Source organism: Drosophila montana, unplaced genomic scaffold, assembly GCF_035044405.1.
Source record: "Drosophila montana isolate Dmon_TW-CO22-7 unplaced genomic scaffold, ASM3504440v1 contig_3325_1, whole genome shotgun sequence".
NCBI classification, from domain to species: Eukaryota; Metazoa; Arthropoda; class Insecta; order Diptera; family Drosophilidae; genus Drosophila; species Drosophila montana.
This window is the reverse complement of record NW_026998209.1, coordinates 298,969-355,614: the sequence shown is the minus strand read 5'-3', so window position 1 is coordinate 355,614 and position 56,646 is coordinate 298,969. Positions and strand designations below refer to the sequence as shown.

General features: G+C 45.4%; 10 protein-coding genes and 1 long non-coding RNA gene across 13 annotated transcripts; 4 read left to right on the top strand and 7 right to left on the bottom strand.

Moving 5' to 3' along the window:
- Positions 1–7,859: 7,859 nt before the first annotated feature.
- On the bottom strand, positions 7,860–8,978 carry LOC135434455 (uncharacterized). Its single transcript, XR_010437242.1, has 3 exons — positions 8,295–8,978; positions 8,098–8,192; positions 7,860–8,029 (listed from the first exon to the last, which is right to left on the bottom strand). It is a non-coding gene; the product is annotated as an uncharacterized LOC135434455 (long non-coding RNA).
- A 346-nt stretch (positions 8,979–9,324) lies between these two features.
- Positions 9,325–12,178, top strand: dah (discontinuous actin hexagon). Of its 2 annotated transcripts, XM_064691038.1 has the most exons (7): positions 9,326–9,688; positions 9,745–9,976; positions 10,040–10,878; positions 11,266–11,341; positions 11,408–11,525; positions 11,589–11,721; positions 11,792–12,178. In XM_064691038.1, exons 1-7 carry the CDS (start codon positions 9,454–9,456, stop codon positions 12,175–12,177), a joined length of 2,019 nt encoding a protein of 672 aa, XP_064547108.1. In that variant the 5' UTR covers positions 9,326–9,453; the 3' UTR covers position 12,178. The 2 variants fall into 2 exon arrangements, with proteins under 2 accessions (XP_064547107.1, XP_064547108.1); XM_064691037.1 differs by having other exon boundaries at positions 9,325–9,688; positions 11,408–11,721.
- Positions 12,179–12,614: 436 nt separating this feature from the next.
- On the bottom strand, positions 12,615–14,919 carry LOC135434442 (uncharacterized). The gene is made up of 2 exons (XM_064691039.1): positions 13,481–14,919; positions 12,615–13,417 (listed from the first exon to the last, which is right to left on the bottom strand). Exons 1-2 carry the CDS (start codon positions 14,901–14,903, stop codon positions 12,948–12,950), a joined length of 1,893 nt encoding a protein of 630 aa, XP_064547109.1. The 5' UTR covers positions 14,904–14,919; the 3' UTR covers positions 12,615–12,947.
- A 166-nt stretch (positions 14,920–15,085) lies between these two features.
- On the bottom strand, positions 15,086–17,593 carry Nek2. Its single transcript, XM_064691066.1, has one exon. It carries the CDS (start codon positions 17,464–17,466, stop codon positions 15,316–15,318), a length of 2,151 nt encoding a protein of 716 aa, XP_064547136.1. The 5' UTR covers positions 17,467–17,593; the 3' UTR covers positions 15,086–15,315.
- A 1,801-nt stretch (positions 17,594–19,394) lies between these two features.
- Positions 19,395–19,650, bottom strand: ND-MNLL (NADH dehydrogenase (ubiquinone) MNLL subunit). Its single transcript, XM_064691090.1, has one exon. The coding sequence runs from the start codon at positions 19,648–19,650 to the stop codon at positions 19,480–19,482; it is 171 nt and encodes a 56-aa protein (XP_064547160.1). The 3' UTR covers positions 19,395–19,479.
- A 17-nt stretch (positions 19,651–19,667) lies between these two features.
- LOC135434490 (uncharacterized) lies at positions 19,668–20,246 on the bottom strand. 2 transcript variants are annotated; one of them, XM_064691091.1, is made up of 2 exons: positions 20,107–20,246; positions 19,668–19,861 (listed from the first exon to the last, which is right to left on the bottom strand). In XM_064691091.1, exon 2 carries the CDS (start codon positions 19,830–19,832, stop codon positions 19,668–19,670), a length of 165 nt encoding a protein of 54 aa, XP_064547161.1. In that variant the 5' UTR covers positions 19,833–19,861; positions 20,107–20,246. The 2 variants fall into 2 exon arrangements, with proteins under 2 accessions (XP_064547161.1, XP_064547162.1); XM_064691092.1 differs by having other exon boundaries at positions 20,013–20,128.
- A 212-nt stretch (positions 20,247–20,458) lies between these two features.
- On the top strand, positions 20,459–27,560 carry shtd (shattered). Its single transcript, XM_064691082.1, has 8 exons — positions 20,459–21,661; positions 21,779–21,902; positions 21,978–22,139; positions 22,196–23,360; positions 23,427–25,477; positions 25,537–25,971; positions 26,023–26,605; positions 26,668–27,560. The coding sequence occupies exons 1-8, from the start codon at positions 20,602–20,604 to the stop codon at positions 27,121–27,123; spliced, it is 6,036 nt and encodes a 2,011-aa protein (XP_064547152.1). The 5' UTR covers positions 20,459–20,601; the 3' UTR covers positions 27,124–27,560.
- Positions 27,561–27,879: 319 nt separating this feature from the next.
- On the bottom strand, positions 27,880–29,540 carry LOC135434487 (P3 protein). The gene is made up of 2 exons (XM_064691088.1): positions 28,366–29,540; positions 27,880–28,303 (listed from the first exon to the last, which is right to left on the bottom strand). The coding sequence occupies exons 1-2, from the start codon at positions 29,383–29,385 to the stop codon at positions 27,995–27,997; spliced, it is 1,329 nt and encodes a 442-aa protein (XP_064547158.1). The 5' UTR covers positions 29,386–29,540; the 3' UTR covers positions 27,880–27,994.
- Positions 29,541–30,708: 1,168 nt separating this feature from the next.
- Positions 30,709–33,080, bottom strand: Ahcy (adenosylhomocysteinase). Its single transcript, XM_064691089.1, has 4 exons — positions 32,919–33,080; positions 32,541–32,731; positions 31,647–31,988; positions 30,709–31,587 (listed from the first exon to the last, which is right to left on the bottom strand). The coding sequence occupies exons 1-4, from the start codon at positions 32,941–32,943 to the stop codon at positions 30,847–30,849; spliced, it is 1,299 nt and encodes a 432-aa protein (XP_064547159.1). The 5' UTR covers positions 32,944–33,080; the 3' UTR covers positions 30,709–30,846.
- Positions 33,081–33,645: 565 nt separating this feature from the next.
- Positions 33,646–43,002, top strand: Nup153 (Nucleoporin 153kD). Its single transcript, XM_064691093.1, has 9 exons — positions 33,646–33,887; positions 34,349–34,612; positions 34,677–35,237; positions 35,589–35,827; positions 35,915–40,352; positions 40,415–40,609; positions 41,295–41,429; positions 42,136–42,200; positions 42,785–43,002. Exons 2-9 carry the CDS (start codon positions 34,433–34,435, stop codon positions 42,867–42,869), a joined length of 5,898 nt encoding a protein of 1,965 aa, XP_064547163.1. The 5' UTR covers positions 33,646–33,887; positions 34,349–34,432; the 3' UTR covers positions 42,870–43,002.
- Positions 42,872–43,591, top strand: LOC135434461 (transcriptional regulator ovo-like). The gene has a single exon (XM_064691058.1). The coding sequence runs from the start codon at positions 42,872–42,874 to the stop codon at positions 43,589–43,591; it is 720 nt and encodes a 239-aa protein (XP_064547128.1).
- Positions 43,592–56,646: the final 13,055 nt, after the last annotated feature.

Sequence of the window (56,646 nt, the reverse complement as noted above, 5' to 3'; positions counted from 1 at the left end):
CAGGTTCCATGGCAAAGCCCGTCCAGATGTTACCCTAGACGCAGCTCCAAATTCCATCCTCAGTTCAACAACAAGCAAAATTCATTTCTCAATAACTGAGACATTAAATGACCGATTGTTGTGCCATTTTAAACATCTCAAGATGACATTCATGGGCGCCTATGTACCAGAAATCAGATCTATATATGAGAGAGTGCGCCTATAATTGTTCAATTTTGGCCTTGTGGCCTTGGAAGGAGGCGAAAAAAGTGAAATATTCTTTGGTTTTTCCTTTTAGATTTCCTTTGCCAACAATTTTGTCGAAATGGATATCTTTTAGACCTTAAGTAAATCCTAAGCAGGCATTATTACAATCTTCGAACTCTGAGATCGAAGGAAATGTTAATGCCCATCAAAAGTATATACAGTTTATGGACTCTCAGCAACCGCCTTCCGCAATTTACACCATCTTCAAAGATGTTCTCAATGGGTAAAGGGTATCGGGGTACAGGGTATACGAACAACCCACAACCGCAAAGAGTACGACTCCTGACGCTGACACAGATAAGGATGACGCCACTTGCCAAGCAGTCAGTGGTTCGCTGCGCCCCGAAAAGTATGCGATGGCTATAAAATAAATATGCAGCGATTTGTATTCAAATTATGTTCACTTCCATTGCATGCCATATATATATACATATATACATATATATATACATATATACACGGCAATATGTACAAATTGAGCGATTTTCAGATGAATGGAATGGACATAGTTTGCCCTCCGTCCCAGCAGATATTCTGACACCCAAAGTGCTTACGATTCAGTCTCCCAGTTATTTGCGATAACAAATGGCCCAAAAATATGATAACCCATTTGCCTGAAAGGTCTTCAATCCATTTGGCACAGCTGATGACTAATTTATTGCCGGGTCACAACTTGTTCAACTTATTTCTTGGGCTCATATTAATGGAATCTAATATTTGTCAGTCCATACAGAAGAGCTCTTGGAAAAGTTAAGCAAATACCTTGTACTAATAATTTAGAAATTATCTTTAATATCTTCGATACTTATTAATGGAAAAGCCATATGTATTTCTGATCAAACCCAAGCCGTAAGAGCTGGGCAGCTGAAATTTTTACTGTAATTACCCTATGTGATGGAGGTTCACTTTAAAACGACGTTTTGTTAAATTCCACCCGCAAGTGTGGAAAAATCGTGAAAAACGGTTAAATGAAACTTGTTTGTTTACCATCCGATGGGCTTCAAAATCATTTGCAGAGATCTCTGCTTAAATTCATTTGTTCAAATTCACAATTTTCCAAAAATCCATTCCTCCTTGATGGATGTCAAAGATTTGGTAAAGTTTCAGGTTCAAATCCGTATGTTATATAGTTAACTTCATATAACTTCAAATTAAAAAAAAAAAGAGAGAGTAATAAAGTTCCAGTTGATATTGATCGACTAAAAGACACCCAGTACACAGTTTTTATTAATCCCCAGAGAACACAAGAGTTAATTAACCTGCCAAGCAAGTTTAAAGCGACTTGAACTTTTATAAATAATCAACATGATCCAAACAGAAAATCTTATAACTATCGTAAATCAATCTTCCAGGCGACACCCATTCGTATCTTCCCAGAGAAACACTTTCCTTAAGCAAAAAGCTTAAGTAATATTTATGTATGCTTGAATAAAGAGCATTCATTCTGTTATCTTAACTTACAGGGTATACAAATCAGGCCTACAGATCCATAATATCCATGAACGTTGGTTCGCTTCGCGGTGCGAATCCAATTTCCTGGCTCGGACCGAGCCCAAGGTTCGTAAAGCTAGGCATTAGTTCAAGCGTTTGTCATTTAAATTCTCCGAATTGTAATAAAACAATTCCCATTTTTTTTTTTAAATATTATGTTTTTCAGTACTGCCCAGTGCTGCCCAGTGCTGCCCGAGGGCATGCAAAACGAGAGCCATTTGTTGTTGAGTTTATACAATTTAAATAGGGTCGAATTGCAGCCGAAAGGCTTGGATCAACTCAAATGGTAACAGAAAATTCATTAAAATGCAATATGTAAACGCAAATTGATATAGAAATATGTGCAAAGAGGTTACCAGTTGAATGGAGGGGGTGGGGGGGGGGGTGAAAGGATGTGGCTGAGAGAGTGGGAGCGTGAAAGGAAGAGTTGGGCCTTGCAACAATACGCAATACGCCACGAGCTGTCCAACGATGCCGAACGGGATATGGACACGGATACGGCTGAGCGGTGCAAAGGAGGAGACCGACACTGCGACTGCGACTGCGACTGCGACTGGGACTTGGACTGGGACTGGGACTGGGACTTGGACTGGGTCTGAGATGGGAGCCAAACCAATTGCATGGCCATCGTGTGCAAGAAAATCTAATAGAAAGTTTAGCTAGCACCGCAAAACCGGTAAAATTCCATTGACTGGCAGCTTCGATGGTTGGTTGGTCGGTCGGTCGGTCGGTCGGTTGGTTGCTTCGGTTGGTTGCTTAGCTGGTTTGTTGAGGGCTGCCTTCGAGTCCTTGCCCTGGCCTCGCCTGGCCTCACCTGGCCTCGCCTGGCCTCGCCTGGCCTCGTCTCGTTGCCGTAGCTGGCAAACATTTGCAATGGCTGCCAGGCAAAATAGCTAAACATTTTTGCAGGTAACTTTTTAATTAAAGCCGATACCAATGTAGAGACAGCCGAGCCGCCCGATCACCTCAATCACCTGCCGGAGCCGTCAACAGTTTTTGCGCATTTGAACGCCGGACTCAAGAGTGCGGCATTATTCGCTCGCCTTTGTCATTTATTATATTGCATTCCCCATGCATGCATGCATTTCAAATATTTGATAAGTTTATTGAAATATGCAAAATATCTGCATTTATTTCATGCCAATGCATTTATTTTGCATTTTTGCATTTGTTTTTGTCTCTTCTTGTATGCATAACAATTTTGCCAGCCAGTCAGCATTTATTCTCGTTTGGCAAAGCTGAATTGCCAAAAAAAATTCTTATCTCAATTTGAATTCCATTTAATAAAGTTTATTTCTAAATGCAATTCAAGTGCGACAACATAGCGCAATTAACTTGTAATTGGACAAAGAGCATTCAATCTCGAACTTGGCTCAGACAATTGCCTACAGTGATCGCTCGCAAATGTGAACGAGCTGCCAGAAGTTTCTCCTAGCTAAACATCTGATTGGGGATCAGCGCATAGCTGAGGCTTTCTTCAGGGCTGAAAGTGAACCCTTAGAAGAGTAATTGATAAATTTGACCTTCAAGGAGGTCCGTCTGAGCGACGGACCAACAAACGGCAGGTCGCCGGTTCAAATAATTGTTCACAAATAAAAGGGCAATTACTGAGCAGGAAGTTTGGGGATCTAAACACTTTGAAGGCAACATATTTTTATACCCTGAACCCATTAAAAATGGGTAAAAAGGGTATAATGTATTTGTGCAAATGCATGTAAGAGGCAGATATAGTATATATGTATATTCTTGATCAGCATCAATAGCCAAGTCGATTTAGCCATGTCCGTCTGTCTGTCTGTCCGTTCGTCCGTCCGTCCGTCTGTCCGTATGTATGAACGCAAGGATCTCAGAACTTATAAGAGCTAAAGACTTACAATTTTAGCTGTAGGTCCTCCTAGTGCCCGCGCACCGATATTTTTTTCCGATATTCGATAACTTGCCCCGTTTCCAAGTAATCGATAAAAAGCGATATCGAAATCCTGTTTTTTGAGCAATTTTGGTAAATAATAAGTGCTAGAGTCACCAAACTTGACATGTAGCTTTTAGAATAGTATATATATATCAAGTAGAAGAGGGTTCAGGGTATCCCCTAATCGGTAGCTCCCGACTAGAACCTCTTACTTGTTTAGAATATATATGTACTTATATGTACTTAGAAAATATCTACTTAAAGCTTGTCCACTTGATCAACTTTGGCTTCTACCTGTCATATTGAAGCCAAAATTGCTCGCTGATTCTTGGCAAAACGAAGAAAATCTATGTTTTCTTAATAAATTAAAGCTAAAGTTTTTAAAACGCAACGCTTCAAGCTTAAAGGACAAAGTAACTCACTGTAAAAACGAACAGCATTCCTTGCATGTCCTTTTGTGACAAGAAATCAATTCAAATTGTAAAGCTCTCTAAATTTAAAATTTTATTAGAAGCCAGTTGACAACATTGAATTATGACTAGCCAGAAGTCCGTCTGCAAAACAATAAAACTAAGCAAACAACTCGACTCTATTAATAGTTGAAAACCCAGGGAAAGAAACCGAGTAAATGCTTTTATCAAAAGTGCCCGACTAGGCGATACCCCGTATACATTTGCAAACTTCGATTCGAGTCCAAATGAGCCTACATGCAAAATTTCTAGTCTCTAGCTTTTAGTTTTAGAGATTGTCAGCCGCGCAAGGCATTGAAAGGATCAATAATATATATAAGACTGCAATGTCCACTTTCTTATCTTGTCTTCAATGGACGCAGGGTATAAAAAGGTTCAGAGAAACAAAAAAAAATGCAAAGCAAAGAGTGAAATACTCTCAAAATTGAGTTGATTTTAAAACCCCCTTTCAAGAGGAATATATCGTTTTTAACCTGATTGAAGCACATACGATAAAAAAGCTCTTACGGACCACTTCGAATGCTCTTTTGTTTACAGCAAAACAACAGAAAAACATATCAAGTAACTGTTATATTATGTGCATATGATCAGCATACACCGATGCACTTGCACAAGTGCAGGGTATAATAAAAAGCAGCTCTTCGTGCGCGTCCATCACCCGCAAAAACTTACCCATGCACAACAACAACAACACCAACAACGACAACGACAGCAACAACGACAGCAGGGAAACTCGTCCACTGTACACGTGCCAACGCGCGTGTGAATGTGTTCCCATTCGGAATGGCTCCATGTCCGCTTGCTTCCTTCGTTCTTTTACTGCTGCTGCTGCTGCTGCTGCTCTGCTGCTGCTCTGCTGCTGCTCTTATTGTTTGTTGCTGTTTTCATTTTTATTGCCCGGCAGCCACAGTCGAAGTGAAACTGAGTAGACGAAGTTGGACGCTGCGTGTTTGCACTGTCCGCAACTAATTGGATTGGCGTCGACCATTCAAGAACGAACGGAGTTTTAATGTTTGCTCACTCACATGTTTGCACTCCTATATATACATATATGAACATATGTCATGATTAATTGAAATGCGTAAAAAATTAAAAGTCACTGTAATATTGAAAATGGCAGCCATTTGCGCTGCCCGCCATTTTGACAGCACTTACCAGCTGACGATCGCCCCATCGATATTAGCTTTAGCAGCAGCGATGAGCCGCGATGTCTCGAGCGATCGCCTATCGATATTATCGCAAAGTGTAAATAAATGTGATATCGATATGATACTTCCACAATGGTACAATTGATGGCGCTTTTAATATGCAAAACCAATGTATGTTCTACATTGCATTTTTTTTTCTGCTTCAATAAATTCAAATACAACAACGCTGCTGACATTTTGTGGTTTTATTGGCACATAAATAAATAAACGAATGTCAAATTGCCGAGGTGTGCATTTTGTTGATAAATAGTAGATGTATGTATGTACATATATGCACAAGCGAAGGCAGTCGAATGAGCAGCGGACATTTATATGAAATAAATTAAAACATATCCAACGGTCACACTGCCCGCTTTCGATTAAAATGAAATACGCGTTTAATCCTGTATTTATGCACGTGATCACAAATTACTTTAGCTAACGTGCTTGATTAACTTAGTTGGATCGCATGGTATGTTTATTCCTCCACAGAATTAGTCAGCGTGCCAAACTGTTTAAACTGGGTTTAGATTGTGTTTTAAAAGGATTTCAGTTATATAAGATAATAAAAACTAAACCAAACAGCTTTTAATTAAGTTAAAGCCCAATGGGATTTTATGAAACTTAAATAAAAATAATTAATTATTGCACATTCATGAATTCGCATCATTAGCTAGCATCTCTGCCGCTCCAATGCATTTTTTATTATGTGCCAATTGTGCAGGCGCTGAGAGTCATAATTAGACCATTCACGTGACCGACCGTAACAGTCCTGGCTGTGTTCCCATTACCGTTAACGAGCAGCATACGGACTGACAGGCAAGCTGGCAGCCATCTTGGCCTGGTCCATGTCCACTTGTTGTGCGCAGAGTCTTCAAGTTGTGTTCCACTACCGTTTTATTATTTTGTTTATTTTCTGTTTTTTTTTCTTTCTTCTCCCTCCCTTCTTTAAACAATCCTAGAGGGCAAAAAAAAAAAAGAAAGTTAAAGAGAAATTGAATGCTCGGGGCAAAGGGAGTCAGACGCTGCTTGCTGCAGACATGAAGCTGGTGACTTTGCCAAACGTATTGGCTACTGCGTTGGGTAACGGCATCTCGTGGCAAGTTTGTTGCGAAATGTGCAACAAACAACAACAAAAGCAGGAGCAGCAAAAGCGAACAACAAAAATTGCAAAGCTTTCAAAGTTGCGCAGAGCAAACTCGTTTTGTGGGTGGGCAATGGGGAACGCTCCGCTAAGCGAAAAGGCAGCCATTGGCTTCATCAAAACATTTCACAACGTCGCTTCGTTTTAATGGCGTCCAAGTCGTCAACATGGTCGCGCCAGCAACGGCAACGGCAACGACAGCCCAAGCGACCGACCTTTTGTTGCTTAATTGGCGCGCTGGCCGGTAGGGCCGTAACACTGGCAGAAACGGTTTCTCTAATATAGAGATGGGCACGTGTCGGCACGACACGACATCACGACTATCGATAAATGCATGTTATGTCGACATATCATTGAAGAACAGCTAACAGATATCTTGGATTAAAGTTGACGCTTATGTTAAGGGGCAATTGTTTTTATCATGTTTAACAGCTATCTGAGATTCCATTTGCAGGCTTTGCCATAGTTTTAAATCATAGAAGAACCCTTTTAGTTAGGCTCTGAAGTATTAAGTCGCATTGCTAGTATATTAAGATAAAATCTAAGACAATCTTGAAACCATTTTGGCGGTTGTTATCTACAAACTTTTCGATCCCTTTCTATACACATAAATCTATGCATCTTTGCAGCAGTGCCATAGATATGCATATATTCCTTCTTCTTTCTTCGTAGCTTCCAGTATTAAAACTTATTCAAATTAATTAAGATTATGCAGGCCGCTTTAACGGGAGCTTAACACCAATTGACCCATACCCCATTTGCAGATGCCAAAATATATGAACATAACTTTGATATTTTTTAATTATTTTCGCTTGACTTTTTATTGTAAATGCCTTAAGATTTCTGAGTTCTACTATTTTAGCTTATTGGAGAGCACGCACGATATTCAATTTCTTAACACGATCGGGTCGTCTTTAATGGCGCGTGTTCGTGTCACCGTGTTGAAAACACGACACGCGCTCAGCTCTAAGCGCAATGTGATGAGTTCAGCTTCCCGCGGCCTGCATATGTAATTCGAGAGGCAGCAAAAACATTTTGCGACGTGTGCGCGATTCGTTCACGTCCACACGCCATTTGCATTCCGGCATAGCCATTGTCCTGCGCCAACCGACGGCCTCGTGGCATCCTGGGCGTGGACTGGTGCCGTGGGGGCGTAGGGGCGTGTGCTGCTGCTGCTGCTGCTGCTGCTGCTGTACGTGTGTGCCATATAACTTTGGCAACGGGCAGCAAATACGTAATCACAACAACAGCAGAAGGCGTCAGGAATGACAGCAACAATACAATGTGGCAAATGTGCAACGTGAGGCGTTGGCACTTTGCTGCTCCAGCGCCGACTCCGGCCAGGGACCAAGGGACTCAGACTCAGACTGAGCCTGCGACTGCGACTGCGACTGCGACTCAAACGGAGCAGCAGCGGCGGTCATTGCAGTTATGTCACATGGCTGACTTAATTCATTCATTTAGACGACTCTCGCAATTGTAGGTGTCGCACCCTCTGTCATTTCGTTCTTGCCACCGACGCAGTGCAGCAGTGGCAACAACACCAGCAAATATGAACGCTGTCGCTACCCTGTAATTCGTGCTTTACATGAAAGAAAACAAAAAAGATGAGTTTCGCATTTAATAATAAAGAAAATTCGGAAACTTTACCTTCAAAACTGTGAATATCATCGATTTTTCTGATTTGCGATGACGGAAAGAGGCGTGGCAAGCCTTATTTGCAGGTTATAACTGAACGCTCTAACCTACGAATTTGAAGTTTCGAGAATTTATAATTGTTTGGCAATAACAGGAACAGGAATTAAATGCAAATTAGTGTATAGTATATGTATATATAACAGCATTACCTCTGTGATCAAGATATCCCCGTAACACCCGCGGGTACAGGGTACAACAATTGCTGCAACGGCTACACAAGCAGCAGTCAGTCAGTCTGTGGAGAGCCATTATGGCACCGACATTGTCAATGACTGGCACTGGCGAATTATTATTGCCTGGTGCAGGCAGTTGGACGCCAACGACGCCCAATGTGCTTGTCATTGTTCCCAGTCCCAGTCCCAGTCCCGCCATTGTGCATTGTGCATGCAAATGCAATGTGTGTGTGTGCGTGTGTGTATGTTGTACATGCATACATATGTATGTGTATGTGTTGGCATGACATGTATGCTCCATCTTGTTATGACATTTGAACCATTTCGCGCAGGTGGGAATTGGGTTGGGCAGCAACATGACTGCAACCATTTGTCAGTTAGTCAATCAGCAGCTTGGGTGGTCGGGTGACACATACTTAGTTTAAAGCAATTTTCCCATACATGACAATGACGACGAAATACGCGCACACACACATTCATATATATATATATAAATAAAAGCTACTAACGCTTTATGTAAGTGCCCAAAAATGATTGGTATGCCGATTAAGTATGTGGCGCACAGTGTAGAGGTTTAGTACCAAAGCCTTGGGCGGGAAAAATTGTTTTGTAGTACAGTGTTGTTAGATCGTCCGCAGATTATAGCCAGCTGATATTTTAAGTCTATGGCCAACTGTTGATAATACACCAATCGATATAAGTATCGATAACGGCGCTTTAATTTTGTGAGATCAGCATACTCAGCTTAAGATGCACAAGTTCTTATATTATAGTATTTTATATTCATGTATGTACATGTTATCCAAATAATATATGTATAAATAGTCTATTAACACATATGTGCTATTTTTCTAGTAGATTGATTATTTTTGACCATTTAAATGCTACACTGCAGCTATATTAAAATGAAATTCAAAGAGCAACGGTCGCATTGTTGCGTCGCCTGGCAGCACTGTAGTGTTGTTAGGCGCATGCGCAACGGCGTTGCCACACATTCATTTCAAATTTGACTTTTGCGCTAACGAACGTCGTGGAGAACGCAAGAACACAAAAAAGGGACGCTACAACGCTTAAAACAAAAATACTTAATAGAACAAATAAATATAAATCGTGCTAAGCATAACAGGTACGCAATATGCTTGGCGCTACAATTAACACACAAATGACAACGATGCGCAAAAGCGCCGCTGCCGTCGCGGCCTTGGCAAACAACAAAGGACAACAAGCAGAGAGGCAGCAACAAGTGCCGCAACAGGTTGCCTCCAATTTAACAGAAATTATAACAAAATTGCAATTGGATTATGGCAACTACAAGTACACTGTCTATCGTTGTGCTAGCAAGTTTGTGGCACTGCAAAAAATCTTTCACAGTAAGCAAAATGAATATCTGTAAATTTGCCCTTTATTATAGCAGCCTTGTTTACAGCTAGCAAGATACCCTATAAATTGGTGCTGGCCATACTGGAACGCCATGGGATGCCCGTGAGCAGCGGTAATTGTAATCTGAATCTGATGGTGCCGCCCTTTCAGCTCACCTCGCTGCTGCACGACATTTATTTCGCCTGCGAGAAGCTGGGACACTTTAACAAAACACAAAGCTATCAGCTGGAAGCGGCAACAGCGCTGTTGGCCAATTTCTTTTGGAATGTCTACGATCCGTAGGTGTTTCCTCTCAATTTATATATTAATATTTTCATATAAATAACCTTACATGATTGCAGTCAACGGCATCACTCCATCTCGCTGCTGGAGATCAGGGTGACATTTCTGCTGCTCTGCAAGCTATACAGCAGCGAGCATATGGTTGGCGACTTCTACAGCCTGCTAGCCGATGTCAAATCCCAGTGTGTGTCACGTTACGCCTTCGAACAGCTGCTGCACACGCTCAGCAAGCTGCTGAGCTACCTGGGCGAGTCGAAGGCCTATGGGCCGCACAATTTACAGCCCATGATGGAGCAGTCCTTCGCACGTTGTCATCACGGACTCGCTGGCCTCAACGAGCAGCAGTTTCACAATCTGTGGACGCACACGCAGACGCGATTCCTTATCTATGGCAATCTGTTGGCGCTGATCAAGCGCATCGAGGATACGGAGCATCTGATACACAGCAATCAGTGTGCCGGCTGTCGCATAGAGCACATCATTGGCATCCGGTTCAAGTGTCAGGTGTGTCGCGATCTGTCGCTGTGTTTGCCATGCTTTGCCGCTGCCGCGCATGTCAGCGGCAAGCATGAGGCATCGCATCGCATGTGCGAAGTGTTCGTTGAGGATCAGCCGCAACCGCAGCGCTGGACAAACTATTTGTCGCGCCTCTGCGGCTGGTTTGCCTTTGCGCAGAAGACACAACGTGCCGAGGCGGAGGAGGAAGAACGTCGCGGCTTTTGCAATGCTCAGGAAAGCGGCGCCGGCGTCTGTCAGCCCAACAATGCCACCGAACTGACGCCCATACCAGCCGAGACGCGCAGCATACGCAGCAACTCAACGCTGCGCCTAAAGGCGCCTCCAAATGAGAAACCACAGCAGCAGCCGCAACAGCAGTCGCCACCGCAACAGGAGCTATGTATGTCATTAGAAATGTACCCCATGTACCCAATGAGTAAAAAGAGTATATTGCTGTTGCACAAAGGTATCTGACAGGCATAGAGAAGCATCTCCATCTACAGCATATGGAAATAGGATATACGAATACCTACGATTTGTCAGTAAAATATACAGATTCTAATTCGTATGTTCTACTTCGCCTATTTCAATGCGAAACAGTGTATATGAGCAGTCGGAATAGACTATATATACTCCACTTCCATTTATCATGGTGCTTCTTTTCAATATTATGGATCCAGAATCCACGTCCGTCTATTTGTATCTGTTATTGGGCAATTGTTGTGACAATTTCTGATATACTAACAATTCATCGTTTATTTAAATATTTCAACCATTTTTCTTTCAGGCTCCTTAACGGGCCTGGCCAGCAATGCATCGGAACGCCTGCAATCCATCATCGACCGTCTGTTGCTGCAAAATGCGTAAGTACCGCCGGTTATTCACTTTTATGTAAATCGCAATGCTCACACTGTTTTCCTTTGCAACAGCAAGCTGGAAACGCAGCTGCAACTGCTGTCCAGCACGTCGAGCGCTCAAATATCCGAGTTTCTAAGCGCCCATCAGAGTTTTTTGCTGCACATCATTGAGGATATGCGTCAACTATCGGTATGCCCGGCACACTGGCAGCCATATACATATTGTATTAAAAAAATTTGTATATATTCGCAGCGTGCCTCGTCTGCCGCGCCGCTGATCAGCTCCACGTTCTTAAATTCCAGCACGCCGCAACGCCTGCCGCTGCCCGTGGCACCAGCTGTATATGATATGTACGCGCCTGTGGGCGCCAATTTAACACATTCCAGTGCGTTAATGAAATTCAAGAAATTCACTTGTAAATGTTCTCTAAGTTGCTTTCTCACTCGCTCTTGCAGTCAATGGCGCCGAGCTGAATCGCAGCTATTTGGAGGCCAACAAATCGGATTACTCGCTAAGCGACATTAGCCTGTGGTTCGATCAGCGTCGTTCCAGTTTGCTGCCTACAGCCGGTGCACAGCCGGCGGCTCTTTCGCTGCCCATGCCGCTGGGTGCGCTCCTGGAGCAATCGGTGAATGTGGACATGCGGGACACGGAAATGGTGAACTTTAAGCTGCTGCTAAACAAGGTCAAGGAAATTGTCGAGGACTCGTACAGTGACAATGCGGAGCTGTCGGCGGCCACACAGAATCTGGAGAATGTGCTCGACAACATCATCAAGAGCGAGGAGCAGCAGCGACGCAGCAGCTGCAGTGCCACAAGCTCTCAGCGTGCAATGCCCTGAAGACACTTTTTCTTCTAAACCATGAGGACAAACTTTAACAAATCTTCGTTGGACGTGCTTTAAATTAAGCTAATTACTGTATATAAAATATTGTTTAAGATAATACAAATGTTTCTTAACAATTTGACATATTGTTCAAGTCGTTTAAGATGCGATTCTTCTAATTCAGCCTAATCCTATATGGCATATACGAAGCATTATATGTATGCCTGGTAAGGATAAGCAGAAACATTTATATCAACATATCCGTCCACGCTAAGTCCATTTTTTTTCCTAACATTAAGTTGTAATTCGAAGAAAGCATGAAACATATACTTATTGTGCGTGGATGAAATTATTCGAAAATGTTATGAAGACTAAAGCTAAAAGTTGCATTAAATACACTTAGAACTTGAAATAACTTCCTGTTTAAATAAAATAGTTTCTGAAAATTAATCTCTTTAAATGTGAACGTTTTTCGGATAGCTTTATTTTTGTGCGATTTCTCTTTGCGTCGCATTCGTTAACGTTTTACGGGCAACGTGCCTTTAAAACTAGCTCAAAATCATTTAGACATGACTTCAATTGAGTTCAGGGATAAAAAATGGTTCACAGCTCAAATGATTTCACATAGACATAATACCTGATTATACAGATATGCCCGGAATAACCATATTAATATTAATTTGGAGTACAAAATTAATGGTTTTCATTATTAATAAGCTAATAAAATATTTAATGAGTCCAACTTGATTCAGCACCGTCTATAAAAGGTACTAAGCGGCATGCATCTAGCTTGCTTCCAACTGCGTTTGGCTCTTGATGTCAGTTACCAGAAAATCGGTGGCCATTTCCAGCTGATGGACACGCCTCAGGCTGTTCGCCCAGAGCTGTGACTGCGGCGATTGCAACTGAAACAACTCCGACTTGGCCTGCAGTTCGTCGCGCAGTGCCGATTCCAACAGCAGCGCTGCATTTGCGGGCACACTGCACAGATCCTCGTGCAGCTCCAGCAGCGAAACGTTGCAGTGCAGCTGCAGCAGATCCCTCAAGAGTCGGCGCAGCAATAGACACAACTGTGTCTGGCTGCCGGCATAGATGTGCCAATACTGCTCAGGATCGTTGCGCAGCAGCATTAACTGCGATCGACTATTATAAAATATTCGGTGGACTGTCGAAGAGGAGTCATTGCGGCCATGCCCGCTGTTGTTGCCAAAAGCAAAGTCCTCTGCTAAGCAAGTGTCCTCCAGCAGCTGCATAGCTGTTAAAGAAGAGGATCTCTTTAGGTATGGAGCTGTTCAAGAGACGTTACCGAGCCACTTACACTCCCTACGGGGCGCCTGCTCTTCCGGCACTGTTGTTGCAGCAAAGCCCAGTTTGTTGACCAGCAGTTGCTCGAATTGCATTTGCTGCTCCACGCCCTGAAACTGCAGTCGCAATGCGCAGTGCGACGTCTGCGTCATGATCACGGCGAGAAAATCCTGATGCAGCGTATGCGCTGCAAAGCTGGGCACATGAAGCTCCTGTTGCTCCAGCAGCGCGGCAATATTGATGCTGGCCAGTTGCAGCTGCAGCTGCCGCTTGGAGTCGCCATGCAACTCGTACAGTGCAAGCAGCTGTATGGAATCTAGCGACAGCAAATCCTCTAGCTGAAGCCGAACCAGCAGCACGGCGCTGCGTTCAGGCGACAGCTGCTGGACGCAGGCGGCGGGCTGCCAGCTGAGACTTTTGCTCTGTTGCTCCTGGCTGGCCCAGAACTGTGCCAGCTCATCGTAATCTTCCGGTGGCTGGCCATCCGCCTGCAAGGGCAGCTCATACAGGCGATGGACATAGTTGAGTCCGCAGCCTTGGGGCAGGTACAGTAGCGGGCGCACAGCATGCAGCGTGGTGGCACGATTGCTGCCCGCCGTATTTGTTAGCAGCATGCCCAACACCAGCGCATCACCACAAATGCGCGTCCAGATATCGCCGCAACGCCGCAGCAGCTGCTTCTCCTCCAGCAACGGCGAACGCTCGCCGGGCGCGCCGAATGTGTGCAGCTCGCGTGCGCGCTCAAAGTCCATTTGCGTTTGCGTGCGCTGTGTGTGCAGCTCGGCGCGTGCGCAGTGAACGCGCTGCATCAAACGTTTAAATCCGGCGGCGCTGTTGTTGTTGTTGCTGCTGCTGCTGCTGCTGCTAGTTGCAGCTGCCTCAGGTGCATTGTCAGTTTGAAAATTTGTGCGCAGCCGCTTGCCATTGCAGAACTGCAGCTCGACATAGGCCTGATATTTGATGGGTCCCTTGACCAGCCTGTATTCCTGCACATTATCGTGCTGAGCAATCAGCTCGAAGCTGGCGCCATGCTCATTGGGTCGCTGCAGCACAAGCAGCTTTTGCCAGCAGCGCAGCAGCACATAGATATGCTCACCCAGCCAAACGAACTTGCCAATGCTTAGCGGCAGCTCCTCGACGGCGTGCAGCATGCTGTAGCTGGTCTCATCGCCGCTGGTGTCGGCGACATCGTCGCGTATGAGAAAACTGCTGATGGGTCCGCTGTACGCCTTCAACTCCGTGGCCAGCTGCTGTAAGCATGTGCCCCTGAGATCGATGTGATGCAACAGCTCCTTTTTTCGAAACTCGTAGAACTTTAGATTACGACCAAGCACCAGGCTGGATTTCGTTTTCTTAACATGCAGCTGACTGCAGTAAGCAACTGTGTCGCGCTGCCTCAGAAATTCGGGCACGTCTTCCTCGACGAGCGTCAACATAATAAATGTAAACAAAAAAAAAAAAACACAAAAGTAAACAAAAAACCGCTAAAGGCAGCGTGCTAGAGATGAGCAATAATATTGTGACTGCTACCTGTGAAGCGATTCACAGAGTTGCATTATCATTTAGATAGCTGACTATCGAACTGCACTGCCGGAATTCAATTATAACGGCTATGTGATAGTTGTTTAACACTATTTTTATTAAATTGTAAATTGCACGAAGCGCAAGTATTTTGACAAAAAAAATGGCTTACAACTAATAATACATGATATACACATTGAATAGGAACAAAGAAGTCGTTAAAAAAAAAGAAGTAAAAAAATAGTTTTCGTAACTTTATCCACATCACAAGGCGGGCCACTTTGAGCGCCCCCTCAATCACTCTTCGGGAATCTCTTAATGGGAATTTCAAATTAACATTTGTTCGCGGGAGGCCATCAACAGCGGCTTCTGCTGTACGCCAGTGGACAGGACGAGCGAACGTCGCATCCGATTGCGCTGCATGCTGCTATTGCGCTCCCGCACTGATTGGCGCAGCTGCTGACGACGTGCGGCCCCAACGCCGGCGGCATCCTTTTCGGCGGCGTTCATCGCCGCCAGCAAATCGAAGGCAGCGCGCTTTTGCTCCTTGGTCCACATATTGGTCAACTGTTGCGCCGGCTGCTGCGGCTGCTGTGTGGCTGGCAACTTGGCAGCCAATGGCGGACGTCGCGGCTGATGCTGCTGATCCAATGCTGCCGGCGCAAGCGCTGCAGGCTGCGCAGGTGCTGCCGGCTTCGCAGGCGCTTTACTCGCGCGACTGAGTCCAAACAGAGACAATATGGACTTGCGACGTGTGCTGGAAGCGTGACTCTCGGCGGATTCGTTGCTGGAGACGCTCGTTTGCATAGGCAGCGGCGCAGCTTGTGTCGCAGCCGTTGCCGGCTCCAGCGAATATTTGGTGCATTTGGGTGGCGACTGGAATGTGACCCGGCGCAGCGTATTGCTGTTGTTGCTCTGCAGCTGCTTGGGCGCCGTCAGCATGGCCAGATTCATTTTGGCCACCGTCGGCGAAGTCTCATTCAGCTCGATGCTGCAGTAGGTGTCATCGTGGCGCGAGGGCAGCGGTTTGCGCGGCGGCACTGGGGGTACCTGCTGCCGGCACTGGCACGGACACTTGCTCTGTGCCTGTGCCAGTGCCTGCGCCTGTGCTTGGGCCAGCTGCTCAGCCTGCTCCAGCTTGAGCCGCAACTCGCGTTCCATTGCTTTGACCCGCTCTTCGGCCGCTTGCAGCTCGCTGGCTCGCTGATCCAGCAGTGATTCGTGTGCGCGTATCGCATGCAAACGCTGCTGCAGTGCATCATTGAAGATGTTCTGTGTGATGCGCTGCGGACTCGGCTGCTCCCGGCGTATGCTCTCGTAGAGCGACGGATCCGATTTCTGCAGCTGTTTGCTGCCAAAGATGCGCCGCTTGGCCGAATAGAAGAGCTCGCTGCGCAGATCGGGTGTAAAGACGCCAGTGACGCTCAGGCGCCGCTGGCCATAGCCCTCATTGAAGCTATACTGCTCCGTGAACAACGTGCTGGATAACTCCGGCGATTCGGGAAACAGCTTGCCCACGCCGGGCAGCTGAAAATCCTCCCCAGCGTCGACGAGACGTGGAAACTCAGCAACCAACTGGTTAATATTGCGCACCAGCAGCGGATGACGTGTGATTACCTCAATGCCCGGACGCTGCTCATGATCCACGGCCAACATGAAGCCAATGATGGACTGCAGATCGCTGCTATAGATTGCCGGAATGCAGCTGAACTGCCCGTGAGCAATGTTCGCCGAGAGCTGCTCAAAGGCGCGTCCCCGAAATGGCGGACGCAATGCGCACAGCTCATAGATGAGACAACCGACCGCCCAGACGTCGCTCTTGCGATCGTACTGCCTGCCCTTGACCAGCTCCGGGCTCATGTAGTGCGGTGTGCCCACAAAGCTGGCGGCAAAGCTCTGATCCCGGCGCAAAACGCGCGCCAAACCAAAATCACCCAGCTTAACATTGCCGCTGGCATCCAGAAATATGTTCGCCGGCTTTATGTCGCGATGGAGTATGGTGCCGCTGGGTATCTTATTGTGGCACACCTGGAGCGCACGGCACAGCTGGAAGAGCACACGCCAAATGTACGGCTCCTCGAAGCGTTGCCGTTGCGTCCGTGCGCGCTGTATTAGCTGGGCAAGATCACCGCCATCACAGCACTCCATCACAATGTATATGGATTTGGCCTCCCGGTTTACCAGATGATGATAGTACTGCACTATGTTGGGATGCTGCAGTTGCCGCAGCACGCTGATCTCCGATATTAGGGATTCGCATTTCTCATCGTCCAGCTCGTCGTAGTTCATGCCCTTCCAGGCGTAGAGTACGCCGGTTGTTTTATCCTTTACCTTATAGCAGGTGCCAAAGGCGCCGTTACCCATCACGGCCAGCACCTCGTAATCCTGCAGCGTTTTGTTGGCAAACTCTGATGTGTTTTTGTGTGCTGGGGACTCCACGGCACTGCCCCCGCCGCCTAACTGGTCGGTGCTGCTCATGCTGATGCTGTGATTCCAATGAAGGAGCACTGACTGTTATTTATATAAAACTCTTTCCACTTTTAATTTAATTTTTATCCGCCCGCTCCCGTTCTGTTTGCATTGGATGCCGAAAACTAACTGAGCGTTGCTCCTGCAAACGAGTTTCGGCAAATTCATGCATACGCACATACACCAACGCACGCACACACACTATCATGCGCATGCGCACCGACACACACAGTTTTACCTGCGAAAACCAACAACAACAGCAGCGCACACAAAACAAGTGTTGTATACTGCATACACATTAGAGATGAGCCGCATGCGGGTACCTGTGACTGTGACTGGCACAAGAGCGAATGAAACGGCGCAAGCTTTCAATAACCAAACCGAAAAGTGTATAACGACCAGCCGCTAACACCAAGGAGATGGAGAGAAAAAATGTGTCGATGCAGTCGCGCATAGATATGTGAGTCACAGTAACAGTCACATTTATGGAAATGCCTTCAAAAATCACAACATAGCTCAACACTAAATGCATATCTTCTTACGTTCCTAGAAGGCTGTCGCTGATGCACTCACACACTCACACACACACACACACACACACACACACACACACACACACTCACACACACACACACACACACACACACACCCACACACACACACAGAGAGAGAGGGAGGGAGCGACGCCGACGCACTTTGCAAATCTTGCACGCTGCGCGGTCGCGTCGTTGCCTTCAGCCTGTGTACAAAATAAAAACCGTTGGATGTGCATTCAGGACAGTGTCTAAGGACAAACGTCCTTTGGCACAGCACGCCCGCAATTTGAACAATTGTCTATGCTCGTTGCCCACACAGTGACCATAAAAATAAATTAGTTTTGTTGCGTTGGCATTTCAATTTGGGCGTCTGTTGTTTCACTTGGTGTCTGCGTTTGCGCCGCTCAAGCGGATTATGTTACACACACAGGCATACAAACATCAAATTTCAGTTTTTAGATCCTCTTCGAGCTTAGTTATTATGAATTTCAATACGCTATTTTTCATTCAGCAAAACACGAGCCGCTTTAAATCCTAACGGATTTTGTGCATAAAAACACTTTTGTTAATGCTGTCTCGCTCGCACGCAAGCTGCAATTATGCTACTAGCTGAGATTTTCGTGAATGTGCATTCGTTGTGTGTGTGTCCAGCACCAGGTAGAGCACGCCAAAAACGAGTTATCTTGGGCTTATCGTTAGCCCGTGTGTTGATGGTTTTATGGTTTTTCATGTGTAAAACAAACAATGGCCAAAAGAAACAGGCAGCAAACGTAATCCTTCATAAATAAATCAGGGTTCGACTATCCTACGATCCGTGGTTTGTGTTTATTGCCCACCATTGTTTGTACGGGCCAGTGTTGGCAACTCAAATTATTTACCTCTTATTTGGCCCTTTTTTACAAGTATTTTCGGTCTGCTTATTTTTTAGTCTTACAAAAGGGTAAAAGAGTTGATATCATTTAGTAAATGATTTTGCTTGGTAAAGTTCAGAAGAAAGTGAATGAATCCAGCAAGCAAAAAGAAAATAAAAACAAATTTTCAATACTCATTCATATTAGGTCTAAATGCCAAAGTAAGTTGCCAAATAAATATGGAAAATGCTCGCAAAATAAAAAAACAGATGGTGGAACTAAACAGTATTTTGAATACAGCATAAATAAATCAATGATCCAAAACAGTATTAAAAATATTTTTGTTAATTAGAAAATGTAGCCGTTTCCATTTTTTTTTTCTAGCTAAAAGTAGCCTTTAAAAACAAAATTTGACAGCACTGGTGCCGGCGACCGCAAGATGTTAGGCCAGCGAGATTGGTTTGTAATGCTAGCGTTTATGGACCTGCACTTTGCGACACAGGTACACGCACAATTCCACTTAATAAGCCATATATCACATTTACCAGCATTTCACATAGCCATGTTACAGTTTATTTTAACGACAGTGAGGGGGAAAAAAAATTGTAGTGATAGTATGCAACCTTGATGCCTAATCACCAGGACGGCGGCTGGTCTTCGCTGCCAGCGGGGCGTGCGTAGAGGGCGCTCTTGTCGCGGAACATGATCATGCGTTCCGTTTCCTTTTTATCCAGAAAATGGCCAATCGCAAAGCCAAGCAGCGGTAAGGCCGCCCATAAGGCACGCTTATCCAGACCGAGCACCATTTTGTGTTGTATGTGATTTAGCTTTGACTCTTCAGCGCCGCGCTCTGTGCTGCTAGCAGTTGTTGGCGTTTCCACGCGCGTGTATGGGACCAGTCTGCGTAGATGGAGCCGACTGCAACAGTTGGAAAGAATATCACTGCACCGTACTTTCGCGCCAGCTGCAAGATGACGCTACTGCCCATATGTATGTGTCTTGGTCAATGCGAATGAACTGTAAACAAACAACAAGTAATGAGTGCAACATAAACGTGTTAAAGGGCTGTTATTTTTTTTTTGTTTTTTTTTTTGGGTTACGTAATGGAAGTGTAGGAAACGACAGTACTAATGACATTTTAGTGTGTGCAATGCCAACAATTGCTTACTCTGTACGCACACGAGCAAAGGACGTATTCGTTTCAAACAGCTTTACTGAATAATATAAGAAAATTGCCCAATTCTTTGTTGTTATTAACTTACGCTTATGCAAAAGCCTGGTCGATTAGAGATGTGAGATGGAGACTCCTGGGCGATATATCGAAACAAGAAACACTATGTTAAGAAACAGACTTATATCGGTAGATAAAAAAAGAGTTAGGTACGCGTTATAAATATTTTATTTGTTAACTTGCCGCAGTAGTGCAGCACAACCATTACATTTTCTTTTGCCTTAGTTAAATATAAAGAAAATATTGCAATAGCGCTATTTTATACTTTAAAGTTGCTCGCCAGAATACCAATAATACCAAAATAGGTATTTTTAAAATCATTTCACCATGGCTATCGATACTACTATTGATGTTACATGCGGGTCCGATAACGATAACATTTCTGATACAAATTTGCCGGCGCGACAACAACTGGGCCGGCATTTTGGTTAAAGATTCCAATTGTCATATTGAGTACTTTGATTTTGTGTAGTGTGCGACTGTTTGTGCAAGCAAGAAACTCGCAAATCTGGATGCATGCAATGAGATGATTGCCGTCGCAGAGCCGCCACTGGAATTCATTCCTCGCGGTCGTCAGGCGGCAGAGGAGCATCCCGGGCCCACAGAACCGCCGTTGCCCAAATATTTGCCCGCCGAGCATTTGCTGCTGCAACGTCTACAAAATGTCAATATCTCAGCCGCCACAGAGGAGCCACAAGAATTCTGGAGCATACGCGAAATCTATGATGACTACGAGGCCAGCTATGAGCGCGCCCAGCGTCGCCAGCAGCTAATCGAGCAGACCAAAAAGTGCGGACCGAATGCCGCCGCTGCCATGCAGCTGACATCGCTGCCACAACAGTTGCTGGAACCGATCAAGCAGCGTCGCGAGGAGCCCATGTGCGACTACATAGTGAACAACGAGGAGGAGCTGTATGTGAACAAGCACACGGTGATCTGGACGCAGGGACTCAACGATGACGATGATGGTGTGCAACGGCGCATGTGCTTCACCTGCGACACGCCGGTGAAGTTCGCCTGTTTCCTGAATCGTCGCTTTGTGCGCGGTCGCTTGGCGCAATTGCGCGCCGCTGTCCAACCGGAGGATGACAGCTTGACGGCCATTTGTGTGGTGGATCAGGATGCACTGCGCGTCTATTGTGATGATGGTGATGACTTCTTGGCCAATCTTGATTTTCCCGTCTCGCATCTGTGGCAAACGGAGCACGGCTTGCTGCTGGAGAAGGACTCCAGCAATGCACTCGTCTCGCATCTGTCCATACCAATGCCGCGTCTGTTCTCCATGTCGCATCCCTTGCACGAAGCCTGCCCGGTTGTGCTTAAAACATCCACCAGTTCCACTGGATACATGACCGAACCGGAATACAGTGTGGTCTTCACAGCCGAGGATTCGGACCTCGTGCTGCTCTATGATGCCAAGTTCTTCAAGCATTTTGCTGCCCGTCTGCGCAAAGTGACGCCCGAGGAGGTGAACTATGTAAGCCAACAGCAGCAACAGGAGCTGCTCAACCAGACGCTGCAGGGACATCGCGGCACACCGGGCACCAGCAGTGTCCATAGCTTCAGCTCCACCAAGCTGACAGGCGGTGGGTAAACCTTTAAATATACACTGTAACACAAGGGGAATGGGTTATATCAGGGTATTTAAGCTTCGACTTCATAATCTCACGATTTAAGCTCTCGCATCTTGTTTTGTTTTGCAGCTACGCCCAAGCTGAGCACCGCATCCTTTCTGGGACGCAACACTCCGGTTACGCCGGCAAACAATTTCTCCAAATATGGCCTTAGTCAGTCGCAATCCTTTAGCGGCGTCCTCGGGCAATCCAAGTGAGTAGCTACCGCCGCGTTGTATTATTATTTGTCAATTCCATCGACTAATCTTCTGGTTTCACTCGCACGCAGTCGCGCCTCGCTGGGCACACCGCTTAGTCAGCTGCAGAATAGCATTAGCCAGCAGTCGGTGTCCGTAAAGGATATGCGCAAGATGACGCACGTGAAGCCGGCCAAGCCCATTGAGCCGGAGATGTGCTTGGAGCACATCTGGACGGAGAACACATACGGCACGTAAGTTTGACCAGAACTGTTACCAGCTCGCATTTGAATACGTTTTCCGTTTGCAGGCAACGCGAATTCTGTGAGATGGCGACCCGCGCCTTCATCCACACGGATCTGGTGGGTCAAACGTATTTGTGCTATTTGCTACCACGTTCCTGCCGCCTGCAGCTGGTGCTGATCTATGGCTATGACACCAGCGAGCTGCAGCTGTCCACGATGGCCTCCACGCTGCCCGCCAAGGATGCGGTGGGTCTGCAGCGCTTGCATATGATTGCTGTGCTGGATCCGGGCGGCAATCTTATATTATACACGGGCACTGTGCTCATTTCCAAGGTGCACATAACGCCGCAGCTGACTACGACGGCGCCCAGTGTGCACAGTGCCACGCCCACGCCAGGAAGTGCGCCCGCTGCGCATACGCCCCTGCAGGCCATGCTGCCATCCCAGCTGAAACCAGCGAGCAGCTCCTTTGTGGAGGTGCGTCGCAGCAGCCTGTTGCCGACCAAAGCGGCAGCCGATCTGAACGCCTTCGATGAGGAACTGGAGCTGCATATGCTGTCGCCCATACAGCCGCAGGCCATGTCCTATACGCAACGGCAGGCGCATAACATATGCAAAGCGCTGCGCGATCCGGCCGGCAATCGATTGACCCTGGTCTATGCCACCGGGCGCATGTTGCGCATTGCCCTGCCGCTGCTCAACGATACGCGCCTCATTACACGCTGTGTGGCCGCCCTGCGGCAGGTGCTCAATCCGACACAGTTCCTGCACTTCATCATACGCTGGTACAGTGCACGCAATCCGCCCGGTTCGCGCGACTACAGCATCGAGCAGGAGTGGCAACTGTTCCGCAGCACACTGCTCGCCCTCATGGGCTGCATGGGCACGGCGACAGCCAACGATCTGAGTGCCGAGGTGGATGAGTCCTATGCACGCTGTGCCACGCCGCCAATGCAAACGCACCACATGGGCTGTGGCGCGGCACAGGATGAGCCACAGAAGCGACGCAAATACAACGACTGCGAAAACTATACCGACGATGATTGGGAATTTATGCTGCTGCAAACTGCGCTCTCCGCCTGCCCAACAGATCCGCCGCATGCGTACAGTGTGGACGTGACGGCGCCATTGTTTCGCATGCTGCCCGCCATATTCTATGGGCTGCACATGCTCTACGAGGATCTCAAAATGGATGCGGTCTTTCACAGTTCGCTCCTCTATCTGGCTTCGGTAAGTGTGTTATATAATAATTAAAAATAAAATACTATTATTTTTATTGTATTTATTTACTTGCAGTTTCTGCACCAACTGGCCATTGACATGCAGCTGGACAGCTATATATTTCACTATCATCTGGACTTTCCGGAGCTGACACACAAGACGACCAAGCTGACAATGCTGGGCAACGAGCATGGCGCCCTGATGCTATACCAGGAGCTGTTGCGCATGCCGGCGCCCAGTGTCCATGTGCAGCTGGAGCATGTGCTGCTGGGCCGGGAGGAAGTGCCGCCGCTTAGCTATTTGGAGTGCATCAATGAGCGTAGCCGGAATATGGTGCAGCTGGTCTCGCTGGTAATGCATGGCCACACCAAGCTGAAGCACTGGTGGCAGCTGCTCGAGATCTTCGGCGCCGTACAATCGAACTTTAAGAAGCGGCCCAAGCGCAGCATTTCGGTGGATGTGCCGCGGTGCCATCAGGTGTTGGAGCTGTTGCTATGCATGCAGCTGACACGTCGAGATATTGAACGTTTGCCGGCCGCAGTGCATCTGGTGCTAGCCGAGTCGCTGGAACAGGCGCGTCTAATGCCGCCCATGGGCAGCAGCATGGCCGCCTATGAGCTGATATTGCGACCCGAGCTGGCGGCGCATGCGCAGCTGCCATTTCTCGAAACGACTTTCGGTCAGCCGCATTGTGGGCGCGTCTACAAGGAGGATTCACTGTCGCCTCGCATCGCGCCGTGCAGCGGTGAATGGCCCATGGCCGAGCCGGAGGCCGAGCAGTTGCGACACGATGGCATGGACAATATGGACACAAAACTGTTGCGTCTCCGCTTTCCGGACGACATGCGTGTCGAGGAGGTGCGTCGTCTGCTCAACAGCGCCGATCCGGTGGCCATCGAGGTGCAACAATCGCCCGGCACCAGCGATCACGAGTTCATCGAGGAGCAGGAGAAACAGCTATTTGCGCTCTGTGCTCGGACCATGACCCTGCCGCTGGGCCGGGGCATGTTTACGCTGCGCACCCTGTTGCCCCGGCCGAGCGATAATATGCCCATGCCCAAGCTGTGCCTGGTCGGCCGGGAGCCGGTCAAGGGCACCACCATTGAGATGCAACAGATTGAGTTTCCCGCCAATATGCATATGTGGCCATCGTTTCATAACGGCGTCGCGACTGGCCTTAAAATCTCACCGCAAGCATTGGAAATTGATTCCACATGGATTGTCTACAACAAGCCAAAGACCCAGGCGAACAATGCACTGGAGCATGCCGGATTTCTGATGGCTCTCGGCCTTAATGGCCATCTCAAGTCGCTGTCCTTTATGAGCGTCTACAAGTATTTGGTCAAGTGCGATGAGATGACCAGCGTCGGCCTGCTGCTGGGCATCTCGGCGGCGCATCGCGGCAGCATGGACACCAAGACAACAAAATTGCTGAGCGTGCATCTGGAGGCTCTGCTGCCGGCGACTGCCATGGAGCTGGACATACCGCAGAGCACACAGGTGGCCGCTCTGATGGGCATCGGTTTGCTATATCAGGGCTCGGCTAAGCGGCACATTGCCGAGGTGTTGCTCCAGGAGATTGGACGTCCGCCCGGTCCCGAAATGGAGAATAGCGTTGAGCGTGAATCGTATGCAATGACTGCCGGCTTGGCACTCGGCCTGGTCACCCTGGGCCAGGGTGAATCTCCGGCCGGGCTACGTGATCTTCAGCTGCCCGATACGCTGCATTATTATATGGTTGGCGGCATCAAGCGGCCCATTGGCGGCTCACAGAAGGAGAAGTATCGCCTGGCCTCGTTCCAGGTGCGCGAGGGCGATAGCGTCAACATTGATGTGACCGCACCGGGCGCCACATTGGCGCTGGGTCTCATGTTCTTCGACTCGGGCAATACGGCAATTGCCGAGTGGATGCAGCCACCGGATTCACGCTATCTGCTGGACATGGTGCGTCCAGATTTTCTCCTCTTGCGCACCATTGCACGCGGCCTAATCCTGTGGCAGCAGGTTCAGCCGGACAACGACTGGTTCCAAGCGCAATTTCCCCAAACCCTGCGCACACACCTGCGTCTGCCCACGCGCGAAGATGAGCCGCCCGAGGACAGCGATGTCGACTATGAGGCCATCACGTAAGTTGCCCAGGCCAAGCCGATTCCATATGTATATTTATATTCCACCTAATTTGCAGACAAGCGTATTGCAACATTTTGGCGGGCGCCGCCTTCTGCATTGGCCTGAAATATGCGGGCACCGAGAATCCGGTCGCATTTACCACACTGCGCGCCGTTATCAAGGAATTCCTCGGCTTTCCGGGCACACCCATGGGCGAGTGTGCCGGCCGCACAACCATCGAGAGCTGTTTGATGGTGCTGCTTATATCCATTTCGCTGGTGTTTGCCGGTTCCGGCAATTGCGAAATTCTGCGCATCATACGCTATCTAAGATCACGCGTTGGACCGCAATATCCGCACATAACATACGGCTCCCACATGGCCATACATATGTCGCTGGGTCTGCTCTTTCTGGGCGCCGGCCGTTTTACCATTGCCAAGACGCCAGAGTCCATAGCGGCGCTCGTCTGCGCCTTCTTCCCCAAGTTTCCCATACACAGCAACGACAATCGGTGAGTGCTTGACTATATTTGCAGGATGTGGCTAATCCAGCGACTCCTTAGATACCATTTGCAGGCGCTTCGTCATCTCTATGTGCTGGCCGTGGAGCCTCGCCTGTTTTTGCCGCGCGATATCGACACCCATCAGCTGTGCCTGTGCAACATTTCGGTGCTGGAGGTGGGCTCCACCGAGCTGCGCCGCCTGCCCATTGCGCCGTGTATACTGCCCGAGCTGAGCACACTTCAGCAGGTGATTGTGGATGATGAGAACTATTGGCCCGTGTGCTTTGAACGTTCACGCAACTGGCATCAGCTGGAAAAGGCATTGGAGTTAAGTGCGCCCATTGACATTAAGAAGCGCACCGGTCGTCTGTCCCATCTGGAGGATCCGGATCGTTTGAAGAGCATGCTAGCCCAAACATTGACCATGGAGCAGAGCATTTGCTGGCAAGTGGATGTCAATGATCTGCAACAGTTCGCCAGCGAGCGTCTGGTCAAGCCATTTCTCAGCCGCTTTCTGAACACCAAGGGCATAGAGCTGAGCTATACAGAGCTGAGTAAGCGCCATCAATTGATGCTGCTCTTCTACAATGCGGTGGTCAAGGATCGCATGCATCTGCTGCCCGTTTACTTAACGCTCTACGATGTGAGTGTGCGCCTTCCCCCTTTTTTTTATATTTTTCGTCTCACCTTTCGATTTGCTTGCAGCATGTCACCAAGCAGGTGGCCAACAACAATGATATATGGCAGGTAAAGCTTATCGAAGCCTATTTGGGCAAAAGTCCCAGCGAGCATACGCTCTTCTCCGTGGAGCTCATACAGATGATGCAGGAGATTGCCAAGCTGCAGCTGGAGCAATGGACGCGTGAGCTATGTATACCGTTGCGTGAATTTGTTACCCAAAAGCGTCTGGAGCCGGGCTATGTAACCAGCATCTGTGCACAGGATCTGCAGCGTGTCTTCTGTGTCGTTAATTATTTCAATCTGCTGCCGGACATGTTGAGCAGTGTCGATCTGAGCAGCGGCCCCATCAACTACCTGCGCATAATAATCGAGTTCAACAAGCTGCAGCTGGGTCCGCAAACTATATACGGTGTGCTCAAAATATTCCAAGCTTTGTCCATAGAAAGTGTCGAGGAACAACAGGACGAGGTTGCCTTTTAAAAAATCAAATCTGTGCGCCTACATTTCTTGTTATCGCACAGCGGCTTTGGCAATTTGTTATCGAATTCCCAAAGCCACAACTAGCTATCGATTATGTTTTTAAAGCTGACCTCAGCTAACGCTCGTGTTTTGCAGCACTTGCGGTACTTACTGAGCCTTGCAGCACTGAGATTTACAATTTAATTTGTTTCCTGCGCCTTGCAACGCTGAGATTTACAATTTTTATTGCTTCCAATAAGAAATATAATTATTATAAAAAAATATATGTAGTTAATATTTACATACACTTACATATTTGTACATACAAAAAGAATCTTACAAAATTGTACCCCTTTATTTGTACCCTGAACCCGTTGAATATAGTTTTGTGAAATTGTCTGTAACAGGCAGCTAAAAGCAGCTCCGACTCCCATAAAGTATAATGTATTCTTAGCAAATTCTCTCTCTGCCATGTCCGTCTGTCAGTCTGTCTAAATGCGTCGATCTCATAGCAAGGGCTTGTTTGTTTCCGATCATCGATAGCTTGTCCAGTTCCCAAGAAATCGATTAAAAATCGATATCGAAGTCCTGTTTTTGAGCAAATCTGTTAGCTTGTAAGAGCTAGAGTCATCCAATTTGATAGATCAGATATACATATATGTATTTGATTTTTTTGGGAAATTGCCAAATTCCAATACTCTGTGGCTTTATAGGTTGTGCTCCATAAAATTTATGATTTATAAAATGAATAAATTCATTTTTAAGTAACCAATAAAATAGGGGAGAAAAAAAAAGTATATTTGTTGGCTAAAGCATTAGCTTGTTTCTGGGAGATTTAGGTTCAGGGTATCTTCTAGTCGGACACTCCCGACCAGAGCACTCTCACTTGCTTTCAGACAATGCGCTGATGCTCGCCAGCGCTGGGCTCGACAGCCTTGCGACGACAACAGCGCTGATATAAATAAATGCCCAGCAGAGGCAGCGGCGTCATGATGGCCACCGACACGGGCACCACTGTGGTCAGATCCGCCTGCGGCTGTGGCAGGGTGGTGCGCAAAAAGAATATGGCAATGCCCGTATTCTGTATGCCCGTCTCGATGGCAATGGTCAGGGCATCGACAGCGTTTTGGTGCAACAGCTTGGACGCCAGCCAGGCGACCGCATAGCCCAATCCGGGCAGAGCCAGGCCGGCAACGGCAATCTGTTATTGGGCGGTAGGTTAGATGATGGACTGGTATATATGGATATAAAAGAGCAGCTCACCTGCCACGAGAACAGCTGGAATAGATAAAAGTTGGTGACGATCGCAAAGATAATGATGAAGAGTATTAGGCACGCGGAGATCGGCTTCAGGAGGCGTACCAGCACTTGCGCCAAGCGTGGCAGCCAACGTTGTATGGCCAAACCGATGAGCAGGGGCACAATCAGGCTGGCGCAGTAGCTGGCGATCTTGCCGTACGGCACCTCCATGCCCGCCCGCTCGAAGATCAGCTGACCCAGCGTAAATATCCACAACGGCAGGGTGGCAAAGGCGGCCACATTGCTAACCGTTGTCATTAGCACGGACAGATTAATGTTGCCGCCGAGCACCGCTGACCAGGTGTTGGAGGCGCCACCGCTCGGTGCAATGCCCGTAAAGAACAGGCCCAGCTGCATGGCCGGTGAGCCGGGAAAGATGAACACGCCCAGCGCATAGCTGAGCAGCGGCATGCCCAGCACCTGGGTGACAAAGCCGATGCACGGTCCAACCGGACGCGTTATGATGCCCTGCAGCACATCCACATTGAGCGCAGCGCCAAAGTTAATGTACAGCAGCGACATCAGCAGTATTATGGAGCCCACGAAGACATGATCGATGACGCGTTCCGGTCGCACCACCTTCACCAGCAACGAGCTCGCATTGCTGCCGGCATTCTGTGGCGGCGAGCTGGTATTGCTGGCCGCATCGTACAGCCGCACCGTGATCTTTGCCTCGCCCAGAAAGTGGGCATCCACGCGAATGCGTCCTTGCCAGCCATTGTGCGACACCAGCTCCATGGGTATGCTGGCATTCTCGGACGCCACGCTGGCCAGCTGCTCGGCGGCGCTCTGCAGACGGAAACTGTAGCGGCCCGTCTGTTGCAGTGCATCAGCTATGTCGGACAGTGTTAGCTGCACCTCGCCGCTGCGCTCCATTTCCAGCTGCAGCAGCTCGGGCTCGAAGCGCGCCTGCCAACTGGCGCTGGGCACTGTCTGTTGACACAGCATCAGTGCCACAACCAGGAGCCAGTTCGTCATATTCATTTCGCCCGAAAATCTTCCAATATTTCTAATTGCGCAATCAACAATCTAACCGATTAATAAAAAACTTACAGCAAAAAACAAAACGTATCTAAGTGCAGCAGCCTACTCTGTTGGGTGCATGCCAAATAGAGCGAAGCCTCAGACACAGACACAGACTCACAGCAACAATGCACGCACACATTGGCAAAAACGAGTTACATTCGTACGGGTCGTCAAATAATATTGCTGCATGTGTGCATGTCGTGTATGTGTGTGTGTGGTTGCATGTAACTGTGTGTATATGTGTTAATTGTGATCTTAACAGCTGTTTTGATCAGTTGCTTTCTTCACACACTATTAACATTAGCTGTTAGCTGGCAGCACAAAACACGCACACATAGGCAAAAACGAGTTAGATTCGTACAGGTTGTCAATTAACATAGCTGCATGTGTGCATGTCGTGTATGCATGTGTGTGTTTGCATGTAACTGTGTGTACATGTGTTAATTGTGATCTTAACAGCTGTTTTGCCCAGTTGCTTTCTTCTCACTCTTAACATTATCTGTTTGGCTTTGAGGAGGTTCAATGTTAAAGCCAGTATTGTAAAAATACCAAATTTAGTTTAACTTTAATTGTAATCAATGCTTTTTTGTAATATGTTTTTGTTTTAAAGCTCTTGTTATAGCTGAAAACATAAATATTTAAAATATACTACATCATAACATGAAAATTTGATTTGCCAGTTTATTTTCGTTTTTCAAAACTAACCTCAAAATCGAAAATATGCTTTTCTTTCTGTTTGGTTTAATTTCAATTAAAAACTACCACGTTGGTTTGTAAGCTGCGATTCTCTAATGAAAATTACAAAAACTTAGAAGGCTTTTATATACAAATACAACTTTCCGATGATACAATTATTTGAGGTCCCATTCTACACAAAGGGTTCAGACGGAACAAGTCTTGCTTCTGTACACTAAATTTGTATTATTACAAATAACCAAAAAAAGGATTTATATGAGATAAACATTTTCAGGAAATAGAAAGTTTGCCAATCTAATTCGCCGTAGGAAATGAACGAACGTTGTTTTTGAAGTCTTGCCTAAAAAGAATTTTGAATGAAGGTAAGTTCCTTATGCTAGCCCGAACAGGCTTATCAAATATTTTGCAAGCTCTTGTTCCGCTTCAATTTAGTACAAAATCCTACATTGAAAATCATCTTAATATACGTTTGCATTCTAACCTAGAAATGGGAGACAGCAGATTTCTTATATACATATATGATAAACTATGTCGATTTACGGCAATTGAGAAATCTTACGAAATAGCATTGAATGTGAATGTGAGTAAATTTCAAGTTTTGATTTTATTGAAGCTTACGATAAATTGCAAAAATACGTTCTTATATGTATATAGTTACGTATATAAAAACGTGATCGCACAAAGATTTTAGGGGCTTGTAGTTGTGTATTGTGTGGGGTATTTTTAGTATCTGTAGTGATCGGGCTTGAAGGGTCCCGTCTGCGGCACGCCCAGGTATTCGGCCTGTTTGTCGGACAGCTTGGTGAGCTTGACGCCCAGCTTATCCAAATGGAGACTGGCCACCTCCTCGTCGAGCAGCTTGGGCAGCACATGCACACCGACAGCATACTGGGACGATTTGGTCCACAGCTCAATCTGGGCCAGCACCTGGTTGGTAAACGAGTTGGACATGACAAAACTGGGATGGCCATGGGCACAGCCCAAATTGACCAGACGACCCTCGGCGAGCAGAATAATGTGCTTGCCATTGGGCATCGTATAGCGATCCACCTGCGGCTTAACATTCACCTTCTCCTTGGCATTGTTGTTCAGCCAGTCGACATCGATCTCGCAATCGAAGTGGCCAATGTTGCACACAATGGCATCGTCGGGCATGTTGAGCAGATGCGTTGAGTTGATTATGTCACGGCAGCCGGTGGTGGTCACATAGATGGAAGCCTCCTTGCTGGCCTCCTCCATGGTGGTCACCTCATAGCCCTCCATGGCCGCCTGCAGCGCATTAATCGGATCAATTTCGGTGATAATAACACGACCGCCAAAGCCCTTCAGGGCCTGGGCACAACCCTTGCCCACATCACCATAGCCAGCCACACAGCAGACCTTGCCGGCGATCATAACATCTGTGGCACGCTTGATGCCATCAATCAGCGACTCCCGGCAGCCATACAAATTATCGAATTTGCTCTAAACAGATGATAATCGAGATGTAAAACCGATTGCTGCATGGACACTTGGCGACTCACCTTGGTCACGGAATCGTTGACATTGATGGCCGGCACGCCCAGGCGACCGTCCTTGAACATCTTGTACAGATTGTGGACACCGGTCGTTGTCTCCTCGCTGAGACCCTTGATGCCCTTCAAATAATCGGGGAAACGTTCGTGCACCAAATTGGTCAGATCACCGCCATCATCCAGGATCATATTGAGAGGCTGGCCATCGGGAAAGACCAAAGTCTGTTCAATGCACCACATGTACTCCTCATCGGTTTCACCCTTCCAAGCATAGACGGGCACTCCAGTGGCCGCAATGGCTGCCGCAGCATTATCCTGTGTGCTGAATATGTTGCAGCTAGACCACTGGACCTGTGGGGGCACAAAATCAGGACAGTACATTTAAAACATTGGATAAGCTATTCCCACAGGAGCAATGCAGTGGTTTAGTCTGGGTCAGGATACTCTTGCTAAGGGAGCATCGTTTAATTCGTTTCTATGCAACGAGATAAGTAGTCCGATCCGTCTTACAGATATTCATAAAAGGATCGAAAGCCTTGTACTTAAATAACTTCAAGTGGAAAGGACATGATCAAGAATATATACATACGTATACATATAAATATATTTACTTAATGGGATCGGATATGCCTCTCTCTTAATGCGCTTTACATTTCGTGATGAAATTCATTTAGATTAGGAGGTAAACAAGTTAACATATCAATGGGTTCTTGCGATGGCCCCACTGACCCCCAGAGATTACATTTTTGTTTGTTATCGGTGCGCCTTGAACTCACGCGCGACCCCCAAGCGTGAAAAAATAGAATTTTCGGCGCGTTTTTGTTTTTTTTGATTGTTTTTGTTTTTGTTAGCACGAAAGATAAGGACGCGCACATGGTGACAGCTGTTAAGGGAATTGCTTACCTGGGCGCCAAGCTCGACCAGCGTCTCGATGAGCACCGCCGTCTGGACGGTCATGTGCAGGCAGCCGGTGATGCGAGCGCCCTTCAGGATCTTCGATGGGCCGTACTTCTTGCGGCACGCCATCAGGCCGGGCATCTCGTTCTCCGCAATGATGATCGCCTTGCGTCCCCATTCGGCGAGACTGATATCGGCTGTCACCGGGAGAGATAAGATACGGTTGACAGAAAATATAAACAACGGGCACGGCAACAATGTGCTTTAACCTCTGGAAACATGTGCGCATGCATATGTGTGTGCGTACCTGCCTTTTGCCGGCATTACTAGGCAGATATGTGGCGCACAGATGATGCGCAGATTTTGATTTTATTTTTAACTCACCAACTTTGTACGTAGGCTTGGACATCTTGCTAGGATTCTGATTAATGCAGAGAGACACACACACGACCGAATTGACGACGCGCGCAACGTTAAGTGGCGAAAATAGAACAGTTAAGATCGTATGAAATAAATCGACTTATCGATTCGAGCACTGCATCGATATATTCATTGAGTTGCTCAATTTACGATATTGCATTCTTCCTTGAGTATCGATTGCGGTCTAAGCGAAATACCAAGTATCGTTCTAACAAAATGGTATATTGTGCAATACCTATCGGCGCATTACAAGCAAAGCGATTGTTTTATAAAGCAATGTACACATATTTTAATGCGTATAATATATCTTTATAAAATATTCTAAACGTTTAATCTGAGCGCGCTCTTAACGATAGTTTTCTAGGTTTACAGCACTGCTGTTGGTAAGCGCAAATTGTCACACGCAGAGATATCGGCGCCATTTTATTTCTCGTTACTCGCTACTCGCTTAAAGATTATCTGCTACTCGTTGCACCTGGCACACACGCGTTTTCCAAATCGTGCTTTTTTTCGCCCTCAGTTTATTTTTTAGTGTGCGAATTAAATATTTAATTGGTTAAACAACTAATTCACATAATGTATGTGCTAAACAACTGGCAAATGAGTGAATGCTAGTGCTTTGTGCGCTAACAAATTGAATTCAATACGTGCGTGGTGTTTTTTTTTTTTGGCCGAATGCAAAGTACGACGGCGACGCACAGTTCGACCGCAGCGCGACGTTGATGTCAGTTTGTGTGTGTGTGTGCAATAAAAAAACTACGAATTGCGAAAGAGCAAAAAGGCAAGAGACAAAAAATAATTCTACGTTCAGCAATCAAACAGGCAGCTTGCGGGGAGAAGTGCCAAAACTGTAAAACGGACAAAAGCGGCGCGCGCGGCGTGCGATGCGCTAAAAAAAAAAAGCAATAACAGCCATTCATTACCAGGGGAGGGGTAAGTGTGGGCAAGCGGCTGCGTGGCTCTAATAGCGACTCATTTATATACATACATATGTACTTATACATATATATTTTGTGGCGTTAAATGAGTTCACTAAATAATTTATAAAGTGTAGGACAAAAAAAAATCGGAACTCGTTATAAATAGTTCAAGCTAGAAAATGCTCGTCCGCAGTGCAAGGCCAACCATTTTTAGTGTTAAATAAAATCAGCGAAAAAGTCTGCGATCGTGGCGCCAAAGTGCAAACTGGTGTTGGTCCAGAAGCAGAAACAGCTAAATTTGAGAACAAGCAGCGGCATCATCAGTAGAGCGCGCCGCGTGTGTTGGAATCTCGTCGTGACACACACACACACACACACATACACAGACACGCATTTGACACACACACAGACTCACGCGTGGAATTGCAACAGTGTGGCCGTTTTCATTTTCATTTCTACTTTTTTTTTCTATAGTTTTGCTTGCATGCGTGTGTGCATGTGTCCTGCACACAGTGTTGCATTTTGTGCGTGTACGGGGGGGCCGGCTAAAATCCAATGATGTCCGCATTTGAGGATGGCCCACAGCAACAACAACTACTACTACAACAGGAACAGCAACAACAACAACAACAAACACAAACCCCGCAGCCGCGCACGCCACTGAGACTCGCAAATGAGGCCGCCAACAACAGCAGTAGCAGCAGCAGCAGTAGTAGCAGCAGTAAAAACAACAATAATGTAAGTACAGCTGCAGCTGTTATTGCATTGCCATGCCTAATCTCGACTCCTCCCCCCTCTTTAGTCCATCATGGGCAAAGTAAAGTTGCGGGTATCCAGCATACTTCCGGATTCACTAAGCAAATGGTTTTCACCAACTGCTGACCCAAATGCCGCCGCCGCCGCAGTCGCTGGGGAACAGTCGTCATCGTCGTCATCGCCGCAGCTGCCGCTGTCGCAGCATAATGGGAGCGCGTTGACAACTCAAATCAAACAAAAACACAGCCGTCGTCGCATACAACTCGAGGCAGATGATGCGCCCGATATTGCCGTCGATGACGGCACAAATGCTCAGGATCTCAACGAAGAGGAGGTTCAGCTGGCCGATAACATAGCCGAACACGATCTGGCCGGCGAGGATGAGCAGACGCGTCGCAGCGAATATAATGTTAGTTTATTGCGCAAACGTCAACTGGTCGCTAACGAAGACGACGACGACGATGATGACGAGGACGCCGAAGAGGAGGACGACGACGAAGCCGACGACGGTGCACAGCAACTCAACTATCGATCGCAACAGCCAAATCGCAGTGTTAATTTCCGCAGCAGTGCGGCACAGCCACTGCAAAAGCGCAAGCGCATGGAGGTAGGCCCAGCAGATCATATGGTCACACTTATTTCTATTTATTATCGATAACGACAGGCTACTCGAATCAAAAGCTGCCAAATTCATGTCTAAACACGCAAGAATTATTAGAAAAAGACAACAAAGAACAATTACATAACCTTGCCAATTACCAATAACTTTTGCTGTTGAAAGGATCTTTGGATCTTATATTGATAATGGAGTTATCTAGAAAAACTTCAATATTATTTGGTTTTTTTGTAATTCATCATTTATATATTGTTATCGACAAGTTGTCAAATTGCCAATAGATAGTTGTTAAATGTTATAATTGACCTGGAACTAATTAATTGAAAATTGTATCTCCTACAGCCAATTGAAAGCACGTTCAGTCCTCAATTTAATGCACAGCGTCGTCGCCCGCAGCTGCACGCCTCAACGCCAGCTGCCAGCGATGCACTGCGCAGCCAAGCGCCACCGAATCGTTTCTCAACGCACTTGAACCTCTACGGACATCAGCGTCAGCGCGAGCCCGCCTACAATTTCATGTCCGCCGGCAACAACAGCAGCAGTGAGGCAGCTGTTGCCACCAGCGGGGATTTGCCAATGAGGTAAGTTTGTGTTGTAAATCCCAAATAGAAGTGGAACCAATATCCAATTTCCATTTAATCTTCATTCATTTCTGATCTCCTGAGCAGCTCGCGACGCTCATTGAATATTGCGCCAATGACTGAACGCCGCGAAATGGCGCTGCCCAGCTATAAGCGGCAATCGCTGCTGGGTCATCGCGGCCTAATGCCCAACTGGCGCAGCTATCAGACTATTAACGAGGTGCCCAATGAGGAGCAGCAGCAGCAGCAGCAACAACAACAACAACAACAAACAATGCGCCAGGAGACAAACAACAACAATAACAACAACAACAATATAATACAGACTAAGCGCAGCGGCGGCACAGATTCCCAATCGGAGTGCGAGAGCAATGAGAGCCATGCGGCTGGAGGGTCAGGCTTTGGTTGTGGACGCATGCACAACTTTAACAACAACAACAACAACATCAATAGCAATAGCAACCAATTATTTTATGGCAATTTGCAGAGCCGGAAATCGGTGTTCAATACAAATGCGAATGCAACATCGCTGCTGCAACACCACAATTCGACACTATCGCTCAACTCGCTGAATCATCGCCGCCGCTTCAACGCCTCCATATATGGCAGCACCTCAGCGTTGAGCGATAGTCGTCTGTTGAGCAGCAGCATGTCGGGCAATTCACCATTTTATCAGGGACCCACCGCCTTTGGCGGCAGTTCGGCCAACAATCGTTATTTTAGTCAAGGCAATTTGCCAATCAATTCGGGCGGCAGCTCGCCGGCGCCATCGAATAGCGATAGCGTTTGCAGCAACAGTAATCCTGTTCGCCCCAATATCTGTCACAGCAGCTACGGCATGAAGCCCATCGAGATGCGACCACGTGGGAATCTGTGTGCCGGCGCTGGTGATGGTAGCGCCAATGTGCCTGGCTTATCGCTGACAGCGCAACGTATACTCAATCTATTGGAGAATCATACGACGCCGCTTATGGATGCCAAGAAAATGGGTAGCACATTGCGTGAACATCAATTGCAGCGCAGCTCAAGACACCTGACCGCCGGCTCCAAGCCCTATTCCTATCCCAATCATACTTTGGCATTTGGCTATAACACCGGCGGCAACAGCAGCAACAATAGCAATAACAATCGAAATAGCGATCCGGATAATAGCTCCAAATTACTGGTGCCCACCATGCTGCAGTTGCTCGAACGTCGACGTTTGCATCGTGTGGCGCCCAGCACACGTGCCCTAGTTGATGCCAAGCAATTGGAGGAGCAACAGATGTTGCAGCAACAGCATCAACAGTCCGCCAATTTGGCAGCTAACTCCAATACCACGGTGACGGCCACAGGCACGGCCACGGGCAGCCAGAGTCATACGAATAAGATGCGTTCACGTTTATCCCATCAGTTGCGCAAAGATGCGCGCATTGTGGATGAGCAGCAGATGCCTCCAGCGCCTCTCGATTTGCCCAATATACGTTTTCCAATGATGGCCAGCGAGCCGACATTTGATTTGGTTATTGCGCCGCCGCCGATGTCAACTTCAGCAACAACTGCCCAGCTGCCCAAGCTGAACAACAACAGCAACAACAACAGCAACAACAACAGCAACAACAACAGCAACAACAGCAACAGCAGCAACAGCAACAACAACAGCAGCAACAGCAGCATTCGCCGTCGCGGCCATTCAAGCACACGTTATCAGTTTGCAACACCGCAGCCACTCAATTGCGCCGATCCTGCCGGGACATCTGCGTCGCCACAGAAACGAATGAAGCATAATTTTATATTTGATCCGCCCGTTGCAGTGGATGAGGCGACCAAGTGTTTGCCCAACTCGTTGCAGTTCAATGGTGCCACATGCAACAGCAACTTGAAGAGCACCGGCAGCGTGATTGATGTACTGCTGCCGCCCAAGCGCACAGAAGCTCCAGTAGCAGCTCCAGCAGCAGTAACAGCAGCTCCGTTAGCAACGGGAGGATTTGGTGATCAGTTTAAGAAATCCGCCAGTGAATGGGAGTGCGAGGCGTGCATGTTGCGCAACAAGCAGGAGCTGAACAAATGCGTCGCCTGCGAGACGCCCAAGCCAAAACCTAAAGGAGCAGCTAATGCTGCTGCCTCTGGCCCAACTGCGCCGGCCATTAACTATCCAGCTGAGGACGAGACGGCGCGCCTTAAAACCACAAGCCTTGGCACACAGTTGAGCATGTCCAGCATTGCCCAAAACAGCGGCAGCAACAGCAGCAGCTTTGGCAGCAACAGCAACAGTTTTCCTAGCGGCTTTGGTGATGCCTTCAAGCCTCCGGCAAATATGTGGGAATGCGGCTGTTGTATGATCATGAACCCGGCCAGCCTTAATGAATGCCTTGCCTGCCAGTCTCCCAATCCCAAGAGCAGCAACAGCAACAGCAATAGCAGCACCAACAACACCAACAACAACAACAGCAGCAGCAACAGCTTTAAATTTGGTTTTGAAGCCGCCGCCGCCGCCGGTACAGCTGTTGTGCAGCCTAAGGCGGACGCCGGCTTCCAGCAGCTGATCGCGGCACAAAAGTCGAGCAGCTGGAATTGTGAGGCATGCATGGCACAAAATGATACCAGCCGCAACAAATGCATATGCTGTGAGCAACTGAAGCCCGGCGCCACTGTCGAGGAAGCTTCAACCGCACCGGCTGTGCCCAAGTTTATGTTTGGCTTCCCAGCAAAGGCCGCTACAACAGCAGCAACAGCAGCAGGAACGACAACAACAACAACTGTTGCTCCAGTCACGCAGTTCAAATTTGGGTTCGCGCCCGCTGCAGCAGTAGATGCTGGCAAGGATGTGGCCGATAGCAACAAAACTCTAACAACAACAACAACAGCAGCAGCAGCAACAACATTCAGTAGTTCAACAACAACAGCAACAGCAGCGACGAATGTCTTCAAAATTGGCACAGGAACAGCTGGCAAAACGGTGGACTTCAAGCTTGGCGACAATGCAGCACAGCAGCAACAGTTGTCGTTGGCAGCGGACAAGCCAGCGCCGGCTAGCAGCAGCAAGGCGCCGGCAACATCAAGCAGCGGCCAGGACTTGTTTGCAACAACAGTGACTCCAACATTTGCATTTGGCGGCAACACAGCAGCAGCAGCAGCAGCAACGACAACAACACCAGGTGCCGCAGCAAAGCCCGCGGAGAGCAAATTGTTTAACTTTGGCAGCTTTGCGTCCAACACAGCCGTGTCCAGCAGCACCAGCAGCACCAACACCACCAGCAGCAGCAGCAGCAGCAGCGGCGGCAGCATCAGCTTCAAGCCACCAGCAAATTTATTCAATTTCGGCGGCAGCAGCAACAACGTTAGCAGCAGCAGCAGCAGCGGCACGCTGCCAGCAGCAACGGGGACAAAAACAACAGCTTCGTTTTTATATAGCCCACAGACTGCAGCTGCAGCAGCAACAACAGTGGCGCCAGCAACTAGCTTTGCGCCAGCAACTAGCTTTGCGCCAACAGCAACAGTTGCGCCAGCAACTAGCTTTGCGCCAGCTGCCACAGCAACAACGTTTGTCTTTGGCAGCCAATCAGCTATGTCAACAGCAGCAGCAGCAGCAGCAGCTAAAACTGCCGTCAGCAGCAGCAGCAGCAACAGCAACAATTTCTTCTTTGGCGCGCCAGCAACATCAACAACAGCAGCTAGCACCAATGCTGGCAATGCCGGCATCTTCGGCTCCTCCATAACAACACCCAAAAGCAGCATCAGCAGCAGCAGCAGCAGCTTCCAAGTGCCCGCCAGCAGCAACACGGCGATGTTCACCTTTGGCAGCAGCAGCAACATCAATGCTAGCAGCAGCGGCAGCTTTACCAGCCCATCTTTTAGCTTTGGACCGAAGCCCACAGCATCGGCAACAGCAATTGGCGATCTGGCGCCCGGCCTCGCAACGAGCAGCAGCAGCAACATTGGCAGCAACACATCAACAACAACACTGACCAACTTTGGTTGGCCGACAGCAGCAGTAACAGCAACAACATCAAAAGAAGCAACTTCATTTGCAACAACAGCAGCTGCAGCAGCAGCAACAGCAGCAGCTACTCCTTTTGCCAATAATCCTGCAGCAAGCGTTGCAACTTCCTCCACAACTTTGTCCATTTTTGGCAGCAGCCGAGGCAGCAACCTGTTCGGCAGCAACAATACGGCAACAAAAACAACAAATGCAATGCAGCCGCTGGCGGTCAGCTCGCCATTTGGCATGGCAGCAACAACAACAACAACAACAGCAGCAGCTGCAGCTGGCGCCGCCTCCGCACAGCCCAATACCGGCGGCAATGGCACAATTTCCGCCGTATTTGGCAATGTGAATAGTCCGTTTGGTACAAATGCAGCGCCCGGTGCCGGCGGCGTCGCCTCGCCGCTGACAAACATATTCAACAGCAGCAGCAACAACAAGGGAACACCAACAGCAGCAGCAGCAGCAGCAGCAGCAGCAGCAACAACAACAACAACTGTTGCAGCAGCAACACCTAAACCGGCATTTAATTTTGTCAGCGCCAACGCACCAATAGCTGCGGTAAGTGTTGTATAACAACGTATTTTGAACAGTTCCATTAACAACATTCAATCTCTACACAGCCCGCCGGCGGCGTCTTCAACTTTGGCGCAACGCCCTCGAATGCCGCTGCCAGTGGCAGCAGCATCAGCAGCAGCAGCAGCAGCAGCGCGTTGCCAAAGCCAGCCTTCAATTTCACGGCAACTGCTCCACAGACGACGGCATTTAATTTCTCGGCGAACTCAACAACAGCTGGCGGCAATGCGGGCAACAGCGACGTAAGTTTAACACCAAGCATATTATATTTTTCAGCCAGGCAACACTCGTAGTTTAATATCTGGTTTCAAGGAAACGTACATTTAAAAATGAGAACAATTATTGCAATTATTGTTGTTGCTGTTAGCGGCTGTTTTTTCTATTACTGTGCATGCATTTTCGGCAGTGTTGTTTATTGTCGTTAACTGTGCGTGTTGTTGTGTTTGTTATCGTTTATCGATGACACATGCATATATTAGTAGCAAAAAAAAAAAACATAAAAAAAAACAAAAAAAATATTATTTTCGTTTTGTACTTATACTTTTTCTTGTCTTTATTTTTTATTTCTCTTCTTCCATTGCTCTGTACTGTTGGAAAAAAAAAAACAAATATATATATATTCCATTGTAATACTCCCAAACCGCTACATCAAAAAAAAAAAAAAAAAAAAAATTATAATATAAAAAAAAACTATTCCTTTGGGCACGGGCACGATTATGCGATAACTACCTCCTACTCTTACTACTCATATTACTTCTACCGATAATTAAAACAACTGCTGTGCTGCCAAATACTACCAAATACTACTACCTACTATCGACTACCAACACTATCAAAATATACTACTATTACCACCTACCACCTACCACCTACCACCTACTACTACTACTACTACTACTACTATTTAAAATGGTGTGGCCAACGAAGTTCTTTCCAAGAACGGAACGACTTTTCCAATTTGGGGCCACTGCGCCGTCAACTGATGCTGGTGGCACATCATCATCCATGATGCCAGCAGCAAATCAATTGTTCAATTTTACCGCCTCAGCGCAGCAAATGCAGGTAAACTTTAAATGGACAGTACCTCGATTTAGATATCTATATGTGTATCTATATAAATATTTGATATGTATTTATATATTTGTTATTAATAGTAGTAGTTAGTTTGGCACTTTCGTATCGTTCATTTTCTATTACATGTCATTTTTCTACATTATCAAGCATGCTTTACTGCCCACTGTGCTTGTCAAACTGCACATTGATTAAATATAATTCCAATTATATATGAATATAAATATGTATGTATATATAAATTATTGTTTGTATTGCTCAGTTTTGCATGCTCGGCCGCGAAATGTTTGACAAGCACTGACAATAAAGCTTTTCAATTAACAAGAAACAAAACACAACCTCCACTCCACCCACCCACCTCCTCCCGACCGACCACCCCCCCACACATCGCCCCCCACATACACATTACATGATCACATTCACAATTATTCCATTTCAAGCTTTATTTACTTTGGCCGCCCAATCATAGCACATAATTTTACATACACATGCATACCTAAATACACAAAGAAAATTGCCAAAAAAAAAAAAAACAAAGTGTTGGAAAATCAACAAAAGATGTGCAAAATGCTGAAAGCTGGCAAATTTTCTTAACATTTTCATTTGCGCCCACAAAATTAGCGAACACAAACAAAACATTCGAATTGTTTAAATTACAACACTTTTAAAAACAAAAACCCAAAAATATCTTTTCCAGTCATCGCCAAACGCCGCTCCGTTCCAATTTAATGCCGGTGCGCCTGCGCCAGCCAATATATTCGCGTAAGTAGAGTAACAGAGACGGCAATATAGCCGTGTGCGCTTGCTACAGATCAGAGTGAGCAGAGAATGTGTGCAAGGAGGAAAGAGAGTGTTTTTGTTTAATTTGGCCTAATGTTAAATTGAAACAGGCACACACCCCCACACACACACACACACACACGCAAACAAACTTACTTACACAAATAATAACAAAATGCATCATTAACCGTTACAAGTTTGGCATTGCATACGTTTTATTTATAAGGCACTTTTATGTTGAAACATATTCTCGTTGAATGCACATTATACATTTGTACATGTCATTGTGCCATATGTGTGTTTCTCATCTTAAATACCTCTGTGTGCGTGTGTGTTTTATGTGTGTTTATTATCTTAGTGTGTGTGTGAGTAGCATAAGCTCTCGTTTACTCGATTGGCTGTGCTCTGAATGTACTCTCTTTCTCTTTCTCTCTCTCTCTCTCTCTCTCTCACTCACTCACTCACTCACTCACTCACTTGGTGTTTTCAGGCGCGCTTGTTCGCTGCACCAGAAACACCCTGTTCTAATTAATCGCTAATTCATCCTCCTCCTAAAACATTCACAGTTTCAATCCACCAAACGCTGGCAGCGCCATGCAGAATCCACGCCGCAAGATACGCGGACCGACGCGTCGCCTGCCGCCGCGGTAGAAATGGAAAGTGGCGCCGCCGCTGACGCCGCCGCCAACAATGACAGAACCGGACAACAATGGACAACACTGGGACACGGACTGGGACGTGGATGCGAATTGGGGGCGGCGGAACAGCAGCTGAGGCACAACGACAGCCACACAACGACGACAATTCGTGACAGCGGGCAGCAGCAGCATCAGCAGCAGCAGCAGCGGGAAGGAGAAAGAGAAACACACAGGACGGCGACGAGGACAAGGACGACACTGAGCTGCCCCTCCGAACAGCAAACACCAACGGCGACGGCCATGTTACAGCGCCGCAGCAGCCGGCTGCACGAACGCCACCAGCAAATAAAAAATGAGCTGCAACAATTGCAGCAGCAGCAGCGACGGCGACGGCAGCAGCAACAGAAGCAACAAAAACAACGACTCAACAAATATCGCTTTGTGCGCAGTCCGACCGCAGCCGCAGCCGCAGCAGCAGCTTCAGCAGCAACAACAACAACAACGGCGGCAGCTTTGGCGGCTAGGGTTGCCAGACAGTACAAATTAAGCTTGCTGAGCAAAAGGCAAACGCGCAAAAGCAGCGTCAATTCCAGCGCCAGCAACAACAGCAACGAACTGGAAGGCGGCTGCGCAGCCAGCATCGGCAGCAGCCACAGCGACACAGTCACAGCCGCCGCGTCCCACATGCTGCACAGTCGCTATAAGCTGGTGCGACGGCGCAGCGCTGCCGACTGAAAGGCCAAGCGGCGTACGAAAGCACATGAAGAAGGAACAACAACACAACGAGAGTTAACTGAACGGGTTGGCAGGACGCCAGCCCGTGACGGAACAGACTGGAACAGTGCAACACTACAACAACAACAACAACAACAACAACAACAACAAAAACAAGAACTACAAGAACTACTAAACGGATTGACGGAAAACAACTTTTTGGAAATCATCTTTATATAATATACATACATATATAAGTTTTGTTTTTCAAATGCGCGCTCTGGCAAAAATCGAAGAATTGAAGGAAACTGAATAAGAAGCAGACGCAGACGCAGACGCAAAAGCACATTGTCTGCAGCAGCAGCAGCAGCAGCAGCAGCAGCAGCAGCAGCAACAAATCTGATGCGCGCAAGTCTTATAAATTTTAGTTATCTAGTTTCATTTATTTTTTTTTTTCTTAAATTAACTTAAATTAATTTTTGTTGATTTGTCAAATTTTAGAACCCAAATTATACATATATATTATATATAATAAAAAACTATATAAAGCCAGTCGGGGAAACATTTATACGTACACGCTATGGAGAGATTGTACACGCAGCCGTTAATTTCAAACACCAACCGCAACAATAACAACAACTAAAGAAAACAACAACAAAAGCAAACATTTGTAAATTTGAACTGTATTTTTTTTTTGATATGGTGAACTTTAGCGCTTTTATAAATATAAACAAAAATATTATACATACATATTTATAAAACTTTAAACGATAATTATGTAATAATTATTTTGTGAAATTGTAAAGAACATGTTAAAGAGACGAAAAAGAAAAAGAAAAATAGCGCAAAAAATGAAAGTATATACATACATTATTAAATGGAATCATTTGTTTAGACAATTTTTAAGTGCAACTTGCCCCACAACTTTTTGGTTGGCGCTGCGTAGCGGTTATCTAGAGAAGAAAGCAACTATTTAAAAAAAAAAGAAAAGAAAAAACTCATTACGTATATGTATGTCATTGTTTATGTTATTCAGTTAAGATTCGATTCGATTCGATTCGATTCGTACTTCCGTTTCCGTTTCTCAAAAAGCAGGAATCGCGAGCCGAGCAGGAATAACAGCAAAAACAACAATCACTACCCAAACAAGATCGGCAAGCTATATATATATATATATATATGCATATATAGCTAAAGAAACGACACAGAAAAAACTACATTTATATAATGTGCGTGTTTTTTTATAAACAAATAACATAAGATGAAAAACAAAACTGGAACACGAAGTCTTAGTGTTAAGCGGCTCGAAAAGAACGTAAATAAACAGTTGACAAATTGAAATCATAATGTAAATAAGTAAATATTAATGGTATGATAATTAAAAACGTGACAAAAATATTAACTCTCAACTCTTTGAATTTTGTGACAAACTGTTATGCTATAAGCGCGCACGTTTAATTCAAATCCCAACGGACTGTTCGCAATTAACAGTGTTGGCTAAAATTTTAAATGCGAGTGCTGCCAATCATTAGAAACTAATTATGCTCATCGTTATAAAGTTTTCAAAATATATATGTAGAAAAACACTGTTACATGTAACGGGCGAATCTTCAACAAAACGGTTAAATATTAACAGGCGGTTGGCAGTTGAACTTTGCCAGACAGTGCTGCCAATGCACGTACAGCTAGTGATGTGATAACGCTTTCGATTGACGTCGACTATTCATATATTCATATATAAAGTTTATTTCATTTTTCAAATTCGGACATGTAAACAACATTTTAACATTTTTCAAAAACAAAACGATTGCTAGTCTAGGCTGGCAAAAAAATTAATGTGACCGAATATATGGGTACTTTGCATCAGTTTTGTCGTTTCCTTATTTTGTGCTTAACGAAGTACGGTCACTCTCAACTGTAAAATTGGTGTAAAATTTAAAACACCGCCCTAATATACGAATATAGAGAACAGACGCCTCTGAACGATGACTGCCAGCTGAAAATTATTAAGTTCTTGGACCTGAGGAGCCGACTGGCACTTTCGATTGGAACTCGAGCCGTTGCAGAGCTCTGTGGGCTCAATTATGGCATAAATGCGTATTCATTTATCATTTTGGACAATATTTAACGTGAATTGGTACAAATGGACGTATTTTCGAGTTACGATTATCTTATATAAGCAAAAAAAAAAAAAAGGCACAAAAAATTGCAAATTTCTTCATTCAAAGACATCGACAACGGGTCCTTTTTTTTTTAATTTATGACGGGTTTTGGTAAAGCTTGCATAGATACGTTATCTTCGATGTATTGTATTGATATCTCATTGAAGTAATGTGCAATCTGTCTGCTACGTAAATTATAAGGCTTATGTTATATTAGTCTTCTTCATTCATCTCATTACTTTTTCAAATTTTGAACTTAATTTTCCTTGTTTTATTCCCTGCAATTTTCAAAAGTGCATAGGTAACAGTGTTAAAAAATGCAGAAAAGGATTACTCATCGATATATTTACTCTTGAATATCATATAAATTTATCGCATATTCGCGACTTCAATATCGATAGATATCGCTGCGATATCAACATCCCCAGTTAACAGAAAAACGCACGACAAACATAAATTCGTGGAAATTACGCACGGGTGTTTTTTCGTAGCTCAATAGTACTATTTGTTTATTTTTTTCGGTTCTAACTTAAATGAAGCACACATGCATATGCAAATGATTTAGTGTAATTTGTGTATAAGTTAAAGGCAATTGCAAATGTTAGATATTAAGATGGATATCAAATGCAATCAGCGCAGCAGCAGAAGCAGCGGCAATAGCAACAACGACAACAACAAAAAGGCTGACTGACTACACCCAAAAACGCAACAAGAAAAAGGCAGCATATAAAGGAAATAGTTGGAGGCGAGGAATAACAAAACGACAGGAAAAATGAAGTAAAAGCGACAGCAGCGAACGGAACGGCACTTCAGTTGCAGTTGTAGTGGAGTACATACGCACGGTCACACACACCAGGAGACATATACACGTACATACATACATATACAAACAAAAGCAGCACACAAAGAGACATTTGCATGCATATGTGTGGGTGTAGTAGCAGCAGCAGCAGCCCAGCTCCAGTGTACAAACTTCGGGTTCATTCGGCAATCGTCGTTCGTTCGTTTTGTTCGCACGCTCGGTTTATCGTGTTGGAGTAACAGCATTCGCCTACGCAGCAGCAGCAGCCGCCGCAGCAGCAGCAACGACAGGCAAAGGAAGCGGTTTAAGAATGCATGGGCATGCACAAAGTACGAAGCACGAAACACGACAAATGCGAGAAACACAAGAGAAATGCAAATTTAACAGAAATTGAAATAAGTGCAACGGGTTCCCAATTCAACAGCGCATTGTAATTCAAAACGCAGTCGCAAATTTATGCCAAACTGATCAAAAGCGGGTGCGCGCGCGATAGAGAGAGGGAGCGCAAGATTTTTCGTGCAGAGTGAGAGACATAGGCCCCGAAGAGATACTAGAGAGAGAGAGAGAGATCAAGCGCCGTTAAATCGGATCACGTCCATTTTAGCCACAGCCGCAGTTCCTTTGTTATTGGATTTGTTATATACCCAACTGCTGCTCCTGCCTCCTGCTTGGGACGTTGACGTCGTAATATGGATTGTGGTGCTCTTGCCGCGCAGCAGCAGCAACTATTACAACAACACCAGCAGCAACAGCTACAACAGCAGCAGCAACAACAACAACAACAACATCATCTGCAGCAGCACCAGCACCCACGACAACAAAATACGCTAAATTGCCTGGAAGCAACAGCAACAACAAATGTAAGTTTACACACACACACGTGCATATATACATATATGCATATATGTTCGCTTACATGTATTTCTCTTTTACTTCCACTTCACATTCGCCCCCACACACAAACCGATGCGCTGCGTTATGCTGCCTGCGTCGCAGCTGCCGTCAGCGTCGCAGTCAGCTGCATTAGCTCTTCTTACAGTTTATTGGTTTTCTTATTAGATATTTTTCATATGAGTAACTTTGACTGCGACGCTAGCATCGCAGTCGCTGCTGCAGCAATTGTCTTTGGCTGCGTGTGGGCTGACAGGGGGCGTGGCTGCTAGCCATGTGCATAAATAATTTAAGATTGTGATTGAATGTGTATGTGTGTGTGTGTGCCTGTGGAGAGGTGGGCAGCTTGTACTCTTTTGAAGGCAGGTACAAAGTGCATGCAGCATTATTTTCTGTCTTGGCCAAGTTCGCGAAACCCAAAAAAAAAAAAAAATTAAACAAAAACAAGGCAACTGGAAAAACGAATGACTCAAAGACTATTTAACCAGCTGATGATTAATCTCTGCATAGCTACAGCTGCTGCTGCTGCGGCTAAAGAAAAAAGCAATGAAAAACACGTAAGAGCGCACTAGTAGAAGTCGACTGATAAATACCCTGTAGTAAGTAGCACACTCGAAAAAACTAAACTGCTTTAGTTTTAGTCTTAACTGGAATTTACGGAAATATAATATAATTATTATAATGTTAAAAAACAGTTTTAATTCAAATCTGATTAAAACGAATTCTCTCTCCTTAAAATAGTTTTATTATTTGTGTATGTTCTGAGGACCTAAATCAATAATCTTATGAAAGTAGGAAGTATTTTGCTAAATCCCATCAATACTGCTAAATCCCATTTATACTGAATAACAACTTAACTATCTATTATGTAGGTTGTCTAAGTTTAACCAATTCTTGAATACTCCCCATACATAGTACATTATACCCCCCTTAGTTCATATAATAAATATAGGATATATAACTCACAACACAGTCGAGAAGTACCGATGCTTTAATTGCCGATTTGTACATGGTACGAACTTTTGCCCATTACTTTCACCGTGCATAAATTCTAAAGCAAAGATGTTCAAAATAAAAACAACAATGAACGAGAGAAGTTCAAAATAAAATTGTTTGTACAAAGGCCATAACAAAAAGAGAAAAGAAAGAAAAGAACATACAAAGCCAAAAGCCGTTGGCGTTGACGTATGTTCGGCATGAGCGCTGCACAACAACAACAACAACAGCAGCAGCAGCAGAAAGAAGAAGCAGAAGGAGCCGCAGATCAACAACGCACTCTGTTGCTTTTGCGTTCTTTGTTTTTGCCGCAGCGGTTAAATCTTTCTTTTGCCTTTTACCCCCCGCTGCCGCTAGCTACCTTCTTTCTCGCAAGTTTTGTTTTGCAGAGCTACGTGACTGCAATAAAATTTAACTGCAATTACGTGTCGCATGCTTTGTGTGCCGAAAATGGCCAAAAGAAAAGCAAAAGAAATGTCCAAGAGGCGAACGAGTAACATTGAATGCCTCAAGGATACGCGCAGCATGCGATAACAGAACGCACAGTCGTAGCTAACGGCACATTTTGACCAGGTCCTGTTTTGTGTTTGTGTTTTTGCGTGAGTAATTGCCAGTGCTGCCAGTCAGTTTCAATTGTTTGCTGGTTTGTTTGAAGGTTGTGTGGAGAGAGTGCGACATTTGGTTAATTTATGGGCGCTCATAAGTTTTTAGGTGTCGAAAATAAACGCCAGTATAATTTTTGATAGCTTTAGATTGCTTCGGTTTATTTATTTATTATTTTATTAACACTTCTTTACAACCCATAGCAAAAATAAAATTATCTAGACTAAAAATTAAATTATTTTGATAGATCTGCAAAGTTTTGAAAGTTCTATGTTAAAAAGTTGTTAAGAAGCTGAAAATAATAATAACAAATTATTTTGTTCCCATTAAAAATACAGGGTATAATATATGAGAGTTCTAACATCTCGATGACCACTGTATTTATATATAAACCCCATTTTCTCTTATATAATGAATTCCTTATTGAACTAGAAATATTGTGCTGATGTGTGTAGTTCATTATTGTTTTTTAAAAGCAGTCAAGAAAACGTGTGACGTCACACGCGTTGTCACAAATTTTGTCGCTATGCGCCATGCGTTACCTTCGGCGCTGCCGCCATGCGTGAGAGAGCGAGCGAACGGGCGAGTGAGCGAGGTTTATAGTGAGCGCGGCGTCGCCGTTGCTCGCATTTATCTTTCGACCGATGCGCGCATGAGACGGGCGACAGCAGCGCTGCGGATAAACGAAAACGGACAGCAAAAAATAAAAATTGTAAATTGTAACGAGCGCGCGCCCGGTAATTAAAGGCGACAACTCAGTAAAAGTTAATTTTTTTTTTTAAATTTATTGTGTCGCACACACTTTTCGGTCCTTTTGTTTTTGAAATACATTTTAGCTGTCGCTTCGTGCTCGTTGTTTTTGCTTTTTTTTTTATGTGTATGTTTGTGTTCGGCGTTTATTAAGTTCCTTGTGCTGCAGAAACAACAACAACAATAGCAAAAGCAATTAGCTCCAGCTGCTTTTGTTTATACAGCACAACTACAAACGCGAGTGTGAAACGCGGTAAATAAAGCAATAATTAAAAGTGCCTTTTTTAATTAAAGAGCAGAATACAAACAACAACTACAGCAACAACAACAACAACAACAACAGCGTCGCGGCTGGCAATCGAAATCGAATTGACGTTAACATTGACGCGGTAAGAGCAACTCACACACACACACAGAACACAAAACACTCATCCATTTATTCCTGCATACAACCCTGTTGACTTGCCTGCAAAAGCTCAAGTTAAGCAAAGGGAGAGAAAGAAACAGAGAGCGAGCCCAGCAGAGAGTTGTTTGTTTTTGTTTTTGTTTTTTTGGCAGTTAATGTTAATGTGTTTCGCTTTTGTATTGTATGTGTGCGTGTGTGCGGGGGCGGTTGCACATCGACTTTAGTTTATTTGCTTTTATGTTCGAATCAATGCGATGCGGCGGGGAATATTGTGGGCAAGTGATAGGGAGCATTAGTAGGGGGTTTGCCCAGCCATATGCCTTATGGTTTTATTATTGTTTACTTCGTTTCATTTTGTGCCTTATCTTCATCGCCGCACTCTTTACTACAAACCGCAGACTCCCACACATACACGTGCTTTGTGTGTGTGTGTAGTTTCATTCAACTTTTCTGCATACGGCAGCGAAATTTGTTCGTGTTCGGATCTGGCATCGCCGCTACGTCTGGTCTCTTGTTTTTGCCGGTTTCTTAATTCTAATTTTTTTTGTTTTAACTTTATTTTTTGCAAAGTCATATGGTCTTGGTATGTGCGTCATCCTGCTACCCGCATCCGCAGCTCCTGCAGCAGCACCCGCATAACATACTCACACACACACACAGACACACACAAGCTCTCTCTCTTCCTCTCTCTAGCGATTGTTGTTATTGGTGGTGTGGCCGTTTAATTGCTTCTGCACGTTCGTCAAATATTTGCTCAACTCTTTTTAATTACATTGCCCACTACACACACACACACACACACACACACGCGCACACACAGAGGTTCAGGCGTTTACCGTTTTACCCTTTCACACAAGCGATTTAGAAGAAAACGTGTAAGTGTGAGTAGCGGAACGTGAAGTACGCATCACAGAGCACAGTGTGACATTTGATTATGATTTGCAAAGTATATCATTAATCTTAAAGAAATAAATAATAGTAAATTGTAGATTATTTTAAGATTTCTGGTTGCCAATTTACCTTATTGTCGGTTTTTGTATTACATTTTCTGCTAGAAAAGTTCTATAAAAAGACCTGAATTCAACACAAAAGATCTAAACATTAATATTTGGGGGAAGAAAGAATTCAGAATAATAAATAACAATTACCAAAAAACTCCACTTGAACTTTAACTCAATTTGTGCGTTGTGTCTATGTTGTACTTTTTCGGGGGATTTTTATTGTGATGCACTATTAATTTTCCACGCCTCTTCAATAGCATACACAACTCTACATATGTATGTATGTACATACACATATAAATTTTCATATGTAAATATAGCCTTGTGGCGAAGTTAATTCATACTGTTTGCCCTGAACCGAAATCAACATACATACATATTTTCCATAATATTTTTAGACTTATAATGAATGCACTGTTTCGATTCTGTGCGTAGACAAGGCAAACACATTTGTTCGATTCGATGTGCGTTTGAAATCATAATTTGTCTCGCACTTATATCAAATACATGTGCTTATGTGTTGCAACTTTTTACTTCCCATTTTTAAGTAGTTCATTTCATAAGCTTTTCGGCATGAAATCGACAGCACCAGCACCAGCCGGTTCGCCCCCACAAGGTTATGCCTTGGCCCACTGTGCGGCGGAGGTTGCCAAAGCCAGAAGCGAATTCGCTCAGTTGAGCGCATTTTAAATTGCCCGGCAATACGCGCAGCAGCCGCAGTCGCGTCGCGGTCCCTGTCGACGCAGCAACAGCACCCATATGACTTTTGCACATGGCTGCGCCGCGGCGTCGGGATGCCGCTGCGTGTTGCTGTTGTTGTTTCAGTGCTTTACTTTTCATGATTCTTATTACACGCTTTGCTGCTTATGGCAGACTTTGCTTTGCCATGCTTTACTTTGCCGGCAGCGACGCTGGCTGCGCTCATCTTTAAAATATGTATATGTATTAATGCGGCTACTGCGGACGCGACATCTCTGCTGCTGTTCATTTTAATTTTTGTTTCTGTTGCTGCCGCTGCCGTTGTCGCTGTTGTTGTAAATATTTTATTATCGCTTGTTTCCGTTTAGTAACCAAAATGGGCAAATGTGTGTGCGCACGCACACGCATATATGTACGCATACGCGTACATATTTAAAAATTCTTTTGTCGCCATATTCATTTCGAAATTATGTACTTGGCTTGTTGCTTCACACGACGCTTCGTCGCGCATCGCCCATCGGTCTACCCCTCCCCAAACAGCCTTGTCAATTTAGCTACATATGTACATATGTGTGTTTGTCTATCTATCGAGCTACATAAGCACACATATACGCACAAACATACATTCATACATGTTTCATTCCATTGCTTGCTATTCCGTTTTTAAATTCACCCCCTCCCCCGTCTCCCCCCACTTTTTCTGTCACATGGCTGACCCTGTGCATTTCTTGTAATTTTATTTGTATTGGTGGGAGGAGGGCAAAAACACAAAATAGACCGAATGGTGACTTCTTGTATTTTGCTTTTACTCTCTCGCTCTCTCTTTGTCTCTCATTACAAAATTAGCGTAATAATATTTGTATTTGTAATTTATTTTTAGCTGCGGTTTTTTGGTTGCCGCATATTGTAAATTATATTTAAACACGATTAGCTGTTGTTGCTTGTCGCCTCGCATCGGATCAGATCAGAGCGGTGCGGTGCGGTGCGGAATGAAACGGCTGTTACCAATGTGGGCGTGCAGTGACCCAATTTCTCTAATAGATTGCATTTTGCCACAGCTCTCTTACAGACGCACACATATACACAGTCTAGCATCCACATCCACACACACACACACACACACACACGCACGCACATGTATGTATGTTGCTGATGTTGTTTTTGGGATTATTTAGCGCATTGAACTCTCTGCGCAGTTTTGCCTGGTCTCTGGCTGCTCTGGCTATTTAATCTACTGCTGCGCTGCTGCAGATCTGGCGACCATTGCAAACATTTTGCGCTTGGCATTTTCTGCCCGCCAAATGTTACATAAAATAAAAGAAGAAGAAAAAAAAACAAAAAAACGAAAACGAACAAAAAAATGGCAAAATTGTCGCAATGGGCTTCGCCACGTCCATTTCTTGGTTCTGTTGCAATTTCGTTTCATTCCTGTTGCTCTTTGCATTCCCCCCATTTCCATATCCATTCCCACTTGCTGTCGCATTTCTGTTCCCAGGGCCGCCTTTTGCTAATTAAGTGCAGCACTTGACTTCGTCAAAAGCTCGCCATAAACATCAACAAATTGAGCACACACACGCATAGCATCTGTGTGTATGTGATTATACTGTTGTATTGTGTAGCATGTATAATTTATATGGCATTTTAGCACATTTGGTGTTCCGCATTCCACGCCTAATTGCTCTCTATGCGATCCAAAAAACAAAAACTGTTTGTGAATTTTATTTTGAAGCAAATCTTGCCCAAATATTCATGCAAAATATGTACAGAGATCTCTTTCGGAAATTGAGACCTTTTTTGTTTTCTATTCCATTAATATCGAAGATATTAACTACTAATACAAATTTCCAGCAACAGGCGTGAAAAATGGGCGGGAATACAAAAAAAAGTGTCGTTAGCATTAATTCATCAGAAAATCGTAAAGTAAATCTGAAATTTTCAGAATTTTCTTCTCATATATTAAATAAATAAAAGTTGTTTAAAGTAAAGCACTTGGTACGGCCGCAGCCCTGGTAAAAGCTGTGAAATAATACTCTATAAATTCCACTTAATTTTTAACAGTTGTTTTTTGTGATTTTGATACTATGATTGGGTGTCAGGATACATTCGTATGCTATATTTATATTTATATGCTTATCTGAAGTTTTTTCTTTTGTTTTCCGTCGAATCGATTTTCTTATGCCTCGTTTCTACTTGTAGAGTTCCCAGCTGGAACTGCTGACTCAGACGACATTTCAGTAGCTCATTTGCGTCATTTTTTTTTTTTTTTTTTTTTTGTATGTAACAGCAACCACCCCCCTCCTCTCCTTCCCAGAGACTTGGCACAAACGAAATTCTGCCCCTGTTTCGCTCGCCGCATGCAACGTCTAACAGCAACAACAGCAACAACGACAACAACAACAACAACAACAACAACAACAAAAAGCGACTTGTAATTTGATTGAGCTGCAATAAAAATTTGTCAGCCTGGCAATAAAGAATGGGGGGCACCCCGTGGCAGGGGAGGGCGACGGTTTTCTATTGGAGCATGTAATCATATGTTTTTATTTCATAATATATAATTTTTTCGAACTTCTTTTCTCCTCATTCTTTGATATGATTTATTGTGTACCGGGTGGGGAAGGGGAGGGATGTGTTTGGAATGCTTATAACAAATGTTCTGCCTGCTCCACATACTCCGCCTCCACCTGCCTCCCTCCCCCCCCCCCCCCTGACTGAAATCAACAAGTGATTGATGACGCCCAAAAACCTCAAGAACTTTAAAGTGAGAGCTGCATATGCATCGCTATATCTATATAGTATATATATATGCATATATGTGTGTGTGTGTGTGTGTATTTGTCTAAGTCGACCGACTAACCCCTAAGCCGGAGCACGTTGTGGTATCAAATTACACATACTGCATTTGCCGGGTGGCTACCTACAACTACTTGAGTGTGCGGGTGAAAAGGGGACTGACTACACTGACAGAAATTACGATTTAGAACCAGTGAACTCACTTTTCTGATAATCAAAGCAATTATTTTTTTATTAATAAATATACAAATATTATTTTTTTAATGTTTATATGAAAGAAAGAGAATCCTTCCAAAGCGAGGGACCATTGCAATACACTTTTAAAGTGTCATAAACAATTTATAAATGAAACTTTATATACGCATATTGAATACTTTATTTTCATAAAGATTTTAAATAAAAGTTGATCGGATGGTAAACAAAAATTTTCTTGCAACTGTTCTTAACTCTTTGTTATTGTGTACTTTTATCAAATTAAGTAATTGTAGTAAAAGTTTCAGCTGAGCAGATCGTACGGTTTGAGCTGTGCGTCAATCCTCAATCAGTCAATCAGCAAAAACAGTTGTTGTGCTAGTATTTCGCAGAGTGTACAGTAATGAGTGGACTGTACCCACGCACACACACACACACACACACACACACACACACACACACACGCTCACGCAGACGCACTCACACAAAGGGGCAGCTTAGAACGCATCTGTTCGGCCACTCGTGACGTTGATGACGATGACGAAGAGAAGGATGACGCTTATCTTGATCTCATAATCAGCAGCGGCGTAGGACAGAGAGTGAGAGGGAGAGAGGGAGAGGCACAAAAGGGGGAATCAAATGCGCGTCATTTTACCATTTTGGGCGTGGAAGAGACGAGACGAGACGCTGCCCGCCGCTCGCTGCTCGCTGCTGGCTTTGTCTGAGCCAAGTGGCAGGTGCAACACGCAGCCGTTGCCCCCTGTGTTTTTTTTTTTTTTGTAGACACTCCTTAAGATACTCGTTAGTCATTATGCATTTTAACCCTAAAAAGCACCTTGCCCCGATTTGTTGCCTGGACACGCGTCACAGTGCAACAGGAACTGACAAAACAGCCCCTAAAAAAGACAGAGAAGTGAAACGAATAAAGAACTCAACGTTTGATGAAACCAAAGATTGTGCTGCAGATTTCTTTTACATTTCTTGGTAAAATATCTGTATATATACATATATATTCTCTCTCTTTTTCATTTTGTATAGTTGCTTCCAAAAGCAGCGACAGATGGTTTTTTTTTTTGTTTTCCTTAAGGGTCGTTCCGATGGTCGCGTGTTGCTTTTTTAATTCGTTTTCTTGTTTGTCCATTCACTTTTTGGGCCGTTTGAGCACGCTTCAAGTAGGGGATTTGCCGAAATGAAATAAAACAAGAAATACGAAATAAAAATCAATCTGCATTCGAAACTCGTGCAGCTGTCGTAGCACTCAACGGATCAATTTTACCAGAGTGAATACGAAATGTACTTGAAGTATGCATAAGACATTATACAATATAGAAAATTAAGTTTATTTTTTATTTTTACTTAAGAGCACTATTTGCTCTACCAACACCTTCCTGCTTAGCTGTGGGCTCTAATAACGTTACTGACAAAATTATCCGGGAAAAGGAGCATAGCTGGCCGGACGGGCAAACGAAACACCTCCATCGCGTCGGTGATGCTATTAGAAAATTGTGTATTCTAATTAGGCTTTTAGCATTTAATTTTCATAATTTGCTGTCATAAATAATTAGGAGAATAGTTATCTGTGCGCAGCCGAAGGCTATTACCACCTAGACATTTAACTGATATTCCATCTATTTCTACACTCAGCCCATGGTCAATAGGAGCCATATGATATAGTATTTCAATCTTGGTACGATATCGTTCAAATGCTGCGAGTACAAATATATCTTAAAAGACAAGTTCTTAAGCCAAACTCTGTTCTCGAGAGACGTTACATATGACGG

What these genes read in the sequence shown, in the direction of transcription:
- Ahcy (XM_064691089.1), bottom strand. Translation starts at nt 32,943, where the DNA reads ATGTCCAAGCCTACGTACAAAGTTG. An exon ending in TGGTCGAGCTTGGCGCCCAG is followed by an intron (nt 31,989 to 32,540) that starts GTAAGCAATTCC and finishes GTGCCCCCACAG; the next exon opens with GTCCAGTGGTCTAGCTGCAA. An exon ending in TCAACGATTCCGTGACCAAG is followed by an intron (nt 31,588 to 31,646) that starts GTGAGTCGCCAA and finishes TCATCTGTTTAG; the next exon opens with AGCAAATTCGATAATTTGTA.
- LOC135434487 (XM_064691088.1), bottom strand. Translation starts at nt 29,385, where the DNA reads ATGAATATGACGAACTGGCTCCTGGTTGTGGCACTGATGCTGTGTCAA. An exon ending in TCCAGCTGTTCTCGTGGCAG is followed by an intron (nt 28,304 to 28,365) that starts GTGAGCTGCTCT and finishes GCCCAATAACAG; the next exon opens with ATTGCCGTTGCCGGCCTGGC.
- LOC135434461 (XM_064691058.1), top strand. Translation starts at nt 42,872, where the DNA reads ATGGAAAGTGGCGCCGCCGCTGACGCCGCCGCCAACAATGACAGAACC.
- Nek2 (XM_064691066.1), bottom strand. Translation starts at nt 17,466, where the DNA reads ATGAGCAGCACCGACCAGTTAGGCGGCGGGGGCAGTGCCGTGGAGTCC.
- dah (XM_064691037.1), top strand. Translation starts at nt 9,454, where the DNA reads ATGCTTGGCGCTACAATTAACACACAAATGACAACGATGCGCAAAAGC. An exon ending in GCCACCGCAACAGGAGCTAT is followed by an intron (nt 10,879 to 11,265) that starts GTATGTCATTAG and finishes TTTTTCTTTCAG; the next exon opens with GCTCCTTAACGGGCCTGGCC. An exon ending in CGCCAATTTAACACATTCCA is followed by an intron (nt 11,722 to 11,791) that starts GTGCGTTAATGA and finishes TCGCTCTTGCAG; the next exon opens with TCAATGGCGCCGAGCTGAAT.
- ND-MNLL (XM_064691090.1), bottom strand. Translation starts at nt 19,650, where the DNA reads ATGGTGCTCGGTCTGGATAAGCGTGCCTTATGGGCGGCCTTACCGCTG.
- Nup153 (XM_064691093.1), top strand. Translation starts at nt 34,433, where the DNA reads ATGTCCGCATTTGAGGATGGCCCACAGCAACAACAACTACTACTACAA. An exon ending in AGCGGGGATTTGCCAATGAG is followed by an intron (nt 35,828 to 35,914) that starts GTAAGTTTGTGT and finishes TCTCCTGAGCAG; the next exon opens with CTCGCGACGCTCATTGAATA. An exon ending in GCGCCAGCCAATATATTCGC is followed by an intron (nt 42,201 to 42,784) that starts GTAAGTAGAGTA and finishes AAACATTCACAG; the next exon opens with TTTCAATCCACCAAACGCTG.
- shtd (XM_064691082.1), top strand. Translation starts at nt 20,602, where the DNA reads ATGATTGCCGTCGCAGAGCCGCCACTGGAATTCATTCCTCGCGGTCGT. An exon ending in CTCCACCAAGCTGACAGGCG is followed by an intron (nt 21,662 to 21,778) that starts GTGGGTAAACCT and finishes TTTGTTTTGCAG; the next exon opens with CTACGCCCAAGCTGAGCACC. An exon ending in GGCGTCCTCGGGCAATCCAA is followed by an intron (nt 21,903 to 21,977) that starts GTGAGTAGCTAC and finishes ACTCGCACGCAG; the next exon opens with TCGCGCCTCGCTGGGCACAC.
- LOC135434442 (XM_064691039.1), bottom strand. Translation starts at nt 14,903, where the DNA reads ATGTTGACGCTCGTCGAGGAAGACGTGCCCGAATTTCTGAGGCAGCGC. An exon ending in GCAGGCGCCCCGTAGGGAGT is followed by an intron (nt 13,418 to 13,480) that starts GTAAGTGGCTCG and finishes CTTCTTTAACAG; the next exon opens with CTATGCAGCTGCTGGAGGAC.
- LOC135434490 (XM_064691091.1), bottom strand. Translation starts at nt 19,832, where the DNA reads ATGGGCAGTAGCGTCATCTTGCAGCTGGCGCGAAAGTACGGTGCAGTG.